Source organism: Apodemus sylvaticus, chromosome 1 (assembly GCF_947179515.1).
Source record: "Apodemus sylvaticus chromosome 1, mApoSyl1.1, whole genome shotgun sequence".
Classification (NCBI taxonomy): domain Eukaryota; kingdom Metazoa; phylum Chordata; class Mammalia; order Rodentia; family Muridae; genus Apodemus; species Apodemus sylvaticus.
This window is the reverse complement of record NC_067472.1, coordinates 193,730,612-193,802,700: the sequence shown is the minus strand read 5'-3', so window position 1 is coordinate 193,802,700 and position 72,089 is coordinate 193,730,612. Positions and strand designations below refer to the sequence as shown.

The following is a 72,089-nucleotide window of genomic DNA, read 5'->3' as shown; positions in this document are numbered from 1 at the left end:
CAGAGTGGTTGTACTAGCTTGCAATTCTACGAGCAATGGAGGAGTGCTCCTCTTTCTCCACATCCTCACCAGCATCTGCAGTCACCTGAGTTTTTCATCTTAGCTATTCTGACTGGTGTGCAGTAGAATCTAAGGGTGGTTTTGATTTGCATTTCCCTAGTGACTGAGGATGTTGAACAATTCTTCAGGTTTTTCTCAATCATTTGGTATTCCTCAGTTGAGTTTTGTATAGTTTTGTATACCATTTTTGATAGTGTTATTTCGTTCTCTGGAATCTAACTTCTTTTTTTTTTATTATTCGATATAATTTATTTACATTTCAAATGATTTCCCCTCTTCTAGCCCCCCCACTCCCCGAAAGTCCCGCAAGCCTCCTTCTCTTCCCCTGTCCTCCCACCCACCCCTTCCCACTTCCCCGTTCTGGTTTTGCTGAATACTGTTTCACTGAGTCTTTCCAGAACCAGGGGCCACTCCTCCTTTCTTCTTGCACCTCATTTGATGTGTGGATTATGTTTTGGGTATTCCAGTTTTCTAGGTTAATATCCACTTATTAGTGAGTGCATACCATGATTCACCTTTTGAGTCTGGGTTACCTCACTTAGTATGATATTCTCTAGCTCCATCCATTTGCCTAAGAATTTCATGAATTCATTGTTTCTAAAGGCTGAATAGTACTCCATTGTGTAGATATACCACATTTTTTGCATCCACTCTTCTGTTGAGGGATACCTGGGTTCTTTCCAGCATCTGGCAATTACAAATAGGGCTGCTATGAACATAGTAGAAGATGTATCCTTATTACACGGTGGGGAGTCTTCTGGGTATATGCCCAGGAGTGGTATAGCAGGATCTTCTGGAAGTAAGGTGCCCAGTTTTCGGAGGAACTGCCAGACTGATTTCCAGAGTGGTTGTACCAATTTGCAACCCCACCAGCAGTGGAGGAGTGTTCCTCTTTCTCCACACCCTCTCCAACACCTGCTGTCTCCTGAATTTTTAATCTTAGCCATTCTGACTGGTGTAAGATGAAATCTTAGGGTTGTTTTGATTTGCATTTCCCTAATGACTAATGAAGTTGAGCATTTTTTAAGATGCTTCTCTGCCATCCGAAGTTCTTCAGGTGAGAATTCTTTGTTTAACTCTGTACCCCATTTTTTAATAGGGTTGTTTGGTTTTCTGGAGTCTAACTTCTTGAGTTCTTTATATATATTGGATATTAGCCCTCTATCTGATGTAGGATTGGTGAAGATCTTTTCCCAATTTGTTGGTTGCCGATTTGTCCTCTTGATGGTGTCCTTTGCCTTACAGAAACTTTGTAATTTTATGAGGTCCCATTTGTCAATTCTTGCTCTTAGAGCATACGCTATTGGTGTTCCGTTCAGAAACTTTCTCCCTGTACCGATGTCCTCAAGGGTCTTCCCCAGTTTTTTTTCTATTAGCTTCAGAGTGTCTGGCTTTATGTGGAGGTCCTTGATCCATTTGGATTTGAGCTTAGTACAAGGAGACAAGGATGGATCAATTCGCATTCTTCTGCATGCTGACCTCCAGTTGAACCAGCACCATTTGTTGAAAAGGCTATCTTTTTTCCATTGGATGTTTTCAGCCTCTTTGTCGAGGATCAAGTGGCCATAGGTGTGTGGGTTCATTTCTGGATCTTCAATCCTGTTCCATTGATCCTCCTGCCTGTCACTGTACCAATACCATGCAGTTTTTAACACTATTGCTCTGTAGTATTGTTTGAGGTCAGGGATACTGATTCCCCCAGATTTCCTTTTGTTGCTGAGAATAGTTTTAGCTATCCTGGGTTTTTTGTTGTTCCAGATGAATTTGATAATTGCTCTTTCTAACTCTGTGAAGAATTGAGTTGGGATTTTGATGGGTATTGCATTGAATCTGTATAGTGCTTTAGGCAAAATGGCCATTTTAACTATATTGATTCTACCGATCCATGAGCATGGGAGGTTTTCCCATTTTTTGAGGTCTTCTTCCATTTCCTTCTTCAGAGTCTTGAAGTTCTTGTCATACAGATCTTTCACATGTTTGGTTAGAGTCACCCCAAGATACTTTATACTGTTTGTGGCTATTGTGAAGGGGGTCATTTCCCTAATTTCTTTCTCAGCCTGCTTATCCTTTGAGTATAGGAAGGCCACTGATTTGCTTGAGTTGACTTTATAACCTGCCACTTTGCTGAAGTTGTTTATCAGCTGTAGGAGCTCTCTAGTGGAGTTCTTTGGGTCACTTAGGTAGACGATCATGTCGTCTGCAAATAATGATAGTTTGATTTCTTCCTTTCCAATTTGTATCCCTTTGACCTCCTTATGTTGTCGAATTGCCCGAGCTAGTACCTCAAGTACAATATTGAAATGATAAGGAGAAAGGGGGCAGCCTTGTCTGGTCCCTGATTTCAGTGGGATTGCTTCAAGTTTCTCTCCATTTAGTTTGATGCTGGCTACCAGTTTGCTGTATATTGCTTTTACTATGTTTAGGTATGGGCCTTGAATTCCTGTTCTCTCCAAGACTTTAAGCATGAAGGGATGCTGAATTTTGTCAAATGCTTTTGCAGCATCCAATGAAATGACCATGTGGTTTTGTTCTTTGAGTTTGTTTATGTAGTGGATTGTATTGATGGATTTCCGTATGTTGAACCAACCCTGCATTCCCGGGATAAAGCCTACTTGATCATGGTGGATGATCGTTTTGATGTGTTCTTGGATTCGGTTGGCAAGTATTTTATTGAGTATTTTTGCATCGATGTTCATAAGGGAAATTGGTCTGAAGTTCTCTTTCTTTGTTGGATCTTTGTGTGGCTTTGGTATCAGCGTAATTGTGGCTTCGTAGAAGGAATTGGGTAGTGTTCCTTCTGTTTCTATTTTGTGGAATAGTTTGAAGAGTATTGGTGTTAACTCTTCTTTGAAGGTCTGGTAGAATTCTGCACTGAAGCCATCTGGTCCTGTGCTTTTTTTGGTTGGAAGACTTTCTATGACTCCTTCTATTTCTTTAGGCATTATGGGACTGTTTAGATGGTCTAGTTGGTCCTGATTTAATTTTGGTATTTGGTATCTGTCAAGGAAATTGTCCATTTCCTCCAGATTCTCCAGTTGTGTTGAGTATAGGCTCTTGTAGTAGGATCTGATGATTTTTTGGATTTCCTCAGTTTCCGTTGTTATATCTCCCTTTTCATTTCTAAGTTTGTTAATTTAGATACTTTCTCTGTGCCCTTTGGTCATTCTGGGTTTATCGATCTTGTTGATTTTCTCAAAGAACCAGCTCCTGGTATTGTTGATTTTTTGTATGGTTCTCTTTGTTTCTACTTGATTGATTTCGGCCCTGAGTTTGATGATTTCCTGCCTTCTACTCCTCCTGGGCGAAATAGCTTCTTTTTGTGCCAGGTCTTTCAGGTGTGTCATTAAGCTGGTAATGTATGCTCTCTCCATTTTCTTTTTGGAGGCACTCAGGGCTATGAGTTTTCCTCTTAGCACTGCTTTCATTGTGTCCCATAGATTTGGGTATGTTGTGTTTTCATTTTCATTGTGTTCTAAAAAGTCTTTAATTTCTTTCTTTATTTCTTCCTTGACCAAGGTATCATTGAGTAGAGTATTGTTCAGTTTCCACGTGTATGTGGGCTTTCTGTTGTTTCTGTTGCTATTGAAGACCACTTTTACTCCATAGTGATCAGATAGGAGGCATGGGATTAGTTCGATCTTCTTATATTTGTTGAGGTCTGTCTTGTGACCACTTATATGGTCGATTTTGGAGAAGGTACCATGAGGTGCTGAGAAAAAGGTATATTCTTTTGTTTTAGGATAGAATGTTCTATATATATCTGTTAAATCTAATTGGTCCAAAGCTTCAATTAGTTTCATTGTGTCCCTGTTTAGTTTCTGTTTTCCTGATCGGTCCATTGAGGAAAGTGCAGTGTTGAAGTCACCCACAATTATTGTGTTAGGTGCAATGTGTGCTTTGAGTTTTAATAAAGTTTCTTTTACGAAAGAGGGTGCCCTTGCATTTGGGGCATAGATGTTCAGGATTGATAGTTCTTCTTTTTGTATTTTTCCTTTGACCAGCAAGAAGTGTCCGTCAGGGTCTCTTTTGATGACTTTGGGTTGAAAGTCAATTTTATCTGATATTAAAATGGCTACTCCAGCTTGTTTCCTGAGACCATTTGCTTGTAAAATTGTCTTCCAGCCTTTTACTCTAAGGTAGTGTTTGTCTTTGACCCTGAGGTGTGTTTCCTGTAATCAGCAAAATGTAGGGTCCTGTTTACATATCCATTCAGTTAGTCTGTGTCTTTTTATTGGGGCATTAAGTCCATTGATGTTAAGAGATATTAAGGAATAGTGATTGTTACTTCCTATCATTTTTGACGTTATTTTTTAAATTTGAATGCTTAACTTCTTTTGGGTTTGATGAAAGGTTACTATCTTGCTTTTTCCAGGGTGAAGTTTCCCTCCTTGTATTGGTGTTGTCCTCCTATTATCCTTTTTAGGGCCGGGTTTGTGGATAGATATTGGGTGAACTTGGTTTTGTCATGAAATATCTTAGTTTCTCCATCTATGGTGATTGAGAGTTTTGCTGGATATAGTAGTTTTGGTTGGCATTTGTGTTCTCTTAGAGTCTGCATGAGATCTGCCCAGGACCTTCTAGCCTTCATTGTCTCAGGTGAAAAGTCTGCTGTGATTCTGATAGGTCTTCTTTTATATGTTACTTGGCCTTTTTCTCTTACTGCCTTTAGTATTCTTTCTTTGTTTAGAACATTTGGTGTTTTGATTATTATGTGACGGGAAGTATTTCTGTTCTGGTCCAGTCTGTTTGGAGTTCTGTAGGCTTCTTGTATATTCATGGGCATCTCTCTCTTTAGGTTAGGGAAGTTTTCTTCCATAAATTTATTGAAGATATTTGCTGGCCCTTTAAGTTGTAAATCTTCACTCTCATCTATGCCTATAATCCTTAGGTTTGGTCTTCTCATTGTGTCCTGGATTTCCTGGATGTTTTGGGTTACAAGCTTTTTGCATTTTGCATTTTCTTTAACTGTTGAGTCCATGGTTTCTATGGAATCTTCAGCATCTGAGATTCTTTCTTCTATCTCTTGTATTCTGTTGTTGATATTTGTATCTCTGTCCCCTGATTTCTTCCCAAGGCTTTCTATCTCCAAAGTTGTCTCCCTTTGAGTTATCTTAGTTGTTTCTACTTCTGATTTTAGATCCTGGATGGTTTTGCTTAGCTCCTTCACTTGCATGTTTGTGTTTTCCTGTAATTCTTTAAGAGATTTTTGTGTTTCCTCTTTCATGAGCTCAGCCTGTTGACCAAAGTTCTCCTGTATTTCTTTAAGAGATTTTTGTGTTTCATCTTTCATGACCTCAGCCTGTTGAGCAAAGTTCTCCTGTATTTCTTTAAGTGTTTTTTGCATTTCCTCCTTGTTGGCTTTTGTATTCTCCTGGATTTCTTTCAATGATTTTTGTGTTTCCCTTGCAAGGGCTTCTAACTTTTGATCCATTTTCTCCTGAATTTCTTTATGTATGACCTTCATGTGTTCCTGTACCAGCATCATGACTAGTGATTTTAAATCCAAATCTTGTTTTACTGGTGTGATGGGGTATCCAGGACATGTTGGTAGAGGAGAATTGGGTTCAGATGTTGCCATATTGCCTTGATTTCTGTTAGTGACGTTCCTGCGTTTGCCTTTTGCCATCTAGATCTCACTGGTGTTAGTTTATCTTGTCAGTGCTGGACTCACCAGTGCAAGCTGCCCCTTCCCAGTTGGCCTCTGGTGCACAGCTTACCTCCTGCACTGCTTGTAGACAGTGTGCTGCTGCCCAGGCTGTTCCGATCCCAAAGCAGGCACCCGAAGGCTCCTGCTGGGGCCCGCTGGATTCACTGGAGCACACTGACTTCTCCCAGCTGGCCTCCTGGAAGCCCAGCTAGCCACTTGCAGGACTTGGAGATGTAATGCTGCCGCCCAGACTGATCTGGATCCGGAAGCGGAGTAGTAGAGCTAAGGGCTTCTGCCTGAGGCCTTGCCCCAGATTGTGTCTGTGGAGCAGATGGAGCCTGTGTGCACTCCCAGGGAGTGACGACGGTGTATGCTACTGTGACCTCCCCTGTGTTCCGCTCACTCCGCTGGGCAGCCGATCTGCCAACCGGGCTGTCGCACACAAGGTTAGCCTGGCCGCCCAGTCCCTGAGTCCAGGCAAAAGCCTGGGAGGCCAAGGTCCGAGCAAAGTTCCCCTAGGGCTATGACTGTTAATTGGGTTTGCCAGGTGACTAGGATGGCGGGCGTGTGTGCCCGTGCTCCCTGAAAGCGCCGGGAGAGTCTGCTTTGCTAACAATCACCTGGGCGGGTTGACTCACAGATGGCCCACCAAGCCGCCCAGTTTTTGGGGTCAGTCCTGTGCCTTTTGGGGCCTGGACCCCCGCTTTGTTAGCCTTAGGCTATGCCTGTTACAGGTCTGCCCGCCTGAGCTCTCTGTCGTCCTGCAGGCAAAATGGCGGCGGCGCGCTCGCAGGCCTGGGCAAAAAACCTCCTGGTTGGGTTGGCACCCCGATGGCCCCCCGACCCGCCCAGGGCCTGGGTGCAGGCCAACGCCCGTCGGGCTCAGACCACCGCTGTGTTGGCCTCAGATTATGTTTGTGTACCTCAGTCTGTCCGATTCCTGGAGTACGGAACCAAGATGGATGCTCCTCTCCTGACTGGTGGGAGGCCGAGTTCTGAAGTGGCCTCCGTGCAGGAAAGGCGCCGCACAACTGCAGCTGCTTGCTGCCCGGCTGGTCAGCGAAGGTCAGTGGTCGTGGGCGCAGGGCCGAACTGGTCCCTGTGACGCCTTGGTTCCACTGCTGATGGCCCTTCAGCTGGAGCAGCCACTGCTGCCGCTGCCGCCGCCGCCGCCGCCACCAGAGACAAACCAGGAATCTAACTTCTTGAGTTCTTTGTATATATTGGTTATTGGCCATTTGTTGGATGTAGGATTGGCAAAGATATTTTTCCAAACACTTTCTGTTTTGTTCTATTGATAGTGTCCTTTGCCTTATAGAATCTTTGCAATTTTATGAAGTCCCATTAGTTGATTCTTGATGTTTGAGCATAAGCCATTGGTGTTCAGTTCAGAAACTTTTCTCCTTTACCCAAGTTTTTGAGGTATTTCCCAAATTTCTCTTCTATTAGATTCAGTATATATGGTTTTATATAGTGGTCCTTGATTTACTTGGATTTGACATTTATAAAGGGAGACAAGAATGAATCAAATTGGATTCTACTACGTGTTGACTGAGAGTTGAACCAGCACCATTTGTTGAAAATGCTGTGTTTTTTCTACTGGATTCTTTTAACACCTTTGTCAAAGATCAAGTTACTATATGTGAATGGATTCAATTTTGGGCCTTTAATTCTATTCCATTGATATGCTTGCCTATCACAGTACGTATACCATACAGTTTTTATCACTATTTATCACTCTAGTACAGCTTGAGATCTAGGATGGTGATTCCTCCTCCTATGCTATTTTTAATGATTTTTTTATTTTCTATATTCATTGTTTACATTTCAAATGATTTCCCATTTCCTAGATTCCCCCCTCCCCATAAGTCCCATAAGCCCTCTTCCCTCTGCCTGTTCCCCAATCAACCCCATCCCACTTCTCTGCCCTGGTAATCCCATACATTGCTGCATGGAGCCATTCCAGAACCAGGGTCATTTTCTTTCTTCTTCTTGGGAATGAATTGATATGTGAATTGTGTCTTGGGTATTCAGAGCTTCTGAACTGGAAAATATTAAGTGAGGTAAACCAATCACAAAAGAACACTCATGGAATGCAGTCAATGATAAGTGGATATTAGTCTAGCTATTCTTTTATTGTTGAGAATAGTTTTTGGTATCCTGGATTTTTGTTATTCCAAAGTAATATGAGAATTTTTCTTTCTAACTCTATGAAGAATTGAGTGGTAATTTTGATAGGGATTGCATTGAATCTGTAGATTGCTTTTGGATGATGGCCACTTTTATTATATTAACCCTGTCAATCCATGAGCATAGAAGATCTTACCATCTTCTGAGATCTTCTTCACTTTCTTCAAGTTGTTCACAACAGGATATTTTATATTGTTTGTAATTATTGTGAAGGGTGTTTGACCTCAGTGGGAGAGGATGTACCTAGTCATAAAGAGATTTGATGTACCAGCGGCAGGGGGAATAAACAGGGAACCTCCATTCTCTCAGAGGAGAAAGGGAAAGAGATGTGGGAAGACTGTTGAAAAGGCAACAAGGGAGTGACCAGGATGTAAAGTAAAGTAATTAATTTTAAAAAAGAAAAAAACAACAAAAATTTCATAGCTTCTTTTCATTGTCATTATATATTACATGTGTTGAGGGGGGGAGGGAGGGAGGGAGAGATTCTTAATTACGTGAGTACACTTTGTTCAGTCTATATAATGTCACTTCTATGCTTTAAGGGCTCACCATTTGGTACTGGATAATCAATTGGTATGCTTTTCCCTAATGAATATTATTCCTCACGATCTTAGTATTCCTTAGTTGCCTATACGTTTGAGATATCATGAGCTTTTCCTTATAAATGCTTGCATGTCTATTGGGAAGCTATGATACTTTAAAGTGCCCAAAAGAATATTAGGCTCACATACAAAATGAAGTGCTGGACAGAAGTATCAGTGCACTGCCTGCTGTTCCAGGGGATCTGGGTTCAGTTTTCAGCATGTACAAGGTGGCTTATCACCCCTCAGTTCCTGGTTCCTCTGTATCTACAAAACACACACAAGGTGCAAAGACATATATCTAGGCAATGCCCACACACATATAAAATAACTAAATCTAATAAAAAAAAAATAGGGGCTGTAGGGATGGGCCAGTATTAAGATTCATTACTACTCTTGCCAAAGACACAACAGGTTTGACTTGCAGAATCTACATAGTGGCTCAAAACCCTGTGTCCCAGGGGATGTTGTGACTTCTTCTGGTGTCTGAGGGCACAGATCAAACACATGGAGTGTAAATATATCACACAGACACACAGGCAGGCAGGGTGGTAGGGAGGCAGGTAGGCAGGCTTGAAATTGATGAAGGTTATAGGCATTTAAATAGCAAACATTGTGAAGTTAAGTTTGGCAGTGTGAATAAAACTTGTAAGAGATGTCGTCTTTGCTTTTCCTTTCTAAACTTAGATTTTGAATGCAGGGTGCATAAATGCTGTGCTAGTTAAATATGGATGAGACATATCACTGGTCTCACCATTGAATTTCAGACAGGTGTTCTACTTATCTCTGAGCTACTTCTTCTTCACTGGGGGAAATCTGGCAGCTGCTCATCTGCTTAGCCACACTCTTCAGGACCTCATTATAATATTCTAGACAGGTGGTTTTAAACACAGGACCTTTACATTTTCTATATCTTAACGTATACATATTTGTTTTTGTTTGTTTATATTGGTTATTTTATTTTTAATTTTAGATAAGTTTTACGTTTTTAGTTTTAACTTTTGAGAACATATATGTGCCACTTTCTTCTCTTTCATCACTCCAAACCCTCTGTGTACTGATCTTAAACTCTTTCAAATTCCTGGCTTTGTTTTCTTTGATTGTTGAACCATATATATTTTTCCTTAGCACATACTTTGCTCAGTCTCTATTGTGTTACTTGTATTTATATTTTTTCGAGACTGACAATTTGAAATTAGCTAGCCAACTATTTTGATCATTTCCTGGGGGAAAACCATGTCTCCCACTCTCACAATTCCTTCCGTGTCTGGAGTTCTAAGGTTGACGTCTCATGAGTTTTTACTTTACATGTTAGCATGCCTAATGGTATTTCTTTTGTTTAGTTATATTATTGAGACTTCTTCATGGATGTAGCATCTCTGACATTACTAGGAAATAACAATCTCACAGCAAATTTACTGACCATCTGAACTTTGCCCAATTTCTTCCCCTTTTCACACAATGATACCTGAGCCTTATATGCAGGAGTTGCTGTGTAGATATATGTGTTGGGTCAGGGCAGAGAAACTCTGCATTTTGATTGTTTACGACTCTCTGTAATGGTATCAGTCTGTGGTAAGAAGTTTCCTTGAAGAATGAACAGTGCACTTATTGGAATAGATAGTGTAGCTAAAGATTATGTCCATTTAGAAAACACAAAAGTGTAAGTTTTTCTCCAAGATCTATGACTTCATGACCACTGGGTAAATGGCTATGTTTTCAGTATAATTCATGGTTTCTCCCTTGAGGTGTAACCCAATTAGAGGGCTGCTGATTAACACCAACTTATACATGCTACTATACCCATAAAGCTACCATGCCAGGCTTATCACTGTCGTAGTTTGTAAGTGTCAAAGCTCAATAGGAGTGTTGCTTACTTCTCTTTTTTGGAAGATCATGTGCCTATGTCTGATATTATAGAAGCTACTCCTTAGGAAAGGCTTTCAAATTAGCTTGTGTCCTCTTGGCCTGTGTGTGTACTGCATGATGTTGTACTTTCAATGAGGTTTCACTTTCAAACCTGAGCAAAGTGGTGCCATTAAGGGCAAACAGCTTCAGCAGTTGTAGAATTGGCTTTGAAAACCATGACCAACAATCAACACCTTGCCTGGTGTTAGGATTTTATCAGATTCTCTATGACATTTTAAGGGAGCATTGTTGACCAAGATAGGCCATTTTCCTTTTAACTATACACATATATGTGTTATAGGTTGAAAGTTTCCACAACATATTTAGCTATTCTTATAATCTCTCTTTCTTTAACCATATATTTTTCACAACTTTTGCCTTCAAAGTAGTCATACCCTGACAAATTTATTAACTTTAATTTAAAAGACGTATAAATACTCATGAAATAATGATACATTTTGACACATTTCCATTGCAGGGAAAAAGTTTCCCTATAATTTTAAATTCTTCTTCTGAGAAAACATATCAGTATTTCTGGAGAGTCTCATAAAATTTAAAAATATGAATATTTTAAACATACTTCCAACATTCCTCATGCTCTGTTCACACAATTAACCTGTTTATGGAATAAAATATACTAAGATCATGCTTAGAGATTAGTAATGAGAAAGCTTAGAGATTAGTAGTGTTCATTATTCTTCCAGAGGACCCAAGTACAATACCTATCACCCAAATTGGGAAGTTCATAAGCATCTGTATCATCTATCATAAGAGATATGAAGTCGTCTGCCATCTTTGAGCTCCCTCACTCATGTACACATACCTATTTCATATGCCTCTTTTACAATGTTGTGATATTTCAGAAATAGCCAGATCTGGTAGCACATTCCTTTTATCCCAGAACTCAGAAGTCTGATGTAGGATCTCTGTCAGTCCAAGACCGTCTTGCATATTTAAGCCCAATATGCATACCATATTGGCATATATAAGCATATCAATATATATATACATATATATATATGTATGTATGTATACATATACATATACATAAAATGTAGGGAGAAGAAAATGAGTCACGTTGCATTCTATTACAGGGCAACTGAGAGTTGAATCAGTTATGAGGTCTAAAAGAATACAAAGATACACAACTATAACATATATGCAGAGGTCCTAGGTCAGAGACATGCAGGTTTCCTGATAGTGGGTTCAATCGTTCAGGTTCCATGAGCCATCAAAAGTCCGGGTTCATTCATTTCATGGGTTTTCTTGTGGGATCCTCTCTCTCTTTAATCCCTTACTCCCTGGCTTCCATGTAGAATTCAACAAGCTGTACCCGATGTTTCCCTGTGGGTTTCTGCATCTGTTTCCATCAGTTGCTATTCAGAGCCTCTCTGAAGGTGATCAACAAGCATAGCACAATACCGTTTGAAATCATTGTGATGTTGTTTGGTTTTACTCTAGGTCTCTGGGACATCAAGCATCGAGTTATTGGCACTCCAGGAAATGCCAAGAATTGGCTTCCTCTCGTGGCATAGGTCTTAAGCTGGTATAGTCATTTTGGCCACTATCAATGTGGCCGCTCCTATTCTGTGCCACCTTTAACCTAGCACATCTTGCAGACAGGACAAAATCTAAGGCAAAAGTTTTGTGGTTGAGTTGGTGTCCCAATACCTCCAAGGGGAATCTTAGCTGTTTTAGGTCCTGTGTTACACATTACTAGGAATCTTAATTAGGTTCCCCCTAATAGATTCCTGAGAATTTTCATTGTCCTAGGAGTCTTCTGTTCCCCAAAAATGCCCTAACATTTCAGATATCCCAGCTAGTACTCTCTCCCTATATCCTTCCCCTTCACTCAGATCAATATATGCCCCCAGTCTACCCGGGCTCTCTGTTCTACTTTCCCTTCCTGAAAAGATTCACATGTACCTGCCTTGAGCCCTTAGTCTCTCTGGATCTGGGAATTTCCAATGATTCTCTTTTACTTTATGGCTAAAGCATTTCTGGGGCTAGGTTACTTCACTCAGGATGAGTTTCCTAGTTTCACTCATTTGACTGAAATGTTCGTATTATTTTTTAACAGCTGAGTAAAACTTCACTGTATAAATACACCACATTTTGCTTAACTATTCTTCTAATGAAGGACATCCAAGTTCTTTCCCAGTTCTGGTGATCATGAATAAAGATGCTATGAACATAGATGAGCAAGTGTCCATGTAGTATGGTAGTGAATCATTGTGGTAGGATGGATCATCCTTTAAGTATAAGCCCATACTATATAGAGATTAGGTGCAGCTAGGTCTAAAGGTATGTAAATCTTCAATTTTCTGAAAAAAGGCTATTTTGATTTGCAAAGTAGCTACACAAGTTTGTGCTCCCAATCACCAGCAATGGAGGAATTCTCCTTACTCTACATGCTTGCCAGCATGAGCTGCCACTGGAATTTTTGACCTTAGCAATACTAACAAGTATAAAATGAAGTCTCAGAGTCATATTGATATGCACTTCCCCTATGGCTAAGAATGTTGAAAATTTCTTCAAGTGCTTCTTATTTATTTCAAAATCCACTGTTGAGAATTCTCTGTTTAGGTCTATAAACCATTGTTAAATTAGATTGTTTGGCTTGTTGATGTCTGGTTTCTTGGGTTTTCTATATTGTTTGAAAATCAGTCCTCTGTCACATATGGACTGCCATTTTGTTCTTTTGATGGTATCCTTTTCCTAACATAAGCTTTTCAGTTTCAGAAGATAATATGTTTAATTATTTATCTAAGCACAAGAATTATTGGTGATCTGTTCAGGATGTTGTGCCTGGTGCCAATGCATTCAATGTTATTTCTACTTTCTATTTTATTGGACTTAGTGTGTCTGGTTTTATGTTGAAGTAGCTACATGATTAGACACATTCCCTCCCACTGCAGCAAAACAAGGCATTCCTCAACTACATATGTGCTAGGGGCATCATACCATCCTCTGTATGCAATTCATTAGTAGCTTAGTCTCTAGGAGCTCCCAGGTGTCAATGTCAGTTGTCATTGCTTTTTTCTATGGGGTGGCAATCCCCTCTGATTCCTTCAGTTCTTCCCATAACTCTTCCATAGAAGTCCCTGAACTCAGACCAATGCTTCCGTTTGTTTGTGTGTGTGTTTCTTTGTGTGTGTGTTTCTTTGTGTATGTGTTTGTTTTTTATACAAGTCTTTCATTTTCTTTATTAAGTTAACCTCAAGATAAGTTTTGAGGCAATTGTGAAAGATACTATTTCCCCAATTCTTTCTTAGTCCATTTGGACACTTAGGCAAATAGATAGAACTAGAAAATATCATATTGAGTGAGGTAACACACCCACAAAACAATACAAGAGGATATTCACTCCCTGAGAAGTGGATATTAGCACAGAATATGCAAGGTATAATTCAGAGATCACAAAAATCTCAAGGAGAAGCAAGGCCAAAGTGTGGATACTTTGGTCCTTCTTAAAAGCCAGAACAAAGTATCCATGAGAGGAGATACAGACAAAAAGTATGGAACAGAGACTGAAGCAAACACAATCCAGAGACTGACCTACTGGGAATCCATCCCATATACAGTTACCAAACCCAGACACTATTGTGGAAGCCAATAAGTCCTTCCTGACTGGACTCTGATATAGCTGTCTCCTGAGAAGCCCTGCTAGTACCTGACAAATACAGAGGGAGATGCTCACAGCCAATGAGTGAACTGAGAAAAGGGTCCCCAATGGAGGACCTAGAGGAAGGACCCAAAGAGCTGAAGGGTTTTGTAGCCCCATAAGAGGAACAATAATATGAACCAACCAGTCCTTCCAGACCTTGGACTTAATCACCAGCCAAAGAGTACACATGGAAGAACCCATGGCTCTAGTCACATGTGTAGCAGGGGATGGGCTTATTGGACATCAATGAAAAAAGAGTCCCTTGGATCTGAGAAGGCTCATTGCCCTAGTATAGGGGAATTTCAGGATAGGGAAATGGGAGAGGTTGTGGTAATGAGCACGAAGAGGAGGGGTGGGATAGGGATTTTTCAGAGGGGAAACGAGTGAAGTGGATAATATTTGAATGATAATTTAAGAAAATATCTAATAAAAAAGAAAAGGAAAATCTTTTGTATTTCTGTGTTCCATTTGAACCATTCTAGATTAATGTAAGGGTTTATCAGATTTAGATGTTTCCTAGAGAATTTTGAAGGGTTTTCTTTATATGAAGTCATATCATGTGAGCATACAGACACTTTGACTTCTTTCTTTACTATTTATATTCCCATGCTCTTAATAAGTTATTACTCTAGATAAAAGTTCAAGTATTATAAATAGTAGATATATAGAGTATACAGCCTTGTTTTGTTCCTAATTTTAGTGGAAATGCTTTGACTTTCTCTCCATTAAGGTTGATGTTTGATGTGAGCTTACTGTTAATTTCCATCATTATATTAGTATATGTCCTTTTGTATCCCTCACCTTTCTAGAAATTTTATGAAGGGATGTTGTGTGTTGTCAAAACCCTTACCCAGTTAATGAATTGATCCTTGTGGTTTGTTTGACTTTCAGTCTGTTTACAGAGTGATTTGACAATGTTCATCAATGTATTTTGAACTATCCTTGCATTTCTGGGATGAAGAATCCAGGATCACAGTGGATGACTTTTCATATCTTCTTGAGTTTAGTTTGCAAGTATTTTGTTGAGAATTTTTGCATTTCTGTTAATAAGGAAAATTTATGTCTGACTTTCTATCTTTGCGGCACCTTTATGTTCTTTGTGTATTTGTGTAATTATGGCCTTATAAAAATAAATAGGCCAGATTACTTCAGATTCTATTTTGCAGAATAATTTAAGGAGTATTGGTGTCAATTCTCCTTTGAAAATCTGATATATTTCTGCAAAAAATATATCTCTGGCACTGAAGTTTAATATTTACTTGGGATGCTTTTAATTACTGCTTCTTTTTCAGTAGGGGTATATACACAGAGCTATTGTCATGCCAGACAATTATAAGCAGACAGAAGATATCCATTTCCCTCTTTTGTAATTCTCATTTGAAATAATAAGACAAGCCAATGATGTACTTTTAGTGAACGATAGACTTGTACATAATGATTTATCCTAAATTAGGGAGGTGGTATTTTTATGCTTTCCTAGATGGAGATTGAACCCAGCAATTTGTGCTTGCTAAACAAATGCTTATGAAAAAGCTTTCTCTCCAGTATCCCAAATCAGGAGCAGAATTTGGGACAGTAAACTACCCAGTGAAAACACAGCTCTGTACCTATTCACTGTACAGATTGCACTCTCTCTGTAATCATTTCCAGCTTGTGGGGATCTGGGAACACTGACTCACACCAGCTTTCATCCAGACACCTGGATTCAGAGTGACACTGATATAGTTAATTGACACTTCAGGTCATATTTGCATATTCCTGTAGAAACCTCCCTTCAGACTGCCACAGTAGCTATACTCTCACCAGCAAAGAATAAGAGTTCCTTTTCCTTGATGTTTGGATCAGAATTTGTTGTACTTTGTGTTGACCATCATGACTGGAGTGAGATGGCCTTACAAAGAAGTTTTAATGTGCATCTCTATGACAATTTTCTGTGCTCCACTGATGGTCTTGTGTCACTTATCTAGGACCACCCTCTAGAAAAGACACAGTGCCTCCTAGGTTTCGTTAAACTTCACTCCACATCTGATGATGTCTGCAGTGTCATCCCATGGACGGACATCTCCAAAACAAAGGGTCTTCTGTAGCAACTAGCCTATACTTTCAATAATAGCTTCCCCTGTACTCCCTTTTGGGCCCTAGTCCTATCACATAGTGTCAACATTTACTTGCTCTTGATGACCTCTCCATGCTTTCAAAACCAGTACACATTGGTGACACTTAAACCAAGTTTGACTGCCAACAGGAGATAAAACATTTACAACTTCTGAAACAAAGATTCCATGTGCTAACTCTGAGGAAACACTTTCCCAAATATTTTATTTTAATACTTGTCTCCTCTTAATAAATGTTAATTATTTCAGCTTCAGTTAACCTGTATCAAATGCTCCAAGAATACAATGTTTTCATATCAATTTTCCTGGTATCTTGCTGAGCCTCTTTTTTCCAGAACTATAAATTTATGTATGTATATATGTATGTATGCATGTGTGTATGTATGTATGTATGTATGTATGTATGTATATATGTATGTATTCACTTTACATCCAGCTCATTGACTGACCCCTGGTCACCATCTCCCAAAACACTTGCTCCATACCCCTCTCTTCAGTGGTGTGGGGCCTCCTGGGTATCATCCCCACTCTTGCATTTCAAGTCTCTGTGAGGATTCACACTTTCCTACTGAGACCAGACAAGTCAACCCTGCTATAAAAATATATCCCATGTAAAAGTAACAGCCTTTGGGATAGCTCCCATTCTAGTTGTTGAGGACCCACATGAAGGTCAAGATGCACATCTGCTACATCTGTGTGGGGAGGCATAGATCCAGCCTATGTATGATCTTTGTTTGGTGCATCTAGCAGTCAGGGTTCTCTCAATTCACAGAACGTATAGATAGTATCTATATGATGGTATAATTGATTATGAGGCCTTACAGTCTATAGTACAACTCCCCAACAATGGTCAGCTGTGAAAGGGAAGTCTAAGAATCTAGTACTTGCTCATTCCCATGATGGTAATTGTTTTAGCTGGTCTTCCATAAAGTAGATTCCAACCGATGTGCTGCAAGTAGTTCCAGGCAGGTGAACAAGAGTAAATCTTTCTTCTTCCAAAGTCCTTATGTAGGTATCCAGCAGAAGGTGTGTCTCAGATTAAAGGTGTGTACCATGACACCAGAATTTGGGGCTTGATTTGCTCCAGGTTGATATTAAACTCATTGCCCTAATCTCCAAGAATTAAAGGCATGTCTTCTTACATTGTCTGGGTCTAAGTTTTCAAAGTCACAGTGCTTTAGGTTCTCCAAGATCCATGTCAGAAGCCTGCATCTTCCAGTCTTAAGATCTGGATCATAGGTGAGCCCTTCAATTCTGTATTGTAGTTCATGTAGTTCATTAAGTACCAGATGTACTTAAGTTGACAACCAACAATACCCATTACAATATACCCTTTGTCTACTTGACACAAATAATATCTCATGTTCACATGAAAGAATTACCAGGTCATGAACACTCCTACCATGATATAAGTGTTCCTTATACAACAACAAACACACTTGTACATTTATAATGGAGCGATGTCCCTTGGGAATATTCTTTTAGTATCTCAACTTAAATATTGATTGATGTTAATGAAATTGGAAGAGAAAACAATTAGATATAGAAATGTGTTCTTAACAAAAAAAAGACAGAAACATATTTCCTTATGATCTTTATTTCTGAAACTGGTCAGGTAGCCTTAGATGGTATGTATAAAAACCTTCCTCTATTTCCCATTCTGTATCTCCTCCAACCTCTGCAAGTACCTCAGCATGTCTTGACTCATTTCCTGGATGGGTGACTCATAATTTCATTCCTGATGGGTCTGTGTCCTTAGTCATCCTGTTTGCATCAGGCTGTTGTAGCTTCACATTGACTTTAATCACAGAACATGGCAGTACTAAGAGATGCCCTAAGGGATATTCTGCACTCCAGACATATTAATTCGTATCTCCATTGTGGAGAAGTAATCCAATTTCCCCATGGTAATCTGGATCTATCAGCCCTCCTAATACTGTAATTACTTTCTTAGACTGTTGATTTAGGGGTATTAATATCCCAAAATGAAAAGTGGGGAATTCTGAGCTTCCAGGTCAAAGAAGTGAGCATGCCCCCTTTTGGAACCAAAACTTCTAGTCCAACAGAAGCTGTATTATAGGGACAGGAAGCAAAAACTTTCCTAAAGGAACACTAGGATTGATAATGAATGGAACTATTCCCCTTCCCATCTCTTGAATCCTGGACCTGTGGATCCTGGCTATGTGAGAAACTGTACCATATACCAGATGCTGATTCAAATCATATGCTGTCTTCTGTAGAACTCTATCCCAGCCTTCTATGGTAGTCCTGTGGAGGTCAATGTTCCTTACCAGTAACAGTTCCTCTCTGTGATGAGCTGCTAAAAGCTTAATCTGTAGCTTCCCCTTTAAGAAATAAAGAGATCCTCCTGGCTGAAGACCTGACAAGCTCCTGACCTTTGGTAGCTAGAGAGCTGAGTTTTCTGAGAATATAAACAAAGTATTAATGAACAAAGTGACCAAGCTATTCTGACCAAGACAAGACAAAATAAAAGTAACAGTTCCCTGAAGCACTTTCCTGCCCCTCCCACTACTGGGTCCTGAGGAAAACCACAAACTGTCAACAATATTGCTACCAAAGTTCACTCTTAACCTATAAATTTAAAAATATATTACTCATAGTAATCCACCCCTCACTTGCAAAGAGAATATAAAAAAATGTATGCTTTCTTTGTTCATGGTTTACTCTCCCTGTGAGGAGCAGCAACCTCACATACATAAAACAATAAACCTGATGCTTTTGCATCAATCTTTCATCAAGTTGTGTGCTTAGAGATTGCTTGCCGGTGCACAGACCCCGAAGGGGTCTGTTGAGTTACAACATTTGATGCATTGACAGGAATGTGCTCCCTCAGACTCACAATTGGCGAGGAGACTGGTTTCAAGCAGCTTGAGCATATCTATGTTGTGCATTGTTCCCTGTTTCGTTCTCAGTTCTGTTTTATGTTGTCTGCTCATTTCTGTTTTGCATTGTCTGTATTTTTGTTTTTGTTTTTTACTTTATATTTTACTTTATTTTTTATTCAATATATTCTTTGTTTACATTTCAATGATTTACGCTTTCCAGGGTTCACCTCGCGAAAAATCCCGTATGCCCTCTTCTCTCCCCCTGTTTCCAACTAACCACTTCCCACTTACCTGTCCTGGTATTCCCCTACACTGTAGCATGGAGCCTTTCTAGAACCAGGGGCCTCTCTTTCCTTCTTCTTGGGCTGTATTTGCATTTGCTGTTTGTGTTCAATAAAAGGTTCTAAGTTTCAAGGGAAATGTGTCTGGTGATCTCAGATGATATCCATCTGGGTGGTCACTGTAAGCACCTTGAAAGGCTTATAGCAGTGTCAGACAATTGTGCAGGTAACATCACACCACAAGAATCTGGAGGTGCTATACACTTGTCTGGGATCTCAGGATAGGTGCATCTGGGTGATAGCTACTGGGTGGTTGGTAATGTGAGCGGTTTACTACCTTGATGGGCAGACGTGCCAGGGACATCACAGGCCACAGGAAGCTGTAGAAGACTGCAGCATCCCACTGGGAAGTGGGATCAGAAATGGTCCTTCTCTATCTGGAGGCAGCTAGGGTTCAGCAGCTGCCATTTGGTCCTGGTACTGAGAGTATCAGGTTTCAGAGGAAATCGTGTGTACAACACTCTGTTTTGATTTTGTCTGGCCTATCTGTTCTCTATAGTATTGTTGTGATTTCTGTTTGAATGAGACAATTTTGACCTCCATGACTGTACTGTTGACTATTGGAAGAATGTTAAGGCTAGGGCTTAAAATTTGTCTGTTGCAGTAAAAAAGAGAAAGTGAGAGAGTCTGTGTTCCTTGGAGTGGCTGTCCTTCCAGACTGGATGTCTACCTCAGGGTTCTTTATGATTGGACAAATAGTGGAAATTAAAGACAAGATTAGCCTATATTGTTGTCTAGAAGGACCTGGTCTGTTTGCCCCCTCCATGGTCTAGCCCTTTTGTTTCACTTTCAGATTTAGAACTGCAAAGGGTTTGTGCTGTGAAAACAGAGAAGACTGTTTTGTCTCCTGGGGATACAGACCACTACTTCTTGAATCTCCCCCTCCCTAACCATCTGCTTTCATCCAGGTGTCAGCAGGAGCAGCTGGAGAAGCTGCTCCAGAGCCCACAGTCCACCTGGCTCTTCCCACAAGTGAACCCAAGGGGCCGGAATCCAGTGTGGTTAGAGAGCAGGGCCCTGCAGCCAGGACAAAGAGTAAGCAGGCTGGGACTTCTGATTCCATCCAAGATCCCATCATTTTACACCTCCAGGTCTATATCACTAAGAAAATCAAGGAAGCTAGGAAGAATGTGCCCAGACCAGATATGAGTCACTTCCTTCTGTCTAATGAGATAGATGCTGGAATCCTCCATCGGATTAGGGAGCACCTAAAGGTCTATTGCTAGGCTCTAATGGTGGGTCACCGAGGAGCAGCACAACAACCCATTATTTTGTCTATGTTAAGAGAAACAGACCAAAAGGTGACTTAGTCACCCTCAACGTTTCTTGAAATCTTGATGGAGGCGTTCCATCAGTTTACCCCCCACAAGCCCACAGGAGAGAAGCATAAAGCTACTGTTACTGTAGGCTTCCTAGACCAGTCATCCAGAGATATTAAAAGGAAGCTGAAAAGTTGGAAGAGTTACAGAATCAAATGTTGAGAGAACTAGTACAAGGGGCTGCGAAAGTGTATTATGATAAAGAAACAGAAGAAGAAGAAAAAGAGGAAAGAATGCAAAAAGAGCAGGAAGCTACAAAAGAAAAAAAGACAAGAGGAAGAGGAGGTTAGTAAATTAAGGAGACAAAAGAGACAAGAAAGTAATCTTCATAAGATCTTGGCCACTGTGGTAGAGGAAACTAGGAAGCCATGAGGATTTAATAAGGCAGTACAAGGCAAAAGAGAAGAGCACCTGGCTAAGGATCCGTGTGCTTACTGCAATGAGAGAAGACACTGAAAAAAAATGAATATTCTAATGTGCCAAAGAAGAGAGTCCCATGCGCCAGAGTAACTTCAAAGGGCAGAGATATGGAAAAGATTCTAGAAAGATTCTTAGCTCAAGAATGTTTCTGCTATACATGGCTTTTTGTAGTGAAAATGGTAGATATGTAGAGAGGAATTCACAGATGAAGAAGGAGATAAAGAGTTATATCTTGAACATGAGAGAGAGAGAGAAGAGAGAGAGAGAGAGAGAGAGAGAGAGAGAGAGAGAGAGAGAGAGATTCAGAAAAGTAGTTGTTTTGTGTCTGGAATGTTATATCAAAAGGAGGAAAATAGTTAAATATTATCTGTTTATCTGCTGGCAGTCCACCTTTGATTTAGATTAACTTATTTAAAAGACAGTCTCAATTTGCACAGCAGAAACAGGTAAGTTAGCCTGTACTGTGGCTTGCAGTCAACTGCAGCATGAGAAGCCCTGCTCAGAGCTGATTATCTACACAAGAAGCTCTAAAAGGGGCCAGCAGCTCTTCAACATCTTTGGTAAGAGAGCAGATGTCTGTTTTTTCCTAGAAAAACCTCTATGATAGTGTTTTGGTGTTCAGCAAGTAGCAAAGTGCTTTTCTCTTGAAATTACAGTTAAAAATTTAACTCTTATCTGGTTTAAATAAATATTTCACTTTTGCTTCTGACTGGATTTTACAGTATACAAATATCCTGCATGTCTTAGTCATAGAATATTGACTTATAATTTACTGAATATGATTAAATATTTGTGTCATTGGTAATAGAAAGTTAGGGTAAAATTGGAAACTCAGGGCTGGAGTTATTCTCAAGAACAAGTGACATAAGACAACCCAGAAAAACAGGTATGTAAAGACCCTTCTAAATTGAGACAATATTTTATGTAATTCTTATCCTGGAAACTAGAATCATAAAAAATAAAACTTAGAGCAACCTCTTCTTGCTAATACATTAAAAGCTGTATTGTCATTCATTCATATGTAATAACTGGCAGTCAAACTATGTATGTGAAAAAAATACTCTTGATAATTGATTTTACAGAAAATAGATTATTTAAAATTAAGTTTTGTTCTTCCAAATTATGGGAATGTTCTAATATTGAAGAAGAAACTTAAAAATGTAGTTAAACTGCCAATGTTCCATTAGATGCAGTTAACAATTCAATCATAAGCTCAAGATTTTAAGTCATCCATATTTGTAATCAAGTGAATCACTCATATCCTAGACAAATTGTGGCACAGAAAATACAAATTGTTTATTTGCTTTAAACGATTAATATCTCACCTTAAGCTTGCCACAGGACAATTTAAACCTCTGTTTGATAGTCTCAAGAAAATGTAAATCCTAATCCTCTGGACAATTAACTGATGAGGGATAAAATACCTTTGCAGAAATGTCAGTTGTTGACTGTTTCACAGCAGTCCTTTGGCAAAAGAGACCATTAATGTAAATCCATCTTTCTTCATCTCCAAGTTAAGTTTTAACACCCTATTATGAGTGTGTGTGTTTCTATTTTTTTCATTGGTCAGGAGACCAAATACATTGGTTATTGCAGAATGCTGATATTTGGCCTATTACATAGCAAGTGTTTTAGACACATTTGATGGTCATTATTCCTAGGACAAGATATTGGAAAAGAGACCCATGGAAGTCTAAAACACTATTTTTATGAAATAAAAGAGGAGATAACCCTATCCCTGTACACCACAAAATTTTTAGAAATTTAATGCCAAGGAACTCTCTGAGTGTGGGGAAGACGTTATGTTTGTGTTTTATCTGCAGGATGCTGAGGAGCGTGCTAGATGCCAGAGTGGTTAATGAGATATGCTGATCATTGAATGTCCAGGGTCCTTGACACATTTATACACCTCCATCTAATGCTGTCACTACAGACATCTACAGACACAACATTCCTCTGCAAAATTTTTGATGTCTTCTGAACATTTCAGAAGAGAGAAATGTGCATTCCCTTTGTAGTCTGCCTTTCCCTGACTACCTCTGAGGTGGCATTGGGATATTCTATTGTAATCACCAATAAGTTAGCTAAAGAATTTCAATTAGCTATAGAGGCTTCCGCTAAAACTTTGGCTTCTCTGTAAGGTCAAATAACTTCACTTGTCCAGGTTGCCTTGCAGAATTGCCATGCCTTAGACCTTCTCACAACAGAGAAGGGTAGAACCTGCCTTTTTCTTATGGAAGAATGTTGATATTATGATAATGAATCTGGCCTAATAGAATTACAGGTGAATAAACTCCATAAGCTGAGAGACGATCATCAGAGACAGAAATTTTCTAGAGCTGCTACTGTTTGGTGGCATGTTTTCCCTCCTGATGCCCCTTGTTGGGCCTTTGCTTGTGTATAGGAGTTCTTAGACAACTGGTTGACTTTGTGGCATTGAAAACCATACCAGAACATTATTATCAACTTGATTTGACTGATAGAGGCCTGCCTGAGCCATTTGATGACATTGCCCCCATGTGGAATGCATAAAAACTCAGATCTATGCACACTGGTTCAGCATAGCATGAACTCAGTGTGGGCACCTGAAAGGGGTGTAAGGCAAAGCACTGAAATGGGAGGACCCAATTGTCTGCTTCTGAGTCCCCCGTGAAGCATACCTGATTTACATAGGTGTTGGTGTTGGTCATTGGGTCAATATACACTATGTGGGGGTCTCCCACCAAGATAGGCTCTGCCTCCTTTCTCCAAAAGATACCAAGATCCACCTAAGATATGGGAAGTACAATCCTCTGTTCCCCATGAGACGAATCAGGTCCATGTTCCCCCATCTGGATAAAACACCCTCGTGCATCAACAAGACTTGTAGATATGCACTTGCTCACCAGCCTCACAAAAATTAAAAGAGGAAATGCCAGAAGTCAAACTGACCTTCCTTTCCATTTCACCTCTGCATTTGTACGGGTCTGGCCTGGCCTCTCAGTACACAGCTATATCAGCCTCCTTTCAGCAAGTATTTCTTAGCATCGGCATTAGTGTTAGAGTTTGGTGACAGTCTCTCAGATGTATTCCCAGGTAGGAGATTCTCGATGGTCTTTCCTTCAGTCTCTGCCCTGCACTTAGTCTCCATATTTTTTCCCATAACTACTTTGTTCCCTTTTCTAAGAAGGACCAAAGAAGCCACACTTTGCTCTTCCTTTTTCTTGAGCTTTATGTGGTCTGTGAATTATATCTTGAGTGTTCAGAACTTCTGGGCTAATATCCAGTTATGAATGAGGGCATACGATGAGTGTTCATTTGAAATTGGATCCTCACTCAATATGACATTTTCTAGTTCCATCCAATGGCCTAATAATTTCATGAATTCATCGTTTCTTTGAATTTTTATTGAAAAAGGAAATAAAAACATATTATGATAAAATTGAAGATTTACATGGAAAATATTTCTGACAAAATTGAAAAAACATAAAGGAAAACACATTAAAATTGACAATTTTTATGAAAAATTAAAGAGTAAAATAGTAGATATGAAAACATTGTTAAACTCCTCCACTGCTGGTGGGGTTGCAAATTGGTACAACCACTCTGGAAATCAGTCTGGTGGTTCCTCCGAAAACTGGGCACCTCACTTCCAGAAGATCCTGCTATACCACTCCTGGGCATATACCCAGAGGATTCCCCACCATGTAATAAGGATACATGCTATACTATGTTCATAGCAGCCCTATTTATAATTGCCAGATGCTGGAAAGAACCCAGGTATCCCTCAACAGAAGAGTGGATGCAAAAAATGTGGTATATCTACACAATGGAGTACTATTCAGCCATTAGAAACAATGAATTCATGAAATTCTTAGGCAAATGGATGGAGCTAGAGAACATCATACTAAGTGAGGTAACCCAGATTCAAAAGGTGAATCATGGTATGCACTCACTAATAAGTGGTTATTAACCTAGAAAACTGGAATACCCAAAACATAATCCACACATCAAATGAGATACAAGAAGGAAGGAGGAGTGGTCCCTGGTTCTGGAAAGACTCAGTGAAACAGTATTCGGCAAAACCAGAACGGGGAACTGGGAAGGGGTGGGAGGGAGGACAGGGGAAGAGACGGGGGCTTATGGGACTTTCGGGGAGGGGGGGGCTAGAAAAGGGGAAATCATTTGAAATGTAAATAAATTATATCGAATAAAAAATGTATATATATATATATAAAAAAAAAGAACATGCCTTTCTGAACTTCACATGGTTCCCTAAGATTTTCTACATCAGAGCCAGCAGTAAAAACATCTCAACCGCTGGGCAGTGGTGGCGCATGCCTTTAATCCCAGCACTTGGGAGGCAGAGGCAGGAGGGATTTCTGAGTTTGAGGCCAGCCTGGTCTTCAGAGTGAGTTCCAGGACAGCCAGGACCATACAGAGAAACCCTGTCTCAAAAAAACCAAAAAGCCAAAAAAAAAAAAAAAAAAGCCAAAAAAAAAAAAAAAAAACCCTCAACCTAGCTTCACTAACAATTTTATTTTTCCAAATGTTTTCTAAGGGTGGTGGCCTTTGCTAACAATCTACATCTCTAAGTTCTTCTCTAGGGTGGTGATTGAATCATTAATCTGCTCCAGCAGCAATGCCTGAGAGAGATCACCAAAAAAAAAAAAAAAAAAAAAAAAAAGAAAACATTGTTAAATTAAATGAAAAAGAAAGTAGAAATATTTCATAATAGAATTAGAGATTTGTGTAGAAAATATTTCTGATAAAATTGTAGAAAAATTAGAATAACATGTTAAAATTGAATATTATCATGAAAAACTACTCAGACAAAATAGTAGGTATAAAATATATCTAAGTTGATTGAAAGTGAAATTATAAACATTTTCTGATAAAATTGAAGATTTTTATGGAAAAGATTTCTGATAAAATTGCAGAAATATATAGAAAAACTTTAAAATTGACTATTTCATGGAAAAATATACAGTTAACATGGTAGACAAAATATGTGTAATATTGAAAGTGGAATTGAAGTCATATTCTGATAAGATTGAAGTTCTATATGGAAAATACTTCTGATAAAATTCAAGAAATATATAGAAAAACATGTTAAAATTGACAATTTCATGGACAATAATGCAGATAAAATGGTAGGAATAAAATATTTCTATATTACTTGAAAGTGGAATTATAATAATTTTGCCTTAGAACTTCATGAATTCATAGAGTTTACTACATGAGTAGTAAATGTTTGTGTAAATGTACCACATTTTTCAGTATCAATTCTGCTATTGAAGGACATCTGGGTTCTTTCCAGGTACAGGCTAATATGAGTAAGGCTGCTATGAACATAGTGAAGCATGTGTTCTAATTACATGTTGGAACATGTTTGGGGTATAAGTCTAGTAGTTGTATAGGTGGGTCCTCAGGTAGCAAAATGTCAAATTTTCTGAGGAAGCTCCAGACTGATTTCCAGACCAGCTGTAAAAGCTTGCAATCCCACCAATAGAAGAAGATCGTTCCTCTTTCTCCAAATCCTTGCCAGCATCTGCTGCCACCTGAGTTTTTCATTTTAGCCGTTCTGACTGGTGTGAGAAGTAAACTCAGTGTTCTTTTGACTTTAATTTCTCTGATGACTAATGATGTTGAACATTTCTTTAGGTGCTTCTCAGCCATTCATTATTCCTCAGTGGAGAATTCTTTTTTTAGCACTGTATCCCATTTTTAACAGAGCTATTTGGTTCTTAAGAGTCTAACTTTTTGAATTCTTTGTATATATTGGATATTAGTCCTTCATCAGATGTAGTCTTGGCAAAGATCCTTTCCTAATCTGTTGATTACCATTTTGTCCCAGGCAGGTATAGGCCTGTGACTCAAACTGAACATGCAGGCCATGAGAACAGGTCACTGATGTGGAAGAATAGATAGGTAAACACTTGGCCATAGTGCACCTTTTCCATTTACCAGACTGTTGGCAGTATGTGTGAAGATCCCTTAAAATATACATTCAAAGGTATCAAAGTACACATTGGGGAGTTATTGGATTATTCATACTGACACCCTGCGGATAATTCATTAACTAAAAATTTCAGTCATGCTAGAGGCCTAAATCTTCATGAATTCCCACTAGCAGCTACACAGTAAGTCCTAGACATACTGTCAAACTTCCCTATCCTAGGCAGAGGTGTTTCTTAAAGGGCTGCAAGAGCTCTAAGAGGGAGGGGAGCAAGAGAAGCCTTCTAGGGGTATGGTCACTCAAGAGTTGGTGTCCTATCTCATATGTCAGCTGGGAGGCTGGTCATAAGGACCATTGGCTGTGAAATGTCCACAACTTAGTTCCCAGAATAAAACTGGTGATGACCACCTGGGAAATTAGACGAGCTACTGCTGACTGGAGAAATTCTTTAACAATCAATATTCCTGTGTGTGTTTATGAGATTCCACAGTCTGGTATTAGGTAATGTGGACCTGAGTGGATGGCTGGGGTCTGTTTGACTGTGTCAAATGTAACAGACAAGGCCTCTGTCAGGTCACAAGTTGCACAGACCCACTTTTTAGGCTGAATTCTGGGTGCAGAGCTAAGGAGCAGATCAGGAAGGGCAGTAAGTGAAAAGAAAAAGCAATAAGATACATGATGCATTACAACATGACTTCAGCCAGTGCTGAAACTGAAGTAGCTTTAATTTTTAAATCCTCAAGGACAACACAGTGATAGTTCCAAGCTCAAGAACTCTTTCCTGGGACCATGCAGAAGGGAAGGAATGGTGGCATACCATATCTGAGTTAGCAAGTGTGGATCTCTTGTGGTAACTGAGGTGGGATGCAAACCCACAGATTTTCTAAATCGAAGTCACAAAGTACAATATGATGTGTTTATAAAAAGATAAAGTGGAAAAGAATATTTTATATGGGGTGTGTGCTGAGGTGTGGGGGATGAGGATACATTAGCAAGCCCTTGCCAAGGGATCCCTTCCTCCTGAGGTAACACACACTTGTCAGTATACTATAGAATGCAGTTTATTTAGGGTGTGTGGAGGGGAGTTAAGAGGGTAATATAAGCAGAGAAAGGCAGAGAGAATACAGAATAGAGAAGTAGAGGCCAGCCATGACCACTTAGAGAGAGGGGGGAAGGGAATGGGGAGAAAGGGAAGGAAGGCAGGAACCAAGAAAGAGAAATAAGAAAGTAAAAAGATAAGAGAGAGAGAAGAGGCAGGAAGTCCCTGTTATAGTAGGCCAGATCTACCTGCCTGTTACCTGGTAACTATGGGGACAGGCATACCTGGCTATCTCCAGGTAACTGTAGGGTGGAGCTTAGACAGAATCCTTACAGAGAGAGTACGAAAAAATGGATTGGGAAGAGAGGTACAAACAAACCCTGAATAAGGAACAGGGACTGTAGCAAAAGGCTGAAGAGCATGTCAACAATTATTTTGCTGACACTGTTGATTGGATGAGGTTTCTTCCCCGATACCTCAAATGCCAAGTCAGCTATATGTTGAAACCAAATGGCATTCACAACTTTGCCAAGCACAAACAGGGGAAGCAACCAAAGAGCACTTAAAATTGATGAGAGGAAGAATTCCAGCCATGACCAAACATCTTCATGTAGTGATGGATCACCAATAGCATGGACAGTTACTGACTGTAGCACAGGAATAAACTCTCAATAATACTAGAGGAGAGTGAAACAGAATATTCCACCATTCCAAGCACAACACTGGAAAATTCAAATAACAATACATGGCTCACTCACTTGCTTCTGCTCTACACTCAGGGGTACCCTATAAGCCAAAAGGCTACTTGCACTTCTTTGAATCTGCTCCTCTCCTGCTGGATCTGAGCTTGTAGCTTTGAGATGTACAGATGCCTCAGATGGAGTCTTTGATTTCCCTGTCAAGGACCAGCAGAATTGTTTGACACTGTCAATCATCTCTTCACTGCCCAGACTATCAATTACAGAGAGGGAAATGCCCCCAAATCAGTAATCATGGGGGAACCCCTCCATCATACTGCCACATATCCAGCCAGAAACTCATACACTGAAGCTCAGTTCACCTGTTCTGCACATGGCTGCACTCAGGAAGCCAGGGCTGCCCCTCTCCTAGTCTTCTTTAATGGAGTTATTTATGCCCTTCATAAGTCCTCTATCAACATCATGAGATGATATTTTAAATCCAAATCTTGCTTTTCTGGATTTTTGGAATATTCAGGTCTTCTGTAATGTGAGAACTGGTTGCCGATGATGCCACATAGCCTTGCTTTCTGTTGGTAGGGTTCTTGTAGTTGCCTTATGCCATCTGGTTATCTCTAGTGTTAGTGGGTTCAGTGGTTTCAGGCTGGAGCTTGTCCTTCCTGTGGGTCTGCAAGCCTGGGCCAGTACTTTGTTCAATCTTTCACCCGTTTAACTGTGTTTTCCTGTATTTTTTAAAGGGATTTACTTTTTCCTCCTTAAGGGCTTCTGCCTGTCTACCTGTGAAGCTTGTTATTTCTTTATGTCATTTGTATGCTAGTTAAAAGACTCTATCTTCCTGAGATAGGATTTAGGGTCAGCATCCTGGTTTTTAAGTGTGTTGGTCATGATGGCTTGCTCTAGTGGGAGAACTGGGTTCTGATAATGGACTTAGGAATTGGAAGGTGCAAGTAGGATTATTCTTACTTTCTCCAGTCATTTACCAATAGGAGAGCATTGCTTTTCCGAATAATTTCTTCTTCACTACAGACTGCTGATCTCTAAAATTACATAGTAAGAGAATAAGACTAACCCTGGACTTTTACCTCCTAGAGGATTATGAAATGATAAATTTTGGAGACAGACATAAATAAAAGTACCCTAGTTTTATCTGGATTTTATTTCTCATTTAAAATATTTGACAAGAAGTTGGTGTGCTCCGGTGAATCCAGCAGGCCCCAGCAGGGGCCTTCAGGTGCCTGCTTTGGGATCTGAACAGCCTGGGCCACAGCACTCGATCTCCAGGAAGTGCGGGAGACCTGGTGTACACCCGGAGGCAGTCTGGGAGATCACAGCACAGCTTGCTCCTGTGGCACAGAGCTTAGGCTCCAGTCCGGAGGCCTCTGGCGGTAGCCCTCAGACCTCTCTGCTTCCGGATCCAGATCAGCCAGGGCTTCTACACCACATCTCCAGGTCCTGCAAGAGGCAAGAGGGGCTTCCGGGCGGCCAGCGGGGAGAAGTCGGTGTGCTCCAGTGAATCCAGCAGACCCCAGCAGGAGCCTTCAGGTGCCTGCTTTGGGATCTGAACAGCCTGGGCAACAACACCCTGTCCCTGTGCTCTGCAGGAGGTAAGCTGTGCACCAGAGGCCACCTGGGAAGGGGCAGCTTGCACTGGTGAGTCCAGCATTGACAAGACCAACTAACACCAGTGAGAACTAGATGGCAAAAGGCAGACACAGGAACATCACTAACAGAAATCAAGGCAATATGGCAACATCTGAACCCAATTCTCCTTTACCAGCATGTCCTGGATACACCATCACACCAGTAAAACAAGATTTGGATTTAAAATCACTGGTCATGATGCTGGTACAGGAACACATGAAGGACATACTTAAAGAAATTCAGGAGAAAATGGATCAAAAGTTAGAAGCCCCTGCAAGGGAAACACAAAAATCATTGAAAGAAATCCAGGAGAATACAAACGCCAATTAAGAGGAAACGCAAAAAACACTTAAAGAAATACAGGAGAACTTTGTTCAACAGGCTGAGGTCATGAAGGGGAAACACAAAAATCTCTTAAAGAACTACAGGAAAGCAAAAACAAGCAAGTGAAAGAGCTAAGCAAAACCATCCAGGATCTAAAATTAGAATTAGAAACAACTAAGAAAACTCAAAGGGAGACAACTTTGGAGATAGAAAGCCTTGGGAAGAAATCAGGGGACATAGATGCAAATATCAACAACAGAATACAAGAGATAGAAGAAAGAATCTCAGATGCTGAAGATACCATAGAAACCATGGACTCAACAGTTAAAGAAAATGAAAATGCAAAAAGCTTGTAACCCTTCTTTGAAGGTCTGATAGAATTCTGCACTGAAACCATCTGGTCCTGTGCTTTATTTGGTTGGAAGACTTTATCTGAATCCTTCTATTTCTTTAGGCATTATGGGACTGTTTAGATGATCTATTTGGTCTGATTTAATTTTGGATGCAAAAATACTCAATAAAATTCTTGCCAACCGAATCCAAGAACACATCAAAACGATCATCCACCATGATCAAGTAGGCTTTATTCCGGGAATGCAGGGTTGGTTCAATATACGGAAATCCATCAATGCAATCCACTACATAAACAAACTCAAAGAAAAAAACCACATGGTCATTTCATTGGATGCTGACATAGCATTTGACAAAATTCAGCATCCTTTCATGCTTAAAGTCTTGGAAAGAACAGGAATTCAAGGCCCATACCTAAACATAGTAAAAGCAATATACAGTACACTGGTAGCTAGCATCAAACTAAATGGAGAGAAACTTGAAGCAATCCCACTAAAATTAGGGACTAGAGAGGGCTGACCCCTCTCTCCTTATCTTTTCAATATTGTACTTGAGGTACTAGCGCGGGCAATTCAACAACATAAGGAGATCGAAGGGATACAAATTGGAATGGAAGAAGTCAAACTATCATTATTTGCAGATGACATGATAGTCTACTTAAGTGAGCCAAAAAACTCCACTAGAGAATTCCTACAGCTGATAAACAACTTCGGCAAAGTGGCAGGTTATAAAATCAATTCAAGCAAATCAGTGGCCTTCCTATACTCAAAGGATAAGCAGGCTGAGAAAGAAATTAGGGAAGTGACCCCCTTCACAATAGTCACAAACAATATAAAGTATCGTGAGGTGACTCTTATCAAACATGTGAAAGATCTGTATGACAAGAACTTCAAGACTCTGAAGAAGGAAATGGAAGAAGACCTCAAAAAATGGGAAAACCTCCCATGCTCATGGATCGGTAGAATCAATATAGTTAAAATGACCATTTTGCCGAAAGCAATATACAGATTCAATGCAATATCCATCAAAATCCCAACTCAATTGTTCACAGAGTTAGAAAGAGCAATTCTCAAATTCATCTGGAACAACAAAACACCCAGGATAGCTAAAACTATTCTGAGCAACAAAAGAAATTCTGGGGGAATCAGTATCCCTGACCTCAAGCAATACTACAGAGCAATAGTGTTAAAAACTGCATGTTATTGGTACAGTGACAGGCAGGAGGATCAATGGAACAGGATTGAAGATCCAGAAATGACCTAACACACCTATGGCCACTTGATCCTCGACAAAGAGGCTAAAAACATCCAATGGAAAAAAGATAGCCTTTTCAACAAATGGTGCTGGTTCAACTGGAGGTCATCATGCAGAAGAATGCGAATTGATCCATCCTTGTCACGTTGTACTAAGCTCAAATCCAAATGGATCAAGGACCTCCACATAAAGCCAGACACTCTGAAGTTAATTGAAAAGAAACTGGGGTAGACCCTTGAGGACATTGATAGAGGGAGAAAGTTTCTGAACAGAACACCAATAGCGTATGCTCTAATATCAAGAATTGACAAATGGGACCTCATAAAATTACAAAGTTTATGTAAGGCAAAGGACACCATCAAGAGAACAAATCGGCAACCAACAAATTGGGAAAAGATCTTCACCAATCCTACATCAGACAGAGGGCTAATATCCAATATATATAAAGAACTCAAGAAGTTAGACTCCAGAAAACCAAACAACCCTATTAAAAAATGGGGTACAGAGTTAAACAAAGAATTCTCACCTGAAGAACATCAGATGGTGGAGAAGCATCTTAAAAAATGCTCAACTTCATTAGTCATTAGGGAAATGCAAATCAAAACAACCCTGAGATTTCACTTACACCAGTCAGAATGGCTAAGATAAAAAAATTCAGGAGACAGCAGGTGTTGGAGAGGGTGTGGAGAAAGAGGAACACTCCTCCACTGCTGGTGGGGTTGCAAATTGGTCCAACCACTCTGGAAATCAGTCCGGTGGTTCCTCCGAAAACTGGGCACCTCATTTCCAGAAGATCCTGCTATACCACTCCTGGGCATATACCCAGAGGATTCCCCACCATGTAATAAATATACATGCTCTAATATGTTCATAGCAGCCCTATTTATAATTGCCAGATGCTGGAAAGAACCCAGGTATCGCTCAACAGAAGAGTGGATGCAAAAAATGTGGTATATCTACACGATGAAGTACTATCCAGCCATTAGAAACAATGAATTCATGAAATTCTTAGGCAAATGGATGGAGCTAGAGAACATCATACTAAGTGAGGTAACCCAGACCCAAAAGATGAATCATGGTATGCACTCACTATTAAGTGGATATTAACCTAGAAACCTGGATTACCCAAAACATAATCTACACATCAAATGAGGTACAAGAAGAAAGGAAGAGTGTCCCCTTGTTCTGGAAAGACTCAATGAAGCAGTATTCAGCAAAACCAGAACAGGGAATTGGGAAGGGGTGGGTGGGAGGACAGGGGGAGAGAAAGGGGCTAACGGGACTTTCTGGGAGTGGGGGGCTAGGAAAGGGGAAATCATTTGAAATGTAAATAAAAAAATATATCGAATTAAAGAAAAAAATTCCTGCCAACCGAATCCAAGAACACATCAAAATGATCATCCACCATGATCAAGTAGGCTTCATCCCAGGGATGCAGGGATGGTTCAATATAAGGAAATCCATCAATGTTATCCACTACATTAACAAACTCAAAAGAAAAAACCATATGATCATCTCATTAGGTGCAGAAAAAGCATTTGACAAAATCCAGCATCCTTTCATGCTAAAAGTATTGGAAAGTACAGGAATTCAAGGCCCATAGGTAAACATCATTAAAGCAATATACAGCAAACCGGTAGCCAACATCAAACTAAATGGAGAGAAACCGAAGCAATCCCACTAAAATCAGGGACTATACAAGGCTGTCCTCTCTCTCCATATCTTTTCAATATAGTACTTGAAGTTCTAGCTAGAGCAATTAGACAACATAAGGAGGTCAAGGGGATACAAATTGGAAAGGAAGAAGTCAAATTACCAGTATTTGCAGATGACATGATAGTCTACTTAAGTGACCGGAAAACCTCCACCAGAGAACTCCTACAGCTGAAAAACAACTTCAGCAAAGTGACTGGTTATAAAATCAACTCAAACAAATCAGTTGCCTTCCTATACTCAAAGGATAAGCAGGCTGAGAAAGAAGTTAGGGAAAGGACACCCTTCAAAATAGCCACAAACAATATAAAGTATCTTGGTGTGACTCTAACCAAACAAGTGAAAGATCTATATGACAAGAACTTCAGGTCTCTGAAGAAGGAAATCGAAGAAGACCTCAGAAAATGGAAAAATCTGCCATGCTCGTGGATTGGCAGGATTAATATAGTTGAAATGGCCACCTTGCCAAAAGTGATCTACAGATTCAATGCAATCCCCATCAAAATCCCAACTCAGTTCTTCACAGAGTTAGAAAAAGCAATTCTCCAATTCATCTGGAATAACAAGAAACCCAGGATAGCTAAAACTATTCTCAACAATAAAAGAAATTCTGGGGGAATCAGTATCCCTCACTTTAAGCAATACTACAGAGCAATAGTGTTAAAAACTGCATGGTATTGGCACAGTGACAGACAAGTGGACCAATGGAATAGAATTGAAGATCCAGAAATGAATCCACACACCTATGGTCACTTGATCTTTGACAAAGGAGCCAAAAACATCCAGTGGAAAAAAGATAGCCTTTTCAACGAATGGTGCTGGATCAATTGGAGGTCATCATGCAGAAGAATGTGCATTGATCCATTCTTATCTCCATGTACTAAACTTCACTCCAAGTGGATCAAGACACACTGAAACTAATAGAAAAGAAACTGGGAACCCTTGAGGACATGGGCACAGGGGAAAAGTTCCTGAACAGATCACCAATAGCTTATGCTTTAAGATCAAGAATTGACAAATGGGACCTCATAAAATTACAAAGTTTCTGTAAGGCAAAGGACACTGTTAAAAGGACAAAATGGCAACCATAAAATTGGGAAAGGATATTCACCAACCCCACATCTGATAGAGGGCTAATATCCAATATATACAAAGAACTCAAGAAGTTAGACCCCAGGGAACCAAATAACCCTATTAAAAATGGGGTACAGATCTTAACGAAGAATTTTCACCTGAAGAAATTCAGATGGCTGAGAGGCACCTTAAGAAGTGTTCAACATCATTAGTCATTAGGGAAATGCAGATCAAAACAACCCTGAGATTTCACCTTACACCAGTCAGAATGGCTAAGGTCAAAAATTCAGGAGACAGCAGGTGTTGACAAGGATGTAGAGAAAGAGGAACACTCCTCCACTGCTGGTGGGGCTGTAAGATGGTACAACCACTGTGGAAATCAGTCTGGAGGCTCCTCAGAAAACTGGACATGAGACTTCCAGAGGACCCTGCTATACCTCTCCTGGGCGTATACCCAAAGGATTCCCTGGCATGCAATAAAGACACATGCTCCATTATGTTCATAGCAGCCTTATTTATAATAGCCAGAAGCTGGAAAGAACCCAGATGCCGCTCAAAGGAGGAATGGATACAGAAAATGTGGTATATTTATACAATGGAATACTACTCAGCAATTAAAAACAATGAATTCATAAAATTTTTAGGCAAATGGTTTGATCTGGAAAATATCATGCTAAGTGAGGTAAGCCAATCACAAAAGAATACACATGGCATGCAATCTCTAAGTGGATATTAATTAGCCCAGAAGCTCTGAATACCCAAGGCACAAATCGCATGACAAATTACTCCCATGAAGAAGTATGGAGAGGGTCCTGATCCTGGAAAGGATTGATCTAGGATGGGAAGGGAATATAAGGACAGAGAAAAAGGAGGGAGGTGATTGGAGAAGGGATGGAGAGAAGAAGGTTTATGGGACATATGGGGAGCGGGGATCTGGGAAAGGGGAAATCATTTGGAATGTAAACAAAGAATATAGAAAATAAAAATATTAAAAAAAGAAATATTTTCCATGTGTATCTTCAATTTTATCATAAAATGCTGTTACTTCCTTTTTCAATAAAAGAACATGCTTTTAAAAAAAGAACAAAATAGGTAAGATGTACCTTGTTAATTGGTCAAAATTTTAGCAATTAAGGAAATAAAAACTATACTATTTGGAAAATTAATCAAATCTAGTCAGAAATACTATGAACAAGCAAATGACTGACAACAAATGCTTGTGAGATAGATGATTGTAAAAATTTGGGAAATGTGTGACCCTCACTCCCTTAGTAGCGTTGCAGATAAATGCAGTCCCTCTGAAAATCAGTGTAAAAAATGTATCTTGTGGCACAGATACAAGATTCCTTTACCTATGCTGAAAGTGCTTGATATCTTACACCTTAAAGACTTTGTCACTCACTTTTATTATTGTTCTAGTCATAATAACAAGAGAACAAAAAGAAATTAAAAGTCCTTGAGCCAATGAATAACTATAGAATATGTGGTGCATATGTACAATTAATTCTACTTGCTGTGAAGATAAATGAAATAATGAAAATTTTAAGCAAACAGGTGAACTAGAAAAGATTATAATACAGAAGGTAACCCAGATCCAGAAATACAAGTGTGAAATGTTCTCTCCTTTTTCTCTCTGTTTGTATTAGATATTTTCTGTATTCATATTTCAAATGTTATCCCCTTTCCTAGTTTCCACTCTGAAAACCAATACCCCATTCCCTCTGCCCCTGCTCACCACCCTACCCGCTCTCACTTCCCTATCTTGACATTCCCCAATACTGGGGCATCTAGCCTTCTCAGAAGAAAGGGCCACTCTTGCCTTTGATATCCAACAAGGCCACCATGTCCTACCCATTCAAATGGAGCAATGGGTCCTCCCAAGTGTACTCTTGGGTTGGTGAGCTCTGGGATTACTTGATGGTTTGCACTGTAATTCCTCTTATGGGTCTGCAAGCACCTTCAGCTCCTAGTATACCTTCTCTAGCTCCTCTGTTCCCAGACCTTGTGCTCAGTCCAATTGTTGGATGAGAGCATCCACCTCTGTATTTGTAAAGTACTGGCTTTGAATCTATAGATGTGTGTTTATAACCTGGAGTAACATCATTACCAGGAAAGTAAAAAGGGACAATTTGGGAGAGGAACTCTACATACTGGAACAGCTACAAAGAGAGAAATAGGAAAAATGGGGTGTGCATTTTGGAGTCAGGACAGAGATCTAATACAGAGTGACAGAAGAGAAGGAGGGATAAATAAGACCAAGAATGTTTGAAAAGACATAGAGAATCATATTATTCAACATTTATCTAAAATCACATATAATATACACATATGTGTGAAACATTAATATGTAGTTTAAAGATATTGTACCATTTGGAATGATAATAACCTCCCCAAGGACTATGGACTATATAACAAAACACCAGTATCATGCATGAGAAGTTTCTCTTAAGTATTTGGTCAGAAGAATCTGTGAATGTCCCCAAAACACAATCAGCTATTGATTTCCTTGTTGTCTCCAGAACTTGAAAGTAAAATTGTGTTGCTGAAGCCACAATGAACTTCAGATACAGAATTTGAGGAATTGTGCTGGAATAACCTGGATATCTTGTCCCAGTGATGACATTTTCAAAAAGTAAGATGTTATTCCATCTGCCAAGGGAGAGGAACTCAAACTATGCATGTATGAAGCCTGTGAGACACAAGAATCACTTGACTGTGAAGACATCCATGGGTCATCAATGGTGGCACTTTTATCTTGGGGAAATTAAAGGTTATATAATTAGACCTAAGTCCTATTCAAAAAGAGGGAAGACATGTCCGGTACTATAAACATATAGAACCCTCCTGAGACATGAAAAAACACAACCACAAAAGTCTTACTTCTGACAGTTCGGTAAACCAGAGTAATTTCTAGGTGCTTCCCAAATACATGCCCTTATACCCACAGGCAAATGCAGACCTCACTCCTTGTCAAAGATACTTCTTTTTCCAACACATGGAGACTCTCATAAATTTCCACAAGTGGCCAAAATTTGGAAAATAACAATAAGGTCCCCAACCCCAACTGATATATCTGCAATAAATCCTTTCACCCTAACTCTCAGGGGAAAAAATCACAGAAGAGCATAGAGAAATCTCCCATTGTCTCAAGATTCTGGCTGATAGAATATGTCTCTCTTAGACACATGAGATTTTAAGAGGATAGCTACCCAACCAACCCACCATAATGGCACTACTAGACAGACAAAAGAGGTTTGAGAAAAATCTATATGCTTTTACTCTAGAAGAAGTACTTCTACTATGAATCGATGGCTGCTAAGAGATGGAGAAAAAGCTGTATTTGAAGGTGAAACCCCACATTGATTTCCAATCTCAAACCCGACCTCAGGAAACATCACATATTATTACAGGTGAATGGACTCAGTTCTTGACTTTGCATGTGTGCACATATAAATAGCAACAAATATTAAAGAAGAAATCATAAATATTGGAAAGGGAGGGAAGGCTTTGAATTTAAGAATAATGGCAGTTAATATACTATGAGTTCCTCAAAATCAACACAATTAAAAAAAAAAAAAGAATTTCCAAGCAAAGTTTCTGAGTTTCTGTGTGATTTTAGTCATTTTTCTGCACATTTAAAATCATTCTGAAAGCTAAATATTATTAGAAAATATTTTAAATTAACCTGCATTTCTATGTCTTATTATATCTTACTGAGTTTCTGGTTAGGAGTCATGAACTCAGGCTCACAAATGCTGCAGAATGTACTTTGTAAGAGTTCAAAATTGCACAATAAAGTAACCTTGGACTATGGGTTACATTATTTATTTCTAATCAGTAGATAGTTTCACAACAAACTAAAGAATGTTAATGATTCTTTGCCTGCACTATAAATCTTACCACACAGCATTTGCTATAAGCTGAAGAGGTAGCCAGAACTGGAATCCCAAGAGCACCTACAAGGTTGATGATGTCAGAATATACTTGGTTTGAAGGAATAGCTTTTTCTACCAAAGTGGTTAAAAAAGAAACTTTGGAAAATATCCGTAATAAGTTTGTGGTGAAAGAAGAAGACTTGATCATATTGACGTACCCCAAGTCAGGTAAGTGCCATCAGTAAGACTGATTCTGAATTATGGAAGGGAGGTTACCCGTTTGATCCTCATTTATTTTGTGTGATGAGTAAACTGCTCTCTTTACAAACATGTAAAATGAGAGATTTGTATGTGTTCCATTCAGTTCAACATAAGTGGACAAAGGTTATCATCTTTTACACCAGAAAAATGATAGTGGACCCTGAGGCAGAATCTACCATTGGTGTCCCTATGTGGGTAAGATATAAAAGAGGGAGAGAGATGAGAATAAACAGAGGGAATAAGACCAAGAGTTAAAGCCATATGTGTGAGGATATGCAGAGCAGAGGAGATTGACAGGTAGAAATGGCATGGCTCTTGTCTAGGAAATGGAGTCTGAAAACTCAAGACACCAAAAAACAACATCATGGTGGTTTGGGAATGGGTTGTGGAAAGAAGCACTGAACATTGGGTAAGTATTAGGCTGTTGACACTGAAAGCACAATGACACAAAAATCCAAAAGTAGTGGAAATGCAAGAAAAAACAACCAGAGTGTAACTCAGAAAAGGAAGCTAGAGAAGCATTTGTTGACAAATGAACACATAAACACAAATGCAAGTATATAATATAAATGTTCCCAAGGGTATTTATTCACCTCAAAAAGAAGTACTCAATAATACACTACAGCATATATGCATCTCAATAAAAATGAATTAAATTAAATGATGAAGTCTCAGAGGGCAGATGCTAGAGCACTGTAGAATATGCCTCTGATAGTCAAAATCATTCCACCAGAATATAGAATGATGGTGTCCTAGGGCTGGAGAAGATATTCCATTGGCAGGTTGCTGTTTACTGACTATAGGATATCAGTTTTGCAAAATGAAATCTAGAATAGGTTATGTGAATATGCTTTGTACTTATATCATGTGAGCATTATGAACACCACAAGTCTGTGTGCTTGAAAATGGGCAACACTCAAAATTGTATGGGCAGTTATTTTACTTGATGCCTTTTCACAAGAACTGTTGAAATGAGCAAAAAAGTCACTTTTTCTTTTCATCTAGGAACAAACTGGCTGGTTGAGATTGTCTGCTTGATTCAGACCAAGGGAGATCCCAAGTGGATTCAATCTGTGCCCATCTGGGACCACTCACCCTGGCTAGAGGCTAACTATGGATATCCTTTAATAATCAACAAGGAAGGACCACGGCTCTTCAGCTCCCATCTTCCCATCCAACTTTTCTCCAAGTCTCTCTTCAGTTCCAAGGCCAAGGTCAGTGTTCAGTGGTTGAGATTTTCTTTTGACAAATCTTCTTTGAACTTAGTTTACCCTAACAAGTCTTGGAGCTCTTGCAGAAATATGAAGGTGGGATTTTCAAGCACAAGGTGATGCTGATGTTTTCCCTTATCAGACTACATTAGAATACCAGGAAGTGAAATATAACATAGTGATCCTGGGCAGCTTTTTTTTTTTTTTACATTCCCTTTGAAATATTTCCTAATTTGTTTTATTGGTTATAGACTACATGATTCCCAAATTAATTTCAAAGCGTTCAAATATTTTATCTGTATTAGACTTTTTATTTTCTTCTCAAATGTTATCCCCTTTCAATATTCTGCATCTCCATGCTCATTAACCCACCAACCCAAGCCCAATGACCTCAACTGGCATTCCCCTTCCCTGGAGCAATGGCCCTTCACATGTCCAAGTGCCTCTCCTCTCATTGATTTCCTACCAGGCCTTTCTTTGCTATACATGTGGTTGGAGCCATTGGTCCATTCATATGTACAATTTGGTTGGTGGTTAAGTCCCTGGGAGCTCTGGGGCTACTGGATAGTTTATATTGTTGTTCTTCCATGGGGGTGGAAATTCCTTAAGCCCCTTGTGTCTTTTCTCTAGCTCCTCAATTGGGGAGCCTGTATCCAGTTCAATGGTTGGCTGAGAGCCTAACTTCCTGTATATTTCAGCTACTATCAGGGCCTCTCAGGAAACAGCTATATCAGGCTCCTGTCAGGTAGAAATTGTTGGAACCCACAACAGTGTCTGGGTTTTCTAACTGTATAAGGTAAGGATCCCCAGGTTGGACAGTCTTTGGATGATCTTTCCTTCAGTCTCATTTCCACACTTTGTATATCCTCCCATGGGTATTTTGTACCCCATACAAGAAGGACCAAAATCCACACCTTGGTCTTCTTTCTTCTTGAGCTTCATGTTGTCTTTGGTATAGAAAAAGCAATTAACAAATTCTTCTGGAATAACAAAAAACCCAGGATAGCTAAAACTATTCTCAGCAACAAAAGAAATTCTTGGGGAATCAGTATCCCTGACCTCAAGCAATACTACAGAGCAATAGTGTTAAAAACTGCATGGTATTGGTACAGTGACAGGCAGGCAGATCAATGGAACAGGATTGAAGATCCAGAAATGAACCCACACACCTATGGCCACTTGATCATCGACAAAGGGGCTGAAAACATCCAATGGAAAAAGGATATACTTTTCAACAAATGGTGCTGGTTCAACTGGAGGTCAGCATGCAGAAGAATGAGAATTGATCCATCTTTATCGCCTTGTACTAAGCTCAAATCCAAATGGATCAAGGACCTCCACATAAAGCCAGACACTCTGAAGCTAATAGAAAAGAAACTGGGGAAGACCCTTGAGGACATTGGTACAGGGAGAAAATTTCTGAACAGAACACCAATAGCGTATGCTCTAAGATCAATAATTGACAAATGGGACCTCATAAAATTACAAAGTTTCTGTAAGGCAAAGGACACCATCAAAAGGACAAATCGGCAACCAACAAATTGGGAAAAGATCTTCACCAATCCTACATCAGATAGAGGGCTAATATCCAATATATATAAAGAACTTAAGAAGTTAGACTCCAGAAAACCAAACAATCCTATTAAAAAATGGGGTACAGAGTTAAACAGGGAATTCTCACCTGAAGAACTTCGGATGGCAGAGAAGCATCTTAAAAAATGTTCAACTTCATTAGTCATTAGGGAAATGCAAATCAAAACAACCCTGAGATTTCACCTTACACCAGTCAGAATGGCTAAGATTAAAAATTCAGGAGACAGCAGGTGTTGGAGAGGATGTGGAGAAAGAGGAACACTCCTCCACTGCTGGTGGGGTTGCAAATTGGTACAACCACTCTGGAAATCAGTCTGGCGGTTCCTCCGAAAACTGGGCACCTCACTGTCAGAAGATCCTGCTATACCACTCCTGGGCATATACCCAGAGGATTCCCTACCATGTAATAAGGATACATGCTTACTATGTTCATAGCAGCCCTATTTATAATTGCCAGATGCTGGAAAGAACCCAGGCATCCCTCAACAGAAGAGTGAATGCAAAAAATGTGGTATATCTACACAATGGAGTACTATTCAGCCATTAGAAACAATGAATTCATGAAATTCTTAGGCAAATGGATGGAGCTAGAAAACATCATACTAAGTGAGGTAACCCAGACTCAAAAGGTGACTCATGGTATGCACTCACTAATAAGTGGATATTAACCTAGAAAACTGGAATACCCTAAACATAATCCATACATCAAATGAGGTACAAGAAGAAAGGAGGAGTGGCCCCTTGTTCTAGAAAGACTCAGTGAAGTAGTATAGGGCAAAACCAGAACGGGGAAGTGGGAAGGGGTGGGTGGGAGGACAGGGGGAGAAAAGGGGGCTTATGTGACTTTTGGGGAGTGGGGGGCTAGAAAGGGGGAAATCATTTGAAATGTAAATAAAAAATATATCGAATAATAAAAAAAAAAGAATGTGCTGCTGAAGCCATAATGCACTTCACATACAGAATTTGGAGAAATTGAGCTCGAATATCCTGGATATCTTGTCCTGGTGAAGCCATTTTCATCAAGTAAGATGTTACTCAATCTGCCAAGGGAGAGGAACTCAAACTGTGCAGGCATGAAGCATGTGAGCAACAAGAATCACTTGACTGGGAAAACACTCACAGGGTCACAATTGTGGCACTTTTATCTTGGGAGAACCAAAAGCTATATAATTAGACCTAAGTCTTACTCAAAAGGAGGGAAGACACGTCTGGCACTGTAAACATATACAACCCACCTGAGACTGGAAAAAGCAAAACCCCAAGAGTCTCACTTCCTACAGTTCCCTGAACCAGTGTAATTTCCAGCTGGTTTCTAAATACCTGTCTTCATACACACAGCAAATGCAGATCTCACCCCTTGTAAAAGATACTTCTTTTTGAACACATGGAGACTCTCACAAATATCCGCAAAGGCCCAAAATGTAGATAATAACATTAAGGTCCCCAACCCCAACGGATACATCTGCAATAAATGCTTTCAACCTAAGACTCAGGGAAAACAATCACAGAAGAGCGCACCGAAATCCACCATTTTCCCCAAGATTCTGGTTGATAGAATATGTCTCTCTTAGGCACATGAATTTTGACAGGATAGTTACCAAAACAAACCAGCAAAATGACACTAGTAGGCACACCAAAGAGGTCAGAGGAAATTCTATATGCTTTTACCCTAGAAGAAGAAATACTTCATATCAATGGCCATTAAGAGTTGGAGAATAACAAGCATTTGAAGTTGAAATCCCACATTGATTTTCTAATCTCAACTTCCTACCTTAGGACACATCATATACAAGTACGAATGAATGGACTCAGTCCTTGACTATGTATGTGTTCACATATAAATAGCAACAAATATAAAAGAAGAGAGCATAAACATGGGAAAGTGCAGGAGGGTTTTGAGGGAAAGAGTAAGGGCAGTTAATGTACTATGAGTTCCTCAAAATCAACACAATTAAAAAAAAAAAGAATTGCCAAGCAAAAATATCTGTGTGATCTCGGTCCTTTTTCTGCACATTTAAAATCATTCTGAAGGCCAAATTTTATTAGCAGACATTTTAATTTAACCTGCATTTCTATGTATTCGTACATCTTACTGAGTTTTTGGTTGGAAGTCATGAATTCTAGCTCACACATGCTGTAGAATGTTCTTTGTAGGAGCTCAAAATTGCTCAATTCAGTAACCTTTGACTACAGTTTACAATATTTATTTCTTCTTATCAGTAGCTAGTTTCAAAACAAATTAGAGAACGTTCATGATTGCCTGTACTATAAATCTTACCCCTCATCATTTGCTGTATGCTGAAGAGGTAGCCAGTACTGGAATCCTAACAGCACCTACAAGGTTTATGATGTCAGAGTATACTTGGTTTGAAAGAATAGCTTTTCCTACCAAAGCAGTTCAAAAAGAAATTTTGGAAGATATCTGTAACAAGTTTGTGGTGAAAGAAGAAGACTTGATCATATTACTTACCCCAAGTCTGGTAAGGACCCAAGTCAGGTAAGACTGATTCTGAATTGTAAATGGGAGTTTAGGGCTTTGATCCTCATTCATTTTAGGTGATGAATAAAGTGTTTGGTATATCATCATTTAAAATGATGAGATTTGTGTGTGTGTTCCATTCAGTCCAAAAAAAGTGGGCAAAGGTTATCATCTATTACACCAGAACAATGATAGTGGACCCTGAGGCAGACTCTGCCATTGATCTCTCTATATTGGTAAGATATAGAAGTGGGAGAGCGGTGAGAATAAACAGAAGAAATAACACCAAGCGATTAAGTCATGTATGTAGAAGAGAGGACAGTGACTGGTAGATCTACCAAGAACCTTGTGAGGAAATTGAGTCTGAAAACTCAAGACACCAAAAAGCAACATCATGGTGGCTTGGGAATGGATATTTCCTGTGTGAAAAAAAGAACTGATCATTGGGTAATTATTAGGTGGCTGACATTAAAAGCACAATGACACAAAAAATCCAAAAGCAGTGGAAATACAGCAAAAAACAACCAGAGAGTAACTCAGAAAAGGAAGCTAGAGAAACATCCATTGACAAATGAGCACACAAACACAAATGCAAGTGTGTGGGGCAAACAACAAAAGGAATTGATTTACCTCAGAAAGAAGTACTCAGTCATACACTACAGTATATATGCATCCCAATAAAAATGAATTAAATTAAATGATGAAGTCTCAGAGGGCAGATGCTATGTTTATATAACTGTAGACTACATCTGTGATATTCAAATTAATTCCACCAGAATATAGAATGATGGTGGCCCAGGGCTGGAGATGATATTCCATTGGCAGGTTGCTGTTTACTGACTACAGGATGTCAGTTTTGCAAAATGAATTCTAGAATATGTTATGTGAATATGCTTTTTATTTATATCACGTGAAATTTTTGAACACCACAAGTCTGTGTGCTTGAAAATGGGCAGCATTCAAAATTGTATAGGCAGTTATTCTACTTGATGCTTTTCCACAAAAACTGTTGAAAGGAGTGACAGACACTTTTCTTTTTCATCCAGGAACAAACTGGCTGATTGAGATTGTCTGCTTGATTCATACCAAGGGAGATCCCAAGTGGATTCAATCTGTGCCCATCTGGGACTGATCACCCTGGCAAGAGACTGAGAATAGATATCCTGTAATAATCAATAAGGAAGGACTATAGCTTATGACCTCTAATCTTCCCATCCAACTTTTCTCCAAGTCTCTCTTCAGTTCAACGGCCAAGGTCAGTGTCCAGTGGTTGTGATTTTCTTTGACCAAATCCTCTTTGAACTTATATTACCCCAACAGTTCTTGGAGTTCTTCCGGAAATGTGAAGGTGGGATTCTCATGCACAAATTATGCTGATATTTTCCCACATCAGATTATATTAGAGTATCAGAACATGAAACATCACACATTGATCCTGGGCAGTTTTTTTTAACATTCTCTGAAACATTTACTAATTTGTCTTATTGCTTATAGTATACATTATTTCCAATTTAATTTCAAAGAATTCAAATATTTTTTTCTGTTTTTGACCTTTTCTTTATTTACTTTTCAAATGTTATCCCCTTTCAATATTCTGCCTCCCCCTGCTCACTAACCCACTCACCCAGCACCAATGACCTCAAATGACATTTCCGTTCCCTGTGGCAATGAGCCTTCACATGTCCAAGTGCCTCTCTTTTCATTGGTATCTTACCAGATCATTCTCTGCTATACATGTGGCTGGAGCAATGGGTCCATCCACATGCACTCTTTTGTTGGTGGTTAAGTCCCTGGAAGATCTAGGGATACTGGTTAGTTCATATTCTTTTTCTTCCATGGGGCTGGAAATTCCTACATCTTCTTGGGTCCGCTCTCTAGCTCTTCAACTTGGGAGCCTGTACTCAATTCAATGATCGGCTGACAGCAACCCGTTCTGTATTTTTCAGGTACTGGCAGGGCCTCTCAGGAAACAGCTATATCAGGCTCTTGTCAGGTAGAAATTGTTGGAATCTACAATAGTGTCTGGGTTTCCTAACTGTACATTGTAAGGATCCCTAGGTGAGTCATTGTTTTTAATAGATAGGTAGTATTACATTGTGTGAATGTACCACATTTTCTGTATCCATTACTCAGTTGATACTTTCTTTATTTATATTTGAAATGTTATGCCCTTTCTACATTTCTCCACCAAAACGTCCTTATTACATCCCCACTTGCCCTGGTCACTAACCTGCCCATTCCTGCTTCCCTGTCCTAGCATTCTCCAACATTGGGGCAACAAGCCTTCTCAGAGCAATGGCCTCTCCTCCCATTGATATCCAACAAGGCCATCCTCAGCTACACATGCACCTGGATTCATGGGTCCCTCCCTGGGTACTTTTTGGTTAGTGGTTTAGTATGTGGGAAATCTGAGAGTACTAGTTGGGTCATATTGTTCTTCCTCCTATGGGATTACAAACCCATTGAGCTCCTTGGGTCCTTTCCCTAGCTCCCCACTGAGGACCCTGTGCTCAGTCCAATGGCTGAGCATATCCACCTCTGTATTTGTCAGAAAATTTCACAGCCCATCAGGAGACAACCATAACAAGCTCCTGTCAGCAAGAACTTGTTGGCATCCACAATAGGGTCTGGGATTGATAACTGCATTTGGGGTATATCACCAGGTGTGGTAGTATTTGTATGACCTTTCCTTCAGTCTCTTCTCCACAATTTGTCTCTGTTTCTCTGCCCATGAGAATTTTGTTCCCCATTGTAAGAGAGATTTAAGTATCCACACTTTGGTCTTCCTTCTTTTGAGCTTCATGTGGTCTGTAAACTGTATCTTGGGTATTCCAAGATTCTGAGGTAATATCCAATTTTCAATGAGTGCATATCATGTATGTTCTTTTGTGATTGGTTTACCTCACGAAGCATGAACTATATTCTAGTTCCATCCATTGGCCTTAATATTTTATTTTATTGAATATAATCTTCATTTATCTTTCAAATGCTAAAACCAGTTTTCCCCCTCCCAGAAAACCCCCAAAACCCCCTCCCACCCCCAATCTCCAAGTATGTTACCCTCCACCCATCCCACTCCCACCTCCTGACCACTTAAATTGTCCTTTGTTGGGGCATATATTGAGCCTTTACTGGACCAAGGACCACTTCCTCTCACTGATGCCTTACAAGGTATTCCTCTGCTACATTTTTGGCTGGAACCACGTGTACACCTTGGATGACAATTTAGTCCCTGGGAGTCCTCAGGCATCTGGGTGGCTGACAACATTGTTCTTCCCATGGTGTGCAAACACCCTCAGCTCCACTGGACCACCCTCCAACTCCTCCACTTGGGATCACACGCACACTCCAATGTTTGGCTATTACCATCTGCCTCTGTATGTGTAGGGCTCCAGCAGGGCCACTCTGGAAACAACTATGACATGCTCCTTTTGGTATGGACTTCCACGGGAAGCTCAAGAAGAAGGACTGAATTGGGGGGTGCTTTGGTTTCTCTGAGAAAGGGAACAAAATACTCACAGGACCAATAAAGGAGACAAAGTGTGGAACAGAATCTGAAGTAAAGGGCAACCAGAGACTGCCCTACCTGGGGACTCATCCTAAAACCAGTTGACTAAGAATTTCATAAATTCATTGTTTGTAATATCTGAGTGAAATGTCATTGGGTAAATGTATCAAATTTTCTGTATCCATAAGTCTGTTGAGGGACATCTGGGTTCTTTCCAGCTTCTAGCTACTATAAATAAGGTTGCTATGAACACAGGAAACATGTGTCCTTATTACATGTTGGAGCATCTTCTGGGTATATGCCCAGGAGTAGTATAGCTGGGTTCTCAAGTAGTATTATGTCCAGTTTTCTGAGGAACCATAAAACTTATTTCCAGAGCGGTTGTACCAGCTTGAAATTCCACCAGCAATGGAGGAGTGCTCCTCTTTCTCCACATCCTCACCAGCATCTACAGTCACCTGAGTTTTTTTTTTTTTTAATTCGATATTTTTTTTATTCGATATAATTTATTTACATTTCAAATGATTTCCCCTTTTCTAGCCCCCCCACTCCCTGAAAGTCCCGCAAACCCCCTTCTCTTCCCCTGTCCTCCCACCCACCCCTTCCCACTTCCCCGTTCTGGTTTTGCTGAATACTGTTTCACTGAGTCTTTCCAGAACCAGGGGCCACTCCTCCTTTCTTCTTGTACCTCATTTGATGTGTGGATTATGTTTTGGGTATTCCAGTTTTCTACGTTAATATCCACTTATTAGTGAGTGCATACCATGATTCACCTTTTGAGTCTGGGTTATCTCACTTAGTATGATATTCTCTAGCTCCATCCATTTGCCTAAGAATTTCATAAATTCATTGTTTCTAATGGCTGAATAGTACTCCATTGTGTAGATATACCACATTTTTTGCATCCACTCTTCTGTTGAGGGATACCTGGGTTCTTTCCAGCATCTGGCAATTACAAATAGGGCTGCTATGAACATAGTAGAACATGTATCCTTATTACATGGTGGGGAGTCTTCTGCGTATATGCCCAGGAGTGGTATAGCAGGATCTTCTGGAAGTAAGGTACCCAGTTTTCGGAGGAACCGCCAGACTGATTTCCAGAGTGGTTGTACCAATTTGCAACCCCACCAGCAGTGGAGGAGTGTTCCTCTTTCTCCACATCCTCTCCAACACCTGCTGTCTCCTGAATTTTTAATCTTAGCCATTCTGACTGGTGTAAGATGAAATCTTAGGGTTGTTTTGATTTGCATTTCCCTAATGACTAATGAAGTTGAGCATTTTTTAAGATGTTTCTCCGCCATCCGAAGTTCTTCAGGTGAGAATTCTTTGTTTAACTCTGTACCCCATTTTTTAATAGGGTTGTTTGGTTTTCTGGAGTCTAACTTCTTGAGTTCTATATATATATTGGATATTAGCCCTCTATCTGATGTAGGATTGGTGAAGATCTTTTCCCAATTTGTTGGTTGCCGATTTGTCCTCTTGATGGTGTCCTTTGCCTTACAGAAACTTTGTAATTTTATGAGGTCCCATTTGTCAATTCTTGCTCTTAGAGCATAAGCTATTGGTGTTCTGTTCAGAAACTTTCTCCCTGTACCGATGTCCTCAAGGGTCTTCCCCAGTTTCTTTTCTATTAGCTTCAGAGTGTCTGGCTTTATGTGGAGGTCCTTGATCCATTTGGATTTGAGCTTAGTACAAGGAGACAAGGATGGATCAATTCGCATTCTTCTGCATGCTGACCTCCAGTTGAACCAGCACCTGAGTTTTTTATCTTAACAATTCTGACTGGTGTGTGGTAAAATCTCAAGGCTGTTTTGATTTGCATTTCCATAGTGACTAAGGATGTTGAACATTTCTTTAGTTGTTTCTCAATCATTTGTTATTCTCCAGCTGTAATTTGTTTAGCCCTTTACCCTAATTTTAATAGGTTTATTTGGATCTCTGGAGTCTAACTTATTGAGTTCTTTGTAGATATTGGATATTAGCCTTCTGTTGGATGAGGGCAATATCTTTGGCAAAGATCTTTTCCCAATCCATTGGTTTCTTCTTTGTTCTATTGACAATGTTCTTTGCCTTACAGAAGCTTTGCAATTTTATGAGGTACCATTAGTTGATCCTTGATGTTTGAGCATAAGCCATTGGTGTTCATTTCAGGAAGTATTCCCCTGTACCCATGTTTTTGAGGTGTTTCCCCACTTTGTCTTCTATTAGACTCAGTATATATGGTTTTATGTGGTGGTCATTGATTCACTTGGACTTGAGCTCTGTACAGGGAGAAAACAATGAATCAAGTTGCATTCTACTACATGTTGACTGAGAGTTGAAACATCACCATTTGTTGAAAATGCTGTCTTTTAACCACTGGGTTGTTTTAGCTCCTTTGTCAAAAATCAAGTTATCATAGGTATATCAGTTCATTTCTAGGCCTTAAATTCTATGCCATTGGTCTACCTGCATGTCACTGTACCTATACCATGCAGTTTTTATCACTGTTGCTCTATAGTACAGCTTGAGAACATGGATAGTGATTCCTCCAGATATTCTTTTATTGATGAGAATAGTTTTCACCATCCTGTGTTTATGTTATTTCAAATGAATATGAGAATTTCTCTTTATAACTACATGGAGAATTGAGTGGAAATTTTGTTGAAACTATAGATTGCTTTGGATGATGGGCATTTTTATTATATTAATCCTGTCAATCCATGAGCATAGGAGATCTTACCATCTTCTGAGATCTTCTTCAGGTTCTTTCCACAGAGACTTGACATTGTAGTACAGACCTTTCACTTGTTTCGTTAGAATCACACCAGGATAATTTATATTGTTTGTGACGATTGTAAAGAGTGTTGTTTCCATGATTTCTCTATCAGCTCATTTATCCATTATCCATTGAGTATAGGAAGGTTCCTGATTTGTTTGGGGTAATTTTATATCCAACCACTTTGTGCAAGTTGTTTATCAGTTTTAGAAATTCTCTGGTAGAATTTTTGGGGTCATTTAAGGATACTACCATATCATCTCCAAATTGTGATATTTTGAATTTTTCTCTCAAAGTTGTATCCCTTTGACATCCTTTTGCTGTCTAATTACTCTAGCTAGATAGAACTTCAAGTATTATACAGAATATAAAGGGAGACAGAGGGTAGCATTTTCTAATACCTGATTTTAGTGGGACAGTTTTAAGTTTCTCTCCATTAACTTTGATATTGGCTACTGGTTTGCTGTATATTGATTTTACTATGTTTAGTTGTGGGCCTTGAATTCCTGAGCTTTGTTGGAAGTTACAATGTAAATTTGATTTGTCATGGAATATCTTGGTTTCTCCATCTATGATAGTAGAGATTTTTCTGGGTATAGTAGTCTGGACTGGCACTTGTCTTCTCTTTGGGTCTGTATAAGATATGCCTAGGATCTTAAAAAGTCTTTAATATGTTTCTTAATTTCTTCCTTGACCAAGGTATTATTGAGTAAAGAATTGTTCAGCTTCTATGTGTATGTGTGTTTTCTGTTGTTTCTGTTGTTATTGAAGACCAGCCTTATCCCTTGTTTATTTGATTCATGTATAGTATTGCTTCAATCTTCCTGATTTTGCTGGGGCCTGTTTTCTTACTGAATATATGGATAATTTTGGAGAATTTGCCATGACTTGTTGAGAAGAAGATATACTCATTTGTTTTAGGAAGAAATGTCCTATTGATATATGTTAACTTCATTTGATTTATAACTTCTGGTAGTTTCACTGTGTCTCTCTTTAGTTTCTGTGTCCATTTTCTATCCATTGATTAGAGTGGAGTGCAATAGTCTCCCATGATTGCTATATGAGGTGCAATAAATATTTTGAGCTTTATTCAAGTTTCTTTTATGAATGTGGGTGACCTTGCATTTGGAGCATAGATGTTCAAAATTGAGAGTTCATCTTGTCAAATTTTTTTTCTTTTATGAGTAGTAAGTCTCCTTATCTTTTTTGATAACTTTTGGTTGAAAGTCAATTTTACTTGGTTTTTTACTGATTATTCCAACTGGATGCTTAGGACAGTGTGCTTGGAAAAATGTTTTCCAACATTTTACTCTGAGATAGTGCCTGTCTTTGTCACAGAGGTGTGCTTCTTGTATACAACAAAATGCTGGGTCCTGTTTCTGAATGTCCTGTTTCTGGTTCTTGTATGTTACTCTAGGTCTGTTTGTTGGATAAATGATACCATTGATATTAAGTGATTTTAAGGAATATTCATTGTTGCTTCCTGTTATTTTTGTTGTTAGAGGTAAATAGTGCTTATGTGGCTATCTTCTTTTAGTTTTGCTGAGGAATTACTTTCTTAATTTTTCTAGGGTGTAGTTTTCCTCCTTGTGTTGGACTTTTCCATGTATTATACTTTGTAGGGCAGGATTTGTGGGAAATTACTATGTAAATTTGATTTGTCATGGAATATCTTGGTTTCTCCATCTATGATAGTAGAGATTTTTCTGGGTATAGTAGTCTGGACTGGAACTTGTTTTCTCTTTGGGTCTGTATGAGATATGCCTGGGATCTTGTAGCTTTGATGGTCTCTGGAGAGAAGACTAGTGTAATTCTGATAAGTCTGCCTTTTTGTGTTACTTAACCATTTTCTCTTGCTGCTTTTAATTTTCTTTCTTTGCCTGGTGCATTTGATGAAGTTTTCTCTTCTATCTCTTGTATTGTGTTGGTGATGCTTGCATCTATGACTCCTGGTCCCTTTCCTTGGTTTTCTATGTCCAGGGTTGTCTCCCTTTGAGATTTCTTTATTGTTTTGATTTGTAATTTTAGATCCTGGATGGTTTTGTTCAATTGCTTCACCTGTATACCTGTGCTCTCCTGTATTTCTTTAAGGGATTTATTTATGTCCTTCTTAAAGTTCTCTATCATTGTAATGAGATGTGATTTTAAATTATAGTCTTGCTTTTCTGTTGTGATGGGTTATCCACGACTTTCTGTGGTGGTAAACCTTGGTTCTGATGATACCTAGTAGCGTTGGTTACTTTTGCTTATGTTCTTGTCCTTGCCTCCCATCATCTGGATATCTCTGGTGTTAGCTGGTCTTGCAGTTTTTGACTGTGGCTTGTTCCTCCTGTGTGTTAGAACTCCTGAGAGACACACTCTTACTGGGATAAATTTGGGTATGGATATCTATGGTTCGGAGTCAGCTCAGAGGCACAGACAGAAATTGGAAGGATACTGTTCCTCGTTCTTCCTTGGTTCCTGTGAACTAATAGCTTTGTGAGGATACCTTTGAGCAGAAGTGGTGCTCTCACCTGTGCAATCGGGTGTATCAGCACTCTTGGGAAACCAACTCTCTCCTGGTGAGACTAGGGTGTGAAGAGTTGTACACCGGGGTCAGTTCCTGTCTACAAACTGAAACCAGAAGGGTGACTCATATTTTAAATAATATTTTGAGATAGGAACTCACTGCATAGTTTGGTTATTTAAATACTGCTGAGACGTGTCACTAGTCTCACCTGTGAATTTCAAAGTTGTGTTCTGTCTATCTCTGAGCTACTTCCTGTTCTTCACTAGGGAAAATCTGGCAATTGCTGTTCTGCTTAGCCATGCTCCTCAGGATATCAATAGTATATTCTAGGCAGTTGGTTTTAATTGTGAGACCTTTGTGTTCACGATATCTTAGCATACATATATTTGTTTTTTGTTTATTTATATTGATTATTATATTTTTAATTTTAGATACGTTTTATTTTTTTACTTTTAACTTTTGAGGACACAACTCTATTATTTTCTTCTCTTTCCTCACTCCAAACTATTTATGTATCAGTCATAAACTCTTTTTAATTCATGGTTTGATTTGTTTTCTTTCATTGGTGAAATGTGTATTATTCTTCAGTACATAAATTGCTCAGACTATATCATATTACTTGTATTAATATTTTGAGTTCTTTGTATACATTGAATATTAGCCTTCTATCAGATATAGGGATGATGAAAATTGTTTCCCAATTTTTTTGGTTGCCGTTTTGTCCTTTTGACAGTGTCCTTTGCCTTACAGAAACTTTGTAATTTTATGAGGTCCCATTTGACAATTCTTGATCTTAGAGCATAAGCTATTGGTGTTCTATTCAGGAACTTTTCCCGTGTGCCCAAGTCCTCAAGAGTCTTTCCCAGTTTCTGTTCTATTAGTTTCAGTGTGTCTGGTTTTATGTGGAGGTCCTTGATCCACTTGGAGTTGAGTTTAGTACAAGGAGATAAGAATGGATCAATTTGCATTCTTCTGTATGTTGACCTCCAGTTGAAGCAGCACCATTTGTTGAAAAGGCTATCTTTTTTCCACTGGATGTTTTCTGCACCTTCCTCAAAGATCAAGTGTCCATAGGTGTGTGGATTCATTTCTGGGTCTTCAATTCTATTCTCTTGGTCCACTTGCCTGTCACTGTGCCAATACCATGCAGTTTTTATCACTATTGCTCTGTAGTAAAGTTTAAGGTCTGGGAAACTGATTTCCCCAGAAGTTATTTTACTGTTGAGAATAGTTTTAACTATCCTGGCTTTTTTGTTATTCCAGATGAATTTAAGAATTGGTCTATCTAACTCTATGAAGAACTGAATTGGGATTTTGATGGGGATTGTGGTGAATCTGTAGATTGCTTTTCGCGAGATCACCATTTTAACTATATTAATCCTGCCAATCCAGGAGCGTGGAAAATTTTTCCATTTTCTGAGGTCTTCTTCGATTTCCTTCTTCAGAGACCTGAAGTTCTTGTCGTATAGATCTTTCACTTGTTTTGTTAGAGACACACCAAGATACTTTATGTTGTTTGTGGCTATTGTGAAGGGTGTCATTTCCCTAATTTCTTTCTCAGTCTGCTTATTCTTTGAGTATAGGAAGGCTACTGATTTCCTTGAGTTGATTTTGTAACCAGACACTTTGCTGAAGTTGTTTAACAGTTGTAGGAGCTCTCTGGTAGAGTTTTTTTGTGTGTCGCTTAAGTATACTACCATATCATCTGCAAATAGTGATAGTCTAACTTATTTCTTTCCAATTTGTATCCCTTTGACCGCCTAATGTTGTCTAATTGCTCTAGCTAGTATTTCAAGCACTATATTAAAAAGATATATGGAGAGGGGGCAGCCTTGTCTAGTCCCTGATTTCAGTGGGATTGCTTCAAGTTTCTCTCCAATTAGCTTGATGTTGGTTACCGATTTGCTGTATATTGCTTTTACCATGTGTAGATATGGACCTTGAATTCCTGTACTTTCCGAGACTTTTAGCATGAAAGGATGCTGAATTTTGTCAAATGCTTTTTCAGCATCTAATGAAATGACCATGTGGTTTTTCCTTTGAATTTGTTTATGTAGTGGATAGCTTTGATGGATTTCCATATATTGAACCATCCCTACATCCCTGGGATGAAGACTACCTGATTATGGTGGATGATCATTTTGGTGTGTGCTTGGATTCAGTGGACAAGAATTTTATTGAGTATTTTTGCATCGATATTCATCGAAATTGATCAGAAGTTCTCTTTCTTTGTTGGATCTTTGTGTACTTTTGGTATCAGAGTAATTGTGGTTTGTAGAATGAGGTGGGTAGTGTTCCTTCTGTTTCTATTTTGTGGAATAGTTTGAAGAGTATTGGTGTTAAGTCTTCTTTGAAGGTCTGATAGAATTCTGCACTAAAACCATCTGGTCCTGTGCTGGTTTTGGTTGGAATGCTTTCTATGACCCCTTCTAATTCTTTAGGGGTTATGGGACTGTTTAGATGATCTATTTGATCCTGACTGAACTTTGGCATTTGGTATCTGTCTAAGAAATTGTCCATTTCCTCCCTATTCTCCAGTTCTGTTGATTATAGGATTTTGTAGTAGGATCTAATAATGTTATGAATTTCCTCCGTTTCCGTTGTTATATCTCCCTTTTAATTTCTTTTTTTTCAATTTTTTTATTTAACATTTTTATTTTCTATATTCTTTGTTTACATTCCAAATGATTTCCCCTTTCTAAAATCCCCCCTCCCCATATGTCCCATAAACCTTCTTCTCTCCATCCATTCTCCAATTAACTCCCTCCTTTTTCTCTGTCCTTATATTCCCCTCCAATGCTAGATCAATCCTTTCCAGGATCAGGACCCTCTCCATACTTCTTCATGGGAGTCCTTTGTTTTTTTGTTTTGTTTTGTATTAAAACTATTTTTTTATTTTTATTGATATATTTTTATATATATTTCAAATGATTTCCCCTTTTCTGGGTGGGAAATGCAAATCAAAACAACCCTACGATTTCACCTCACACCAGTCAGAATGGCTAAGGTCAAAAACTCAGGAGACAGCAGGTGCTGGCGAGGATGTGGAGAAAGAGGAACACTCTTCCACTGCTGGTGGGATTGCAAGATGGTGCAACCACTTTGGAAATCAGTATGGCGGTTCCTCAGAAAACTGGGCATGTCACTTCCTGAGGACCCTGTTATACCACTCCTGGGCATATATCCAGAGGATTCTTCAGCATGCAATAAGGACACATGCTCCACTATGTTCATAGCAGCCCTATTTGTAGTAGCCAGAACCTGGAAAGAACTCAGGTGTCCTTCAATGGAGGAATGGATACAAAAAATGTGGTATATTTACACAATTGTGTACTATTCAGCCATTAGAAACAATGAATTCATGAAATTCTTAGACAAATGGATGGAGCTGGAAAACATCATACTAAGTGAGGTAACCCAATCTCAAAAGATCAGTCATGGTATGCACTCACTGATAAGTGGATATTAGCCTAGACACTTTGAATACCCAGGACATAATCCACAAATTAAATGATGTCCAAAAAGAATGTAGGAGTGGCCCCTGGTTCTGGAAAGACTCAGTGCAAGAATATAGGGGAATTCCAGAACAGGGAAATGTGAAGGGGTGGGTGGAAGAACAGGGGGACAGAAGAGGGCTTATGGGACTTGTGGGGAGTGGGGATCCCTTTTCATTTCTAATTTTGTTAATTTGGATACTGTCCTGTGCCCTTTGGTTAGTCTGGCTAAGGGTTTATCTACCTTGTTGATTTTTATCAAAGAACCACATCCTGGTTTTGTTGCTTCTTTGTATGGTTCTTTGTTTCTACTTGATTGATTTCTGCCCTCAGTTTAATGATTTCCTGTCTTCTCCTCCTGGTTGAATTAGTTTCTTTTTGTTTCAGGGCTTTCAGTTGTGCCATTAAATATCTTGTATATGCTCTCTCCATTTTTCTTTTTGGAGGCACTCAGGGCTATGAGTTTTCCTCTTACCAATCCTTTCATTGTGTCCCATAGATTTGGATATGTTGTGCCTTCATTTTCATAAAAGTCTGAAAAGTCTTTGATTTCTTCCTTTATTTCTTCCTTGACCAAGGTATCATTGAGTAGAGTATCATAGAGTTTCCATGTATATGAGGGCTTTCTGTTGTCTTTGCTGCTATTGAAGACAATTTTTAGTCCATAGTGATCTGATAGGAGGTATGGGATTATTTCAATCTTCTTATATTTGTTGAGGTCTGTCTTGTTACCAATAGTATGATCGATTTTGGAGAAGGTACCATGAGGTGCTGGGAAAAAAAAGTTATATTCTTTTGCTTTGGGATGAAATGTTTTATATATATATATATATATATATATATATATATATATATATATATATATATATATATATATATATATATTAAATCCTATTGGTCCAAAGCTTCAATTAGTTTAACTGTATCCCTGTTTAGTTTGTTTTCCTCATCGGCCCATTGAGGAGAGTGGGGTGTTGAAGTCACCCACCTTTTTGTGTTAGGTGCAATGTTAGCTTTGAGCTTTAGTAAAGTTTCGTTTACGAATGTCTTTGTTTCTCCATCTATGTGATTTTAGAGTTTTGCTCAATATAGTAGTCTTGGCTGGCATTTGTGTTCTCTTAGAGTCTGTATGAGATCTGTCAGCAGGATCTTCTAGCTTTCATTGTCTCTGGTGAGATGTCTTGTGTAATTCTGATAGGTCTTCCTTTATATGTTACTTGGCCTTTATATCTTACTGCCTTTAATATTTTTTCTTTGTTTAGTACATTTTGGGTCTTGATTATTATGTAACCAGAGGTATTTCTGTTCTGGTCCAGTCTGTTTGGAGTTCCGTAGGCTTCTTGTATATTCATAGGCATCTCTCTCTTTAGGTTAGGGAAGTTTTCTTCCATAATTTTGTTGAAGATATTTGCTGGCTCTTTCAGTTGTAAATCTTCACTTTCATATATACCTGTAATCCTTAGGTTTGGTCTTCTCGTTGTGTCCTGGATTTCCTGGATTGTTATGGGTTACAAGCTTTTGGCATTTTGCCTTTTTTTTAACTGTTGCATCCATGGTTTCTATGGTATCTTCAGCATCTGACATTCTTTCTTCTATCTCTTGTATTCTCTTGTTCATATTTGCATCTATGGCCCCTGATTTCTTCCCAAGGCTTTCTATCTCCAAAGTTGTCTCCTTTTGCAATTTCGTTTTTTTTTTTCTTTTTTTTTATTCGATATAATTTATTTACATTTCAAATGATTTCCCCTTTTCTAGCCCCCCCACTCCCCGAAAGTCCCTTAAGTCCCCTTCTCTTTCCCTGTCCTCCCACCCACCCCTTTCCACTTCCCTGTTCTGGTTTTGCCGAATACTGTTTCACTGAGTCTCTCCAGAACAAGGGGCCAGTCCTCCTTTATCCTTGTACCTCATTTGATGTGTGGATTATGTTTTGGGTATTCCAGGTTTCTAGGTTAATAACCACTTATTCGTGAGTGCATATCATGATTCACCTTTTGAGTCTGGGTTACCTCACTTAGTATGATGTTCTCTAGCTCCATCCATTTGCCTAAGAATTTCATGAATTCATTGTTTGTCCTGAATTTCTTTAAGAGATTTATTTATATCCTTCATGTGTTCCTCTAACAGCATCATGACCATTGATTTTAAATTCAAATCTTGTTTTTCTGGTGTGCTGGGTTATCCAGGACTTGCTGTTTTTGTAGAATTGGGTTCTGATGCTGCCATATTGCCTTGATTTCTGTTAGTAATGTTCCTATGTTTGCTTTTGCCATCTAGTTCTCACTGGTCTTAGTTGGTCTTGTTGTCACTGGCTGGTGCGTCAACCTCCTGTGAGCCTATAAGGCTTTTTTTGCAACACTTGTTGACTGGGTTTCCCCTGGCACAGACTGCTGATGTGCTTCCCTCCTCTTGTGTGCCTTTGGAGCTCTACTGTGTCCTTTTTTCTTTTAATTTTAAATATTTTTTTCTTTTTCTTATTGATATATTTTTATTTACATTTCAAATGATTTCCCCTTTTTTGGGTCCCCACTCCCCGCAAGTCACATAAGCCCTCTTCCCTCCCCCTGTTCCTCAATCTACTCCTTCCTGCTTCCCTGTTCTGGAATTCCCCTATACTCTTGCACTGAGTCTTTCCAGAACCAGGGGCCACTCCTCCATTCTTTTTGGACATCATTTAATTTGTGGATTATGTCTTGGGTATTCAAAGTTTCTAGGCTAATATCCACTTATCAGTGAGTGCATACCATGATTGATCTTTTGAGACTGGGCTACCTCACTTAGTATGATGTTTTCCAGCTCCATCCATTTGTCTAAGAATTTCATGAATTCATTGTTTCTAAGTCTGAATAGTACTCCATTGTGTGAGTATACCACATTTTTTGTATCCATTCCTCCTTTGAAGGACACCTGGGTTCTTTCCAGGTTCTGGTTACTACAAATAGGGCTGCTATGAACATAGTGGAACATGTGTCCTTATTGCATGCTGAAGAATCCTCTGGATATATGCCCAGGAGTGGTATAACAGGGTCCTCAGGAAGTGTCATGCCCAGTTTTCTGAGGAACCGCCAAAGTGGTTGCACCATCTTGCAATCCCACCAGCAGTGGAGGAGTATTTCTCTTTCTCCGCATCCTCGCCAACACCTGCTGTCTCCTGAGTTTTTGACCTTAGCCATTCTGACTGGTGTGAGGTGAAATCTCAGGGTTCTTTTGATTTGCATTTCCCTAATGATTAATGATGTTGAACATTTCTTAAGGTGTTTCTCGGCCCTCCGAAGTTCTTCATGTGAAAATTCTTTGTTTAGCTCCGTACCCCACTTTTTAATGGGGTTATTTGGTCTCTGGGTTCTACCTTCTTGAGTTCTTGTATATATTAGATAATAACCCTCTGTCGGATTTAGGGTTGGTGAAGATCCTTTCCCAATCTGTTCCTCTCCTCTCAATGTCCACCTCCCACACCTCCTTTCTCTACACCCCTCTCCTCTGAGAAGGGGTAGAGGCCACCTAGGTATCTCTCCACCATGATCCATCAATTCTCTGTAGGTCTTGGTGCATCCTCTCATACTCTGGCCAGACAAGGCTGCCCAGGTAGGGGAATGGGATTCAGAAACAGGCAACAGATTCAGGGACAGCCCCAGCTCTAGTTGTTTTGAGACCAGTATAAAGACCAAGCTGCATTTCTGCTACATATGTCCAGGGGTCCTAAGTTGAGCTCATGGTAACTTTTTGGTTGATGGTTCATTCTCTGAGTGTGCCCAAATGTCTAGGTGAATTGATACTGTTATTGTTCATCTGAAGTTCTTATCCACTTTGGGTCACTAGTCCTTCCCCCCAACTCTTCCACAAGACACCCAGAGCTCTATCTAAACTTTGACTGTGAATTTTTACATCTGTTTTATTCAGCTGATGGGTGGGGCCTCTCAAAGTACACTTGATCTAGGCTCTTGTCTACAAGGATATCAGAATACCGGTAGCAGTGTCATGGGTTGTTTCTTGCCCATGGTGTGTATCTCAATTTAGGCCACTCTTTGATTGTCCATTCTTTCCATCTCGGCTCCATCTTTGTCCCTTCACATCTTGTAAGTAGGACATATTTGTGGCCAAAGGTTTGTGGGTAGTTTGCTGTCCTTATCCCTACACTGGAAGGCCTACCTGGCTACATGAGGTGGTACTTCAGACTCCATATCCCCTACTGTTAAGAGTCTGAGTTTCACCCCCATAGCCTTCCTGGAGCCTTCCCCATCTCATGTTGATTCCACCAGAAGTTCATTTATTGTTGAGAATACTTTTTCCTATCCTGGGATTTTGATATTCCAGATAAAATTGGAAATTGTTCATTCTAACTCTAGGAAGAATTGGGTTGGAATTTTGATAGGGATTGCAGAGAAAGTGTAGATTGCTGTAGGCAAGATGGCCATTTCTACTATTTTATCCCTGCCAATCCAACAGAATGGAAGATCATCCCATCTTCTGAGATCTTCTTCAATTTCTATATTCAGTAACTTGATGTTCTTGTTATACAGATCTTTCACTTGCTTAGTTAGAGTCACATCAAATTATCTTATATTTCTTGTGGCTATTGTGAAGGGTGTCATATCCCTAATTTCTTTCTCAGCCTCTTTATCCTTTGAGTATAGGAAAACTACTGATTTGCTTGAGTTAATTTTATTTCCACCACATTGCTGAAGTTGTTTACCAGGTTTAGGAGTTCTCTCGTGGAAGTTTTGGGGTCGTTTAAGTACACAACCATACCATGTGTAAATTGTGATAGTTTGACTTCTTCCTTTCTAGTTAGAATCCTTTGACCTCCTTATTTTGTCTAATTTCCCTAGGTATAACTTCAGGTACTATATTGAATGAATAAAGAGTAGGGGCAGCATTATCGAGTCCCTGATTTTAGTGCTATTGCTTCAAGTTTCTCTTTATTTAGTTTAATGTTGGCTACTGGTTTGCTTTCTGTTGCTTTGACAAACCTGGAACCCAAGGACACATAGGAATATTTCCTAAATAGAACACCAATAATTTATGGTCTAAAATCAAGAATTGAGAAATGGGAGCTCAAAAAGCTGCAAATCTTCTTTAAGACAAAGGACACTGTCAATAGGACAAAACAACAGCAAACAACAGATTGGGAAAAGTTCTTTACCAATACTACATCCTGTAGAGGGCTAATATCTAATATATCCAAAGAACTCATGAAGTTAGACTACAGAGAACCAAAAAAACCTATTAAAAATGGGGTACAGAATTAAACAAAGAATTCTCAACTGAGGAATACCAAATGAATGAGAAACACCTAAAGAAATATTCAACATCCTTAATCATCAAGGAAATGCATATCAAAACAACCATGAGGTTCAACCTCACACCAGTCAGAATGGACAGTATCAAAAATCCAGGGGACAGCAAATACTGGAGAGGATGTGAAGAAAGAGGAAAACTCCTCCATTTCTGGTGTGACTTCAATCTGGTAAAACCACTCTGGAAAACAGTTTGGCAGTTCTTCAGAAAATTGGACATAGCAATAACTGAGGACCTAGCTATACGACCCATGAGCATATACACAGAAGATACTCCAACATGTAATAAGGACACATGCTCCACTATGTCCATAGCAGCCTTATTTATAATAGCCAGAAGCTGGAAAGAACTCAGATGTCCATCAACAGAGGCATAGATACAGAAAATATGATACATTTACACAACAGAGTACTCAGGTATTAAAACTAATGAATCCGTGAAATTCTTAAGCAAATGGATGGAAATAGAAAATATCATTCTGATTGAGGTAACCGAGTCACAAAATAAAACACATTGTATGCAATTGATGATAAGTGGTTATTAGACCAAAAGCTCAGAAAAAACAGTATATAACTCACAGACCACATAAAGCTCAAGATGAAGGATGGCCAAACTGTGAATACTTTGATCCTTATTGGAATGTGGAACAAAACACCCATGTCTCATTGCCAACCAATGGAATGAGAATAGGGTCCCCAATGGAGCAGCTCCAGAGAGAAACAAAGGAGCTGAAGAAGTTTGCAGCTCTGCAAAAGGAATAATATTATGTACCAACCAGTCAGTACCCACAGCAGTCCCAGGGATTAAAGCACCAACCAAAGAGTAGACATGGAGGGACCCATGACTCCAGCTACATATGTAGAAGAGGACCATTTCAGACATCAATGAAGGGAGAGGACACTGGTCCTGTGAAAGTTGGACTCCACAGAATACTGGAATGCAAGTCAGGAAATTGGTGCGGAGAGGAGTGAGAAGCTGGAGGAGAGATGGGATAGGGGTTTTTCGATGGGGTAAAACAGAAATGGGTTGACAATTGAAATGTAAATAAAGCAAATATCTTTTAAAAAATCTCAGTATACTTAGGGACTGTATCAACACACACATGCAAACACATGGCACTATGGAGATGAGGCAGGATCATCTAAAATTCAGGGTCTGTATGTTCTGCAAAGCAATTCTAAGTTTAACATTGGTTTTTTGAGACACTGTCTCTAATCTTTTCTCTTCCACGAAATGAAACCCCAGCCTCTGTCTTTTAGGGACCAGAGATCAGCCACATTGCAAGCCCACTCAATATATAAATGTGTGTGAGTATGTCCTCCCTTTGCTCCATTACCTTTTATTTTCCAAACTGCATTCATGCTGTCTCATTTGCTGATGCCTTTTCTACACATTCCTTTTTCTCATCCCCCATCTATAAATCCCTTCTTTGCATCTGTTCTCTCAGAGTTCTAGGCTTATCATCCTCATTTCTGGTTCATCTTCTTTTAGGATGCAAGGGAAACCATAAAGAAGATCTGTGACTTCCTAGGGAAAAATTAGGGCCAGATGAGATGGAACTGGTCCTCAAGCACAGTTCCTTCCAAGTCATGAAAGAAAAGAACAGGTCCAATTTTAGTCTCGCCTCAAACGATTTAGTGACTAATGGCTTCAACCTCATGCAAAAAGGTAAAGAGATTGTATGCAACCAGAATATGTCAGACCATGTGAAAGACTTGTTGTGCCAATGAATCTCTAAGAAGTTGCTGACAATGTACTGAGAACCACTGTTCATCACTGATAGCTTCTCACAGACATTACAGGGGAATGATTTTATAGACAAGATGGGGGCTTCAGATACCCTGAAAAGTATATTTATTCTGAGAGATATTTTGGGATTGGAGATGGTCATATCCAATAACTTTAATGAAAAATTAGGAAAATAGTCATGTTACTATGAGGCATTGTAAAGTTCCCTGTATCATAATCCTCAACTCTAAAATATAAAAATAAGTGTAATGATGAAGAACAAAGATACTTCTCAGATAATAACCATAGATTCAGAAAAAAAAATACATTAACAGCTGGGAAAGATGCTGAACATGTGAAGATTGCTGCCATATAATAGGCCAAGAGTAGACTCCCAAAAGGACTAAAATTTTCTCTAGTTTTAAAATCATATAATACTTGTTAAGCTATGTTAATATTACTTTTGCTTCATGACTCCTCTCTTCTTTCAGAATTATATCTCCTAGAAGAGAAATTTCAATCCTCTCTATTTCTGTGCAACCTCTCTAATCGGGAAGCAGATTATCTGTGTGGTTTCATAGCTGTACAGTTAAGGATTGACTTTGCCAAAATGAATCAGAACTTGTGCCTCACCCAGATCTGATTAGGTAATGATATGTGAGATGGAACTGAAAGGGTCAGTCATCAGATATTTAACAATGAATAAAAACATGGGTATAAATGAATGCAGTCAAGAGCTATGGGTTTAATATCCTTTTACCCATAATTTAAATGTTTCAGCCTTTACCTTCAGCCCTCCTCAGCTCCAGAATGTGATACTTAAATAGTAACAATATACGGATATCGGGAGTTTTCACAGATGAAATGAAGTTAAAATAGTTACTAGATTGTATTTATTCTAATACTGTTAGTATCCTCATAATAAGAAATTTTGACTCAGATATAAGCATAATGATATGTCACCAATAACAAAAAGAGATTTGGAATCTAGATACTAAAGGCCAAGGCATCTGGAATAATACACTGCTGCTGCCAGATACCCTCAGACTCCTGTACTACAGACTTTGTGGAGAAATATTTCTCTGCCCTAGAAATGAAGGTCTCACCTAAGAAAAATGGTCCATTCTTAGATTTCCTATAATGAATCAAAATTTGGCAGAGGTAAAAAAGTATATAAACATAAAGTATATCATTAAATACGTAAAGGAATGAAGTAGTTCTGTTAATAGCAAAAGGATATGGAATGTGACAAGAAACAGTATTAGCAGAGACACATCAGAGCAGATGGAATAAAATTTAAACAAAATTCTATGAGGACAATTATTGTTTATGCTTTTGCAGTAAGATTTTTATAGGATTCGACCACATTTAGATTGATTCTCCTCAAAATACACATACAATTTGACATGTAGCATACATGATAGGAGGAATACATACATACATACATACATACAGTAATTATAATCTTGTTCTGTCAAAACACTTGATAAGACTTCATTAGAGTTTGTATTTTAATTACCCTACTGATTATATGTAGCATAGGTATTTTGCATTTGAAGACAATTTTTATTCATGGGGATTGTTTTTCTTATACTAGTATGACACATATCTAGTAAGTCATGTACCTCTGTAAACCAGTTCACTGTTGGAGGACACAAACTTCATTACCCTCTTGCTTCACTACCTCCTTATAAAGGGTGATTAAAGAGATGTCCAGAAACAATTTTTAAAGGAAAAGTATATAAAGACAGTATTTGTCTTCTTAATCCCTCTATCAGATTGGTGCCATTTTTGAATCACAAAGGATGAGAAATTCAAAAACAAATGCTAAAACCAATTTCATTATTTACCATTAGATAACCTAGTACCCTACATCATAAAACATTAAAAAGCTGTATTAAGTGTTAGACTTGTCTTTAGCCAGGAGGAACCCATTACACCCATTTTCCCATATCCCTTAATGGTTACTATCTTGATACACAAGTAAAATATCTTGTATTGCCCCTAGAGAACTGCTTTGTCAGCTTTACCCCAGAGACACAATCATTCAAGTTGATAAGATGACTCTGGTTTTAACTTCCAAGTAATAATTTTCCAAATGCAATTGCTGTAGTCATTGTAATTCCATAGTTAGACAGCGCAGGAAATGCACACTACAGAGATGTTCACCCTCATTCAGCCACTCTTTGGTTGATAAGACATTTATAAAGGCAATTCCACAATCAAGACATGTGCAGAAAATATCTTCTGGCAAACCTCAAAAGTCCCAGCCCTCATTATTTCACAGTGTATGTTTACTGGTCACAGTACTTGGGCCATTAATCATTTCCACTGGTATCTTCAGAAGATGTTAATCAGAGGCACAAAGGGAAGATGATCTAAGGACAGAGGAAGAAGCTACCACCTGTAGGCAAAAAAAAAAACTTACAAAGACCTGGACAACACCCAGGTGTAAGACCTCCAGTCTTAAGAACTATGAGGAAGTTTCTTTTCTTTTTTTTATATTTTTTCTATTTTAATAGTTATTTGCTTTATTGACATTTTTAATCTCTTTTTCCATGTGTCCCCTCTGAAAACCCCCAATCCTGTACCCCTCCCCGTGCCTTTTTCAGGGTTCTCCCCTACCCATTCCTTCCTTCCCACCCTGGCATTCCCATACACTGGGGCATAAAAGCAATATGTTAGGGTTAGCCTGCCCTCTGACACATAAGAGTTTGGAAAGACTTGGAAAGTAGGAATGAAAATAAATGTACTTCTACAAGATGCACAGAATTTTGACATAGGTGAATTAGATCTCCACTTGTGTACCTCCAAAGATGTGGTTTTCTCAGATGGACTGATTTATTTCATTGAGAAGCCATATCGAATTTGTTGAGTTTCTTTTTTTTTTATTCGATATATTTTTTATTTACATTTCAAATGATTTCCCCTTTCCTAGCCCCCCCCACTCCCCGAAAGTTCCGTAAGCCCCCTTCTCTCCCCCTGTCCTCCCACCCACCCCTTCCCACTTCCCCGTTCTGGTTTTGCTGAATACTGTTTCACTGAGTCTTTCCAGAACAAGGGGCTTCTCTTCCTTTCTTCTTGTTCCTCATTTGATGTGTAGATTATGTTTTGGGTATTCCGGGTTTCTAGGTTAATACCCACTTATTAGTGAGTGCATACCATGATTCACCTTTTGAGTCTGGGTTACCTCACTTAGTATGATGTTCTCTAGCTCCATCCATTTGCCTAAGAATTTCATGAATTCTTTGTTTCTAATGGCTCTTGTAGTTCAACCTATATCAAGATCCAGGTATATTGTGGAAAACAATTAGAAAACATGTTATAATTAGGAAGAAAATAAGGAACCTGAGAGTAATAGTGGATATTGATAGGTACCCATATTTTTAGATGACACTTTTATATTTATATCAATTAAAGATATATTATTTGAATATACTGTATCATTGGTTTGCATTTTATGAATTCTTTATATTTTCTTTAATGTAGCCATCAAGGAATTAAAATTAACATATGTGATGATACAGAAGAAAGTAATGTGATAAAAAAGCATGACTTCTATTGACAATCTCTTTGGATTCAAATACACATTCATCACTATCACACTGGGTAATATCTCAAAGAGTAATTTTTCTCCATCAGCAAAATAACAGCATTGCCTATACCTATCTCATGTATTCACAAATTCATTAAAAATTAACCCACACTCAGTATGTCCTATATGTCTGGCACTCTTTGCAAAATGAACCATTTAGTAATTTCAGAAACACCTTCTTTTCAAATATATTAGATGCAAATTCTGTGTGTATGTTCAATCAGAAATGCATGGAATACATCACAGTGCCACTGCTAGCACATAAAGCAAGGATGGGGCCTGCTGAGAGGTAAAGGGAGGAAAGATATAAAAAGAAGTTTACAGTGTCATTAATAAGGAGACAAGGAAAAAGATTAATTATATGAAATATATTAGCCATCTGGGGTGAAGGAAGACACAACGCACCATGAACAGTTGGACAATTTTTAAGTCTCAAACTAAAGACCATCAGGAATGGAGTGGTGAAAACCAATGTATGGTCAGAGGAGACAGTGCTAACAAAGGACAGGGGCTAAAATTATACAGATCATCATGCACCACAAAATACCATGCCTGAGTGAAACAAAAATTCTGCAATGTTCTCAGCTGGGAGTGGCTGGATCCCATGTATCTAATGGGAAGATCATGACAACTGAAATGCTGCTCAAACTGTGTGTATCTGCAACACTCATGTGAACCTACACACACATAAGTACAATCTATTATAAGATATTAATTAAAAGTTGCTAGCCTGTAGTGAAGAACTTCTAGAACTAAATACTAAAATATAGACAGAACAATTAAAGTCTGTTTGGATCATTGAGATGATGAACATGATTGAGTTGGATAGTTTGATGGGAACATGTTTGTTTGATGGGAAGCAGGAATAATCTGATTATATAAAAAGTCAAGCCAGTGTTGCTGCCGTTAGACTGTCTAGCATAAAGGATGGGAGTCGAAAAGGTATCCCGGCCCATGGGACCTAGTTATTTTTAGACCCGAGGGGAACCCAAGCCTGTAAAAGAAACTAGCAGGACAAAGGAGGAGACCAAGCATTAGGAGTTTATGTCAATGTCTGTTTATTAACAGGAAGAAGGCCTAATTTTAAGCCCTCTGTAAGGAGAGATAAGGAGGGGCTTCAGGAGAATGATTTAGGACACCAAAGAAAGGGAGGACATCTGGTGCAGATGATGGCGACAGGCTGGCAGAGGCTGGAGGCATCATCTGCACCAGAACTTGGGAGGTATTGTAGGGGAGGACAATAATATCAGGATCGTTGCCAAAAAGCCTAAGGGCAGTTTCCCTACCAAGGCACAGGATATGTGCCACCAGCTGGGGAGAGGTGGGCAGCACTCTAGAGGGAGAGGCTGGCAGATGGACCCAAAACAGGGGTTTAAGTTGCCACAGAAGGCCAGTGGGAGAAAAGGGAGTAGGTAAAACAAGAAACTAAAGAGGTAAATCTGGGGAGAAATACCCAATGTTCTGTTCATTTATAGCCTGTTCTACCTTGGCTAATGACATTTTAAATGAATCTTTTGGGAGAGGATCTTGTTAGGAAACAACTCAAAGCCCCAAAACAAATGAGGGGATGGATCTGAACCTTTTCGGGGGGGGGGGGGGATATTTGGAGTCCTTGACTCTAGAGTGCATTAATGAGTTCCTGACCAGCATAATATAATTGACCCTCATCTGGCCCTGTAATAAGTATATCATCTGTGTAATGTATAATGCATAGATCAGGATAAGATGTCCTGAAGGGATCAATTGTTTGAGCCACATATTTTTGGCAGAGGGTGGGACTGTTGGCCATGCCTTGAGGGAGAACTTTCCACTGAAAACAGGGGGAGGGTCCTATACAATTAACTATGGGAAGGCTAAACACAAAGCGTTTGCAGTCTTCAGGGTGGAGAGGGATAGAAAAGAAGCAATCTTTTAAATCAATGACTAATTTGACATGTCCCCTGGGAATAGCCACTGGGGAGGGGAGTCCAGATTGTAGGGCCCCCATGGGTATCATAGTCTTATTTACTGCTCAAAGATCTTGCAGTACCCCCCACTTGCCATTTCGTTTTCGATTGACAAATATGGGGGTATTCCAGGGCGACATTGAAGGTTCAATATGTCCAGCTGCCAGCTGTTCCTGTACTAACTCCACGGCTGCGGACAATTTTTTAGAAGGGAGGGACCATTGGTCAATCCAGACAGGAGACTCATCTTTCCAGGTGATCTTATCTGCCTGGCATGCAGGGGGATCAATGCCCCTTATGAAAAATGAGTATTGTAACCTAGGCCTGTGTGATCCATTTTGGGAGCGGTAGATACTGGCATGGATCTCCCCTGTCCATTTTTGCCTAATCCCTGTCCAGGGAGATAGCCCTGGGAGAGCATTTGTTGAGCAATAACTTCATTGGGACCACACATAAGGACTTTCAATTTAGAGTGAATGTCTCTTCCCCAGAGGTTAACAGGTAGACCAGAGACCACAAGGGCTGAGTAGAGCCAGTATTTCCCTCATTGTCCTCCCAGGCCAGCAGCTGTGAGCTCTGGAGAGTATTTTTTGATTGTCCAATCCCTTGCAGATGGGTCAGAGAGGCTTGTAAAGGCCAAGCAGGGAGGCCAGGCACTTTGCGAGATTACAGTCGAATCAGTGCCCTCGAAGCTTTTACCACTTATCTTAAGGGTAAGTATAGGATGATCTCTGGTGATTGCCTGGACCCTGGAAAGGTCTGAGGAACCTGGCTGAGAGGGGCCATGCTGTGTGCCTATCACCGGGTGGGAGATATCTAGGGGTAAAGGCAGGTCTTGTGCCAGGTGTTGCCCTTGAAAAACTGATACTGGACCCAGAGGGGGCACTGACCAAGATCTTTATCTCTCTGGTGTAATCATTATCTACCAGAGAGGGGTGAACTGTAAGTCCCTTTAGTGTGGTAGAGGCATGCCCCAAAATTAGAAAATAAGTATGAGGTGGAGGGGGGCCATAGAACCCTGTGGAAAGGATTTGAACACTGTCCTCAGGTGTTAATATTGAGTCGGTGGAGGCGTGCAAATCCATTGCTGTGCTTCCTGGGGTTGCTCTGCAAAGGCTAGAGACTGATCTGGCTGCTGGCTGCTCCCCGTGGCCGGAAGGAATGGGGGGGACCTGGGCTGGCCCCTTAGGGCCCCTGAGGGGGAAGCAGAGAATTCCCTGAGATATCTGTTTGGGATCAGCACGTATTGGCCCAATGTTTGCCCTTTTTACAACATGGGCAGAGGGTATCAGGCTGTGTAGGCTGGGCAGTGGAGCCCGCAGGGGGCTAAGGAATATTAAGAGAGGGGGCCACAGTGGGACACTGTCTGGTGAAGTGTCCAAATTGACTGCACTTAAAGCAGCCATTCTGAAGGTTGGTATGTTGGTGGGCTGCACCCACTGCAAGCTGAATAGCTTGTGATACCTTATGAGTGAAATTATCTACATCACATCACGACAAAGACAAATCATTTCATTAAGATCTTTATCTTTAACTTTGCCACGTAACACAGCCTTACATGCCGAATTGGCATTCTCATAAGCCAGCTGCTTAATAAGTTTATTGTCTGTTTCCTCATGACCCAGGGTTCTTTCAGCAGCATCTAGTAGGCGTCTTACACACTCGCTATAATCTTCTTGAGCTCCCTGTATAATCTTGGTCAGGGGTGTAATAACTGAGCCTTTGGCTGGAATGGCCTGCCAGGCACTGAGAGCGGCACTAGCTGTCTGTGCCAGGAGGCCTATGGGAAAGCACGGCTGGCGAGTCTCAGTGTATTTTCCCTGGCCACTAAGTTTCTCAAAAGACCAGGTCACAGAGGGTGATCGAGGGGATTTTTGGTTGAGAGCTGCTGTAGACTGGCAGTGGTCGAGAAAATCAGATTTCTATGATAAGAATTGTCCGCGTGTTAGGACAGATTGAACCACTCATATGCATTCTCCGGGAAGCAAATACCCTCCTCTTGGAATTGACTCAAGAACAGAGAGGGTAAAAGGAGCATTAGGCCCATAGGTCCTACCTGCTATATTGAGTTCTCGTAAGATTTTAAAGTGTAATCTATGGAACTCTCCTTGCTCAGCGGGTGCCCACACCTCCCCTTCAGTTTTGCTCTCTTCCTAGCCCTCCACCTCCTCTTCACTGCCTGATTCAGCAGGAGGTAAATTTCGGAGAACTGCAGCGGCCCCGGCAGGGGGTCCTCCGAAGTGGAGGTGGGAAAATTAGGAGCCCCTACAGAACAGGTGATGACAGGAAAAGCTAGGGTTTTAGATTTCAGGCCCTGAGGAGTTTTCCTTTTAACATTACCCGGAGCTGTGGCTAAGTTTTCATCTTTAAAGCTGCTCAGGACCTCTTTAAAGCCACTTGGGACTGCTGCTGGAGGAGCAAGCAGAGTCTCCTTAAAGGAGACCTGCAATGATGCAAGTTCTGCAGAGAGCTGAGTAAACTGCTTGTGGAGGTGTAAAACTTCTTGTAATTCTGCAACCTGGGATGCAAGTTTGTCCCTGGCCTCCATAAGGGTAGCAACTGACAGGGATGGAGGGGGCGGGGAATGGGTGTGCAGATTTGTGGCATATAAGGGGGTGGGCAACATGGAGGGCCTGGAGCAAATGGCAGTCAGTCGGACTTAATGATAACAAGCCGCTTCCTCCTCCTTGGTGACTGTATTCTCAAGATCTA

General features: G+C 39.6%; 1 pseudogene; it reads right to left on the bottom strand.

The window, feature by feature from the left end:
- Window positions 1-28,399: 28,399 nt before the first annotated feature.
- Window positions 28,400-29,051, bottom strand: LOC127668008 (etoposide-induced protein 2.4-like; annotated as a pseudogene).
- Between the last annotated feature and the right edge of the window lie 43,038 nt (window positions 29,052-72,089).